The 63,709-nt window shown below is 45.5% G+C and overlaps 25 protein-coding genes across 25 annotated transcripts in view; 16 read left to right on the top strand and 9 right to left on the bottom strand.

The window, feature by feature from the left end:
• Positions 1-5,072: 5,072 nt before the first annotated feature.
• Positions 5,073-5,740, bottom strand: BJ212DRAFT_1377555 (uncharacterized protein). Its single transcript, XM_041336518.1, has one exon. The coding sequence runs from the start codon at positions 5,671-5,673 to the stop codon at positions 5,263-5,265; it is 411 nt and encodes a 136-aa protein (XP_041189469.1). The 5' UTR covers positions 5,674-5,740; the 3' UTR covers positions 5,073-5,262.
• A 1,703-nt stretch (positions 5,741-7,443) lies between these two features.
• On the bottom strand, positions 7,444-8,190 carry BJ212DRAFT_1484152 (uncharacterized protein; the record flags this gene model as incomplete). The annotated part of the gene is made up of 4 exons (XM_041340740.1): positions 7,444-7,573; positions 7,642-7,912; positions 7,966-8,095; positions 8,134-8,190. 4 exons carry the CDS (start codon positions 8,188-8,190, stop codon positions 7,444-7,446), a joined length of 588 nt encoding a protein of 195 aa, XP_041189470.1.
• A 2,499-nt stretch (positions 8,191-10,689) lies between these two features.
• On the top strand, positions 10,690-11,469 carry BJ212DRAFT_1377561 (uncharacterized protein). The gene is given in 3 exon segments (XM_041336519.1): positions 10,690-10,959; positions 10,979-10,994; positions 11,058-11,469. 3 exon segments carry the CDS (start codon positions 10,749-10,751, stop codon positions 11,260-11,262), a joined length of 432 nt encoding a protein of 143 aa, XP_041189471.1. The 5' UTR covers positions 10,690-10,748; the 3' UTR covers positions 11,263-11,469.
• Positions 11,470-11,611: 142 nt separating this feature from the next.
• BJ212DRAFT_1484153 (uncharacterized protein) lies at positions 11,612-12,545 on the bottom strand (the record flags this gene model as incomplete). The annotated part of the gene is made up of 3 exons (XM_041340741.1): positions 11,612-11,741; positions 11,792-12,167; positions 12,221-12,545. 3 exons carry the CDS (start codon positions 12,543-12,545, stop codon positions 11,612-11,614), a joined length of 831 nt encoding a protein of 276 aa, XP_041189472.1.
• On the bottom strand, positions 12,305-13,421 carry BJ212DRAFT_1377567 (uncharacterized protein; the record flags this gene model as incomplete). Its single annotated transcript, XM_041336520.1, has 4 exons — positions 13,281-13,421; positions 13,104-13,191; positions 12,773-13,055; positions 12,305-12,690 (listed from the first exon to the last, which is right to left on the bottom strand). A coding segment is annotated over exon 3 (179 nt), but the record flags the coding sequence as incomplete, so codon positions are not given.
• Positions 13,422-13,746: 325 nt separating this feature from the next.
• Positions 13,747-15,032, bottom strand: BJ212DRAFT_583884 (uncharacterized protein). Its single transcript, XM_041343577.1, has 5 exons — positions 14,964-15,032; positions 14,531-14,894; positions 14,102-14,477; positions 13,873-14,051; positions 13,747-13,801 (listed from the first exon to the last, which is right to left on the bottom strand). The coding sequence occupies exons 2-4, from the start codon at positions 14,853-14,855 to the stop codon at positions 13,922-13,924; spliced, it is 831 nt and encodes a 276-aa protein (XP_041189474.1). The 5' UTR covers positions 14,856-14,894; positions 14,964-15,032; the 3' UTR covers positions 13,747-13,801; positions 13,873-13,921.
• Positions 15,033-15,658: 626 nt separating this feature from the next.
• Positions 15,659-16,182, top strand: BJ212DRAFT_583977 (uncharacterized protein). The gene is made up of 2 exons (XM_041343578.1): positions 15,659-16,049; positions 16,102-16,182. Exon 1 carries the CDS (start codon positions 15,757-15,759, stop codon positions 16,042-16,044), a length of 288 nt encoding a protein of 95 aa, XP_041189475.1. The 5' UTR covers positions 15,659-15,756; the 3' UTR covers positions 16,045-16,049; positions 16,102-16,182.
• A 407-nt stretch (positions 16,183-16,589) lies between these two features.
• Positions 16,590-16,889, top strand: BJ212DRAFT_1377582 (uncharacterized protein). The gene has a single exon (XM_041336521.1). The coding sequence runs from the start codon at positions 16,598-16,600 to the stop codon at positions 16,808-16,810; it is 213 nt and encodes a 70-aa protein (XP_041189476.1). The 5' UTR covers positions 16,590-16,597; the 3' UTR covers positions 16,811-16,889.
• Positions 16,890-17,830: 941 nt separating this feature from the next.
• BJ212DRAFT_1278797 (uncharacterized protein) lies at positions 17,831-18,764 on the top strand (the record flags this gene model as incomplete). Its single annotated transcript, XM_041331452.1, has 3 exons — positions 17,831-18,152; positions 18,209-18,584; positions 18,635-18,764. The coding sequence occupies 3 exons, from the start codon at positions 17,831-17,833 to the stop codon at positions 18,762-18,764; spliced, it is 828 nt and encodes a 275-aa protein (XP_041189477.1).
• A 290-nt stretch (positions 18,765-19,054) lies between these two features.
• BJ212DRAFT_1302326 (uncharacterized protein) lies at positions 19,055-19,689 on the top strand (the record flags this gene model as incomplete). The annotated part of the gene is made up of 4 exons (XM_041333246.1): positions 19,055-19,079; positions 19,213-19,248; positions 19,391-19,526; positions 19,560-19,689. 4 exons carry the CDS (start codon positions 19,055-19,057, stop codon positions 19,687-19,689), a joined length of 327 nt encoding a protein of 108 aa, XP_041189478.1.
• A 1,332-nt stretch (positions 19,690-21,021) lies between these two features.
• On the top strand, positions 21,022-22,457 carry BJ212DRAFT_1377598 (uncharacterized protein). Its single transcript, XM_041336522.1, has 11 exons — positions 21,022-21,293; positions 21,348-21,367; positions 21,419-21,451; positions 21,500-21,596; positions 21,650-21,678; positions 21,738-21,765; positions 21,815-21,847; positions 21,898-21,974; positions 22,026-22,086; positions 22,136-22,210; positions 22,260-22,457. The coding sequence occupies exons 1-11, from the start codon at positions 21,278-21,280 to the stop codon at positions 22,403-22,405; spliced, it is 615 nt and encodes a 204-aa protein (XP_041189479.1). The 5' UTR covers positions 21,022-21,277; the 3' UTR covers positions 22,406-22,457.
• Positions 22,458-24,257: 1,800 nt separating this feature from the next.
• Positions 24,258-26,393, bottom strand: BJ212DRAFT_1377599 (uncharacterized protein). Its single transcript, XM_041336523.1, has 8 exons — positions 26,311-26,393; positions 26,219-26,263; positions 25,695-26,161; positions 25,479-25,648; positions 25,290-25,427; positions 24,879-25,239; positions 24,638-24,821; positions 24,258-24,587 (listed from the first exon to the last, which is right to left on the bottom strand). The coding sequence occupies exons 1-8, from the start codon at positions 26,358-26,360 to the stop codon at positions 24,428-24,430; spliced, it is 1,575 nt and encodes a 524-aa protein (XP_041189480.1). The 5' UTR covers positions 26,361-26,393; the 3' UTR covers positions 24,258-24,427.
• Positions 26,394-26,478: 85 nt separating this feature from the next.
• Positions 26,479-27,063, top strand: BJ212DRAFT_1484158 (uncharacterized protein; the record flags this gene model as incomplete). Its single annotated transcript, XM_041340742.1, has 1 exon — positions 26,479-27,063. The coding sequence occupies one exon, from the start codon at positions 26,479-26,481 to the stop codon at positions 27,061-27,063; it is 585 nt and encodes a 194-aa protein (XP_041189481.1).
• A 357-nt stretch (positions 27,064-27,420) lies between these two features.
• On the top strand, positions 27,421-28,555 carry BJ212DRAFT_1377611 (uncharacterized protein). Its single transcript, XM_041336524.1, has 2 exons — positions 27,421-28,075; positions 28,126-28,555. The coding sequence occupies exons 1-2, from the start codon at positions 27,888-27,890 to the stop codon at positions 28,319-28,321; spliced, it is 384 nt and encodes a 127-aa protein (XP_041189482.1). The 5' UTR covers positions 27,421-27,887; the 3' UTR covers positions 28,322-28,555.
• Positions 28,556-29,055: 500 nt separating this feature from the next.
• BJ212DRAFT_1278810 (uncharacterized protein) lies at positions 29,056-29,728 on the top strand (the record flags this gene model as incomplete). The annotated part of the gene is made up of 4 exons (XM_041331453.1): positions 29,056-29,107; positions 29,177-29,264; positions 29,321-29,552; positions 29,603-29,728. The coding sequence occupies 4 exons, from the start codon at positions 29,056-29,058 to the stop codon at positions 29,726-29,728; spliced, it is 498 nt and encodes a 165-aa protein (XP_041189483.1).
• A 2,910-nt stretch (positions 29,729-32,638) lies between these two features.
• On the top strand, positions 32,639-34,753 carry BJ212DRAFT_1377622 (SPX domain-containing protein). Its single transcript, XM_041336525.1, has 7 exons — positions 32,639-32,745; positions 32,808-33,000; positions 33,056-33,432; positions 33,485-33,965; positions 34,020-34,321; positions 34,386-34,465; positions 34,521-34,753. Exons 2-7 carry the CDS (start codon positions 32,920-32,922, stop codon positions 34,661-34,663), a joined length of 1,464 nt encoding a protein of 487 aa, XP_041189484.1. The 5' UTR covers positions 32,639-32,745; positions 32,808-32,919; the 3' UTR covers positions 34,664-34,753.
• Positions 34,754-34,861: 108 nt separating this feature from the next.
• Positions 34,862-36,099, bottom strand: BJ212DRAFT_1448649 (uncharacterized protein; the record flags this gene model as incomplete). Its single annotated transcript, XM_041338571.1, has 5 exons — positions 34,862-35,155; positions 35,209-35,298; positions 35,350-35,457; positions 35,511-35,951; positions 36,007-36,099. The coding sequence occupies 5 exons, from the start codon at positions 36,097-36,099 to the stop codon at positions 34,862-34,864; spliced, it is 1,026 nt and encodes a 341-aa protein (XP_041189485.1).
• Positions 36,100-36,746: 647 nt separating this feature from the next.
• BJ212DRAFT_584287 (P-loop containing nucleoside triphosphate hydrolase protein) lies at positions 36,747-37,907 on the top strand. Its single transcript, XM_041343579.1, has 4 exons — positions 36,747-36,855; positions 36,916-36,972; positions 37,030-37,142; positions 37,194-37,907. The coding sequence occupies exons 3-4, from the start codon at positions 37,032-37,034 to the stop codon at positions 37,608-37,610; spliced, it is 528 nt and encodes a 175-aa protein (XP_041189486.1). The 5' UTR covers positions 36,747-36,855; positions 36,916-36,972; positions 37,030-37,031; the 3' UTR covers positions 37,611-37,907.
• An 82-nt stretch (positions 37,908-37,989) lies between these two features.
• On the top strand, positions 37,990-41,900 carry BJ212DRAFT_1377629 (uncharacterized protein). The gene is made up of 15 exons (XM_041336526.1): positions 37,990-38,110; positions 38,164-38,295; positions 38,347-38,459; positions 38,512-38,598; positions 38,647-39,384; positions 39,436-39,778; positions 39,829-39,889; positions 39,939-40,079; positions 40,134-40,165; positions 40,216-40,305; positions 40,355-40,528; positions 40,583-40,889; positions 40,940-41,015; positions 41,065-41,105; positions 41,154-41,900. Exons 1-15 carry the CDS (start codon positions 38,032-38,034, stop codon positions 41,776-41,778), a joined length of 3,039 nt encoding a protein of 1,012 aa, XP_041189487.1. The 5' UTR covers positions 37,990-38,031; the 3' UTR covers positions 41,779-41,900.
• Positions 41,901-46,032: 4,132 nt separating this feature from the next.
• Positions 46,033-46,985, bottom strand: BJ212DRAFT_1278892 (uncharacterized protein; the record flags this gene model as incomplete). The annotated part of the gene is made up of 3 exons (XM_041331455.1): positions 46,033-46,497; positions 46,555-46,707; positions 46,773-46,985. Coding segments are annotated over 3 exons (831 nt in total), but the record flags the coding sequence as incomplete, so codon positions are not given.
• A 336-nt stretch (positions 46,986-47,321) lies between these two features.
• On the bottom strand, positions 47,322-47,510 carry BJ212DRAFT_1243023 (uncharacterized protein; the record flags this gene model as incomplete). The annotated part of the gene is made up of 1 exon (XM_041329616.1): positions 47,322-47,510. A coding segment is annotated over one exon (189 nt), but the record flags the coding sequence as incomplete, so codon positions are not given.
• A 2,008-nt stretch (positions 47,511-49,518) lies between these two features.
• On the top strand, positions 49,519-50,370 carry BJ212DRAFT_1435393 (uncharacterized protein). Its single transcript, XM_041337723.1, has 4 exons — positions 49,519-49,774; positions 49,826-49,922; positions 49,970-50,138; positions 50,193-50,370. The coding sequence occupies exons 1-4, from the start codon at positions 49,609-49,611 to the stop codon at positions 50,361-50,363; spliced, it is 603 nt and encodes a 200-aa protein (XP_041189490.1). The 5' UTR covers positions 49,519-49,608; the 3' UTR covers positions 50,364-50,370.
• A 3,842-nt stretch (positions 50,371-54,212) lies between these two features.
• On the top strand, positions 54,213-54,374 carry BJ212DRAFT_1278940 (uncharacterized protein; the record flags this gene model as incomplete). The annotated part of the gene is made up of 1 exon (XM_041331458.1): positions 54,213-54,374. A coding segment is annotated over one exon (162 nt), but the record flags the coding sequence as incomplete, so codon positions are not given.
• A 1,223-nt stretch (positions 54,375-55,597) lies between these two features.
• Positions 55,598-57,852, top strand: BJ212DRAFT_1484168 (uncharacterized protein; the record flags this gene model as incomplete). Its single annotated transcript, XM_041340743.1, has 6 exons — positions 55,598-55,695; positions 55,753-55,766; positions 56,363-56,602; positions 56,649-56,686; positions 57,418-57,561; positions 57,607-57,852. The coding sequence occupies 6 exons, from the start codon at positions 55,598-55,600 to the stop codon at positions 57,850-57,852; spliced, it is 780 nt and encodes a 259-aa protein (XP_041189492.1).
• Positions 57,853-62,943: 5,091 nt separating this feature from the next.
• BJ212DRAFT_1302338 (uncharacterized protein) overlaps positions 62,944-63,709 on the top strand; it is a gene marked incomplete at both ends in the record, with an annotated part of 1,171 nt that continues 405 nt past the window's right edge. The window contains 5 exons of the mRNA XM_041333247.1: positions 62,944-63,001; positions 63,097-63,206; positions 63,258-63,370; positions 63,434-63,446; positions 63,577-63,677. Coding sequence (XP_041189493.1) covers positions 62,944-63,001; positions 63,097-63,206; positions 63,258-63,370; positions 63,434-63,446; positions 63,577-63,677 — 395 coding nt within the window. The remainder of the gene's footprint in view (positions 63,002-63,096; positions 63,207-63,257; positions 63,371-63,433; positions 63,447-63,576; positions 63,678-63,709) is intronic.

Here is a 63,709-nt window from a genome sequence, read left to right on the forward strand (position 1 = left end):
AGCTCAACAGTTTGCGTTAGCAGCTGGACTTGAACAGAAGAAGAAAATGTTTGAAGAATTGGTCCCTTCCTATCTTCATGACTTCACTGATATTTTTGCAAAGGACAGCCTCAACCAGTTACCACCAGAGCAACCCGGTATCGACCATCACATCAAAACCAAAACCAGTTTTATCCCCAAAACGTCCAAGGTGTATCCATTATCAGAAGCAGAGCGCACTGCCATCAAAGCTTTCATTGATGAAAACGTAAAGAAAGGCTTTATTTCCGAATCGAAATCACCACAGGCAAGTGGTTTCTTCTTTGTAGGAAAGAAAAGTGGGGATCTTTGTCCCTGTCAGGACTACCAATACATCAACGACTGGATGGTTAAGAATGCTTACCCCCTTCCTTTACCACTCTCATTAATTACTCGGTTGCATGGTGCCAAATACTTCACAAAGATGGATGTCTGTTCCAGATATAACAACATTCGCATTCACCCTGATGATAGATGGAAGGCCGCTTTCACTACGGAATATGGTCTCTTTGAGCCAAATGTTATGCTTTTTGGTCTTTGCAACTCCCCCACCACTTTCCAAGCATACATGAACCGAATGTTCCAACAAGAAATCAATGAAGGATGGCTGGTCATATATATGGACGATATTTTGATCTTCTCCAATGACCTCACCTCCCATCATAAACGAACCTGGCATGTCCTTGAAAGGATTCGCCAAGAAAAGCTGTTCCTGAAACCAGAGAAATGCACGTTTGACACACAAGAAGTGGAATATCTAGGAATGATTATACATCCTGGATGTGTTGCAATGGATGTTGCCAAAACAGATGATATTCACAATTGGCCTGTCCCTACAACAGTGAAAGAAGTTCAGTCATTTTTAGGATTCTGTAACTTCTACTGAAACTTCGTCCCTCACTACTCTGACATCACTAGACCATTGATTGACCTTATGAAAAAGGCCACCGTATTCCAATGGTCGGAACCTTGCACTACTGCTTTTGCCACACTCAAAGACTGCTTTCTGAAGCAACCCGTCCTTCATAACCCAGATCCCAATCGTCAGTTCGCTGTAGTGACTGATGCTTTGTTAGTTGCCACCGGTGCAGTATTGCTGCAAACCAATGAAAATGGGATGTACCATCCATGCAGCTATTTATCCCAGACCTTGAACCCAGCTGAATGAAACTATCAGATCTTTGATTGTGAGCTTTTAATGGTCATCTGTGCTCTAACTGAATGGCATCATTACCTGGAAGGAAACCCTCATCCCATCATCATCTTCACTGACCATAAAAACCTGTTATACTTCCGTACCGCTCAGAAGTTAACTCGCAGACAAGCCCACTGGCAGTTAATTTTATCATGCTATGATATAGAACTCCACCACGTTGCTGGAACTAAACTTGCCACTCCTGACACACTCTCCCGGCATCCTGACCATGGTGCTGACTCCAATGCTGATAACAAAGACATTACCCTTCTTCCCGACTCTATGCTTGTCCGTCTTCTTGATGTAGAACTTATGACCTCCCTTGCGAATCCCGACCCCTTGGACCCTGATCCAATCTTCAAAGCCACTTCTGATGCCTTAGACAGCCTTTCCCTTCCCCCCATGAAATCCGCTCTTGCAGATTGGACAATTAAAGATGATATTCTTTTTTATAAAGATTGCACTTACATCCGCCCTGCTGGTCGACATCTTATTTTGGAACAATGCCATGATCATGCTACCGCCAGTCACCCAGGGCATTTTAAGACTGAAGAACTGGTCAAACAGGACTTTCAGTGGCCCTCTATGGGTACCTATATCTGTAAATATGTTGAAGGTTGCGCTCTCTGCCAGCAAATGAAATCTGATACTCATCCTACAACTCCACCCCTCATCCCTATCCTGTCTGTCACTGCAGCTCCTTTTACCCAGGTCTCCATTGACCTCATCACTGATCTTCTTCCTTGTGCCGGTTTTGATTCTGTTATGGTCGTGGTAGACCATGGGCTTACAAAGGGGGTAATTCTTATCCCATGCACTAAAGCCATCACTTCTGAAGGGGTCGCCAAGAAATTCTTCAAATACATCTACCGCTGATTTGGCCTGCATGAGAAAGTCATTTCTGATTGTGGACTGCAATTCATATCCAAATTTTCAAAAGCCCTTGCCAAGCTCTTGAAATACAATATAGCTGCATCTACTGCTTATCACCCCCAGACTGATGGTCAAACTGAATGACTCAATCAGGAACTAGAAACTTACCTCCGAATCTATTGCCAAAATCACCCCAAAGATTGGGTAGAACATCTTCCTATGGCAGAATTTGTGCACAATCATCGAAAACACAATTCTCGTAACGCTTCACTATTCTTCCTAATGATGGGATACGAACCATGTGCCCTTCCCCACATACTCCCTGATTCTACTGTCCCAGCAGCAGAAGATAGACTCCGCTCACTCCAGAAATCAAGAGAGGAGGCACTCTCTTGTCACAACCTCGCTATGCAGCAAATGGCAGAACGAACTCATGGACAGAAGTATCACCCACAGAAGATAGGAGATAAGGTTTGGTTATCCAGAAAAAATCTAATCACGCAGTTACCATCACGGAAGCTTGCACCAAAACGATACAGCCCCTTCCCAATCACCACCGTTCTTCCCCTATCACATTCACACTCCAATTACTGCCACAATGGAAAGTTCACCCCACATTCCATACTTCAGAATTATCATCCTATCACGAGACAGTGGTTCATGGTCCGAACTTCCACAATCCACCCCCAGACGTCATTGATAACGAAGAAGAATACAAAATTGATGCAATCTTATCGCACAAAGGGAGGGGTAAATGAAGACACTATCTAGTGTCCTGGAAAGGATACTCTTCCACCAGCAATGAATGGATCCCAGAAGAAAACCTTAGCAATGCCACTGAAGTCCTTGCTGCATATAAAAGAACCCACCGACTGTAAATCCAGAAACCATGTCTCTTGAATGACTACACCTCTGCATTCAACAAATTGAAGAACTCACTGCTGCTATGAACACCATAACTGAAGGTATCAACCACCCATTGTCCTTGATTGACTACCAAACCGCAACCACTGCTGATCTTGTCGCCAACACATCCTCCCCAGTCGTCTCTCCACCTTCATCCAACTCTACCTTAACCAACAACTCTATCCTCACGGACTACTTCTCAATCATTGATCAAGTAGAAACCAGTGCCTTGTTCAAATCTGCTATCACATCCCAGCAATACGCTATCAAAATAGATCATCTCTTAGGAGAAAGAGGAGCGATATCTAGCAGGCTCATCATCCAAATCATCAGAGATGCTAGCCTCATCGAGCATACCACTAATCTTCTTGATGATGAACATCACAAGACCATCTTCTGCCATCTTCATATACGCATTCATAATACTGCAATCCATCTCTTGCCTGATGATACTAGAGAGGCTATCAGAGAAGCTATTCATATCGTCACAGAATGGATCGCTCTTGACCCAGTCACACATCCACCCTCTCCACATGTTGCTGTTCCAATCCCACCACCAATCCCTGCAGCAACTACCATTGAGCATCAGGATAACAATATCCCTCCTATTGCTGTACTTGACATACCAGCTTCTCCATCTCCTACCCCCATCACGCCCACTACACATCGATACCCTATCAGACGCCGATCCTCCCACATCGCCGCCAAGCGAGCTGCATCAGTTTCCCCACACAAAATGCACAAACAATCGAGGTCCCCCTCTCCCCCAGACCAGTTGGCCACCACCACTATCGTAAAAATGGCACCAGTTGATAATGTTGTATGTCATAACTGCCGCACTGCTGGACATCACCACAAGAACTGCCCTGCGTACTATTGTTGGGTCTGCAAAGAGTATGCACCTGGACACTTATCAATCTTTTGTAGAAATTTGAGAGGAGAAGCAGTCATTCCACTGGTTTGGACTGATCCCGGTTTCTATGAAGCTCTTGCTCATTGGGAGATTGAGCAGGATGCCATTTATCATGCCGCTGAGCTAGCTGATAGGTCGCTCCCTATCATTGAGGAGCAGAATGACTTACTGGACTCAAACTATGATGCCAACCCTACTTACTGGGCTAATCAGGATGACTGAAGTCGGTGACTTCATTCCTAAATGAGGGGTAATGTTACAGTTATGCCTGCCCCTATTCATTTTTCCCTTCTCTTGTGTATTACGTCATGACCATGCCGCCTTGTACCATCACTAGACCTGCCTTCCACTATATTTGTACTACATCACAATCGCTGTTGCCATCGCTAGATGACCACTCTTATCTTTGACTCATCCTTATCTCTGACTCATCACTGATGTATATGTACCTGCCCTAAAGCACTTACATTCTATATATACTCAGTCATGTACTTAGGAGATCTTTACTTTAATCTTACTAGGTTTTACCTGGAACTTCCTTTGCTTAAGACTCCCAATCTTAAGACATCTGAATCGATATTCAAGCCAGAGACACTCTCTTTGTCTTGCCTTACGAATCCTTGTATTTGCAAGGACTTGACTATAACATCAGCTGTCACTCTTATCGAGCTACTGTTGTTACGACTATCCTAGTCCATAACAAAACCAGGCTTGCGCAAAGCCTGCAGTAAGTAGTGAAGAGAAGGTGGGCACATCAACACCCATTGTGGTGATAAAGGCTCAATCGTTCTGGCTGTCATATAGTACCTGCCATGGGGTGTTCATGCAAGGATTTGGAAGTAGTTGGGGTCGGCAAAGATATAGATGATGAGGGTGCCGAGTGTCAATCCGGTCTTGTCATGCTACCTCACTCCCACCAATGATAGCAGCTGCTAGGACCCAAGCTCTTTCGTTGTCATCGAATTGAAGTTCAGCCTCATCCTCGTCAAGAAGCAGGTACCGGATTGCAAGATCATCATGATGGTCCATTAAGGGCTGGACTAAATCTATTGGACTGCGCGCACGGGGGATTATTCTAGTATAGGTTAACATATCAGCGGTATTGGTAATGCTTTTGAGACTCCGGTATATTCTATCCTGGATTATTTTGCCTACGGAAAGTCATCCAGTAGTACGTACTTGCGGATGTATGAATTATTGATGTGAAGAAACGCCTAACGTGATACATATGTAGATATGGCTAGTTATCGTAAATTGCATGTCGTCCGGCTGGATGCCTGCAGCCAGTAGGATGTCATAATACGGGGGCATAAAATCATGTGATGGGGTAATAGAAGCCACCCAAACTGCGAAGTCATTACCATCGCACAGCCTTGAGGTTTCTCAGTTCCCTCTGAACGTCTCTGATATCAGGTCGATTCCATTCGCCAACCCAATCGCTGTTTGTCCGAGTCTCTGAGGAAACTTTAGGCCTCGGAGCAATAGGTGGGCTCGTGAGGTCGACGGACATGCTGCGTCGCTTCCTGTTGGGCACGCCTTCAGAACGTAATTGAGCAGGCGGTCCATGTGCTGTGACTAATTCAGAAGGCACATTCTCGCCTAGATGCCGTGCAAGTTTTGCCATCCGCTTTCTCCGCAGTTCTGCCGCGTCGAAACTTGGCGTACGAGGCGTAGGGGGGAAGTAAGCGGAGGTTGCGCTAGCTGAGGAAGGTGTGGGCGGTAATGATGTAGAGTAATGGTCGGTGGGCGATACAGGGACGGCGTTCATGCGAAGGTACAATGGTCTGGGTTTATCTGCTGACTTTCTACCGCGCACGGGCAGGCCAGGTGGTATCACCGAGAAGGACTCCGTGCTCCGCATGCTGGAAGGTAGCGAGACCAGTGAGGTGGACGGGGAGTGGAAAGATGCTGTCGAAGCTGAGCTAAATGATGTTACAGAGGGGGAGTCTCTGTGGTAATGCATGAACACAGAGCCCTGGCGCTTCAGTGCTTTGTCCGTCACTGATTTTTTGTTACCCCCGATGGGGAGACGTGTGATAGGGACATCTGCCTCGAGGAGGTAGGGTGTGGTGCCCATGACTGCCCCCAATTTGCGCGCAGAACGTATGAGACGCATACGCTGTCGGGAGTCAAGAGTGTTTGTAGTGGGTGGGGGACATGGATATGTGATCGTCGAGATCGCGGTAGAAGACATTGCACAGTGCGAGATTAAAGAGTGGATAGGTCTTATTAGAAGCACACGGCGAGATTCACAAAGTCAAAGCAAAAGAGTACAGGAACGACTTGAAAGCACACAGTGCTTATCTAGGCTGATCTTGAAAGAAATCAAGTTGGGCACGAAGAAAATGAACTAGATTGAGAAGGTCGTTGATATAAGCCAAAAGACAATTGGAGCAATAAACCTCGTTACCTCCTCTCAATTGAACAATAAGTATTGAACATCACGCTGCCAACATGAGGCCAAGCGATTTAACAAAACAAGTATTGTTCCGTATTAGGTGACTGACATAAGCAGCGAATACAACACAGTGCGTTTCCAATCTCTGTATCACAATTGTACTTCGACTCAAATGTGACCGGTCGTCGGTTCTTTGTTCTGGCATTGGCAGAACTGTTTTATTTTGGACCTGGTTCGAACACAGTCTTCAAACTAAGAATCCCGCCGAACGAACACCCACCCGCCCCCCGGCCACCACGGTTTTACAGTTGGAGAGGTCAGTCAGCTGTGCTACTTAAGCTTTATAGCAATGCCATTGCTTCAAAGTGGTTTTTTAAAATGACGATGCTTCCGGTATGACTGGCCGCTGCGAGAACCGTGACTAGCGAGTGCGAGGTTGAGTGCATGGAGTCCGTTTCAAAGGGCGTTCTGTCTCCATGCGCCACCACAGAGTAACAACAATTTCCTGCGCGAGATATGGCGCAAGGAGGGCAAAATCAGTGCGGGTGGGTACACATGACAGACTGCCGTCGACACAGTGCAGAAGTAGGGGGGCATGATAGCACTCGGCAGGTTGTAAATTTCGAATATAAGTCATTCTGTGTTCGTTCTTCGTCTATTCTCTTTAAATGCCCATCTGTGCTAACAACTTTCTCTTCCTGCGCCTAGGTCGACCCTTTTCGTATTTGACCTCTATCACTGCCTACTCTTCATGCTCTTCCTACAGCCTGACCTCCCTGTCCGACTTATATACGACCACAATACTTTTTCGTGTGTTTTGCTTCGCTAGAATTTTTTTGGGTTCGGTTCAAGTGCAACCCCCCCCCCCCCCCCCCCCAAACCGAACCTGACCATTCCGAACCGTTCGCGAGAGCCCAGTTCTGGGTTCCATGGTTTCGTTCAACCGGATCGCGGCAGCACTACCATGTTGAAGTTGTCATGAATGCATGGATGGTGTCATGATGGTCACGATACGTCCACGAGGATTGTGCACAATTTCCAAGAGTGAAATCGGCAAAGTACAACTACACATACAGATATAGTAATGAAACGCGGTACAAGTTCTTTCTCAATTCTTAACACCTCTCGACAAAACGTGTTCTAATCATAGAATACCAGAGCCCTCACCTCGACGGATTCCCGAAGTGGCGTTCCTTCTGGAGTTTTCGGGTCTTGGAATCCAGTATGAGGGGTCAACCTTGCCACACTGCCATCTTGTATCGAGTCAAAGCTGAGACCCTTTCAGCACCACGGAAAACTTCCCCGGATTACTTCACTCGCCATTTGATAAGAACAAACTCTTCTGGGGTCATTGCCTTCATGTATTTCAGATCGACACTGCGGAAGTCGCATGGTGCAATCGGCCGATCTACAGCTGCATGCGGTATAGGACGCCAGAGGTTTACGATTTGGAAGCGTCTGCGAAGGAGGGAAAGAGCTTCTGTTGAAGGGAGGTGCCTATGAACACGAGCAATGGACGACGCAGTCGTTTGGTCCACATGAACCAAGGAGATTGGTTGAAGTTTCTGTGGGTTATCGTGTGCCTCGCCTGGGCGATGGCGACGAATATCTATGATATGAATTAAACATCAAGACGTCGTTTCAAATTAATGATCAACGTACGGTGATCGAAGATGACAATGCTGGTCGCTCCCGTAACCCTCTTGATGAAGTCGATACTCTCAGGATAGTATCCGTGCTCAATCTCATCATCATTCAAGAAGCTAATATGCTTCGCCGCTTCTCGCCCATACTGAAATCCTGCATTATCAAGCTCTCCTTTTCGCGCACGTCCTCAAGATGTATATCATGCGGCTCCTGGGTCCAGTTGCGGCCCGGCTTTGCCATGGTGCTATCTGTTGCGGTAAGGTTGAGAGCCGTCAACTGGAGCGACGAAGTAGTTGACGGTGCCGATGGTGTCAGAAGCCATAGTTAATCCGTCAATGCTGAATGTAGAGCGGAATGGAAGTGTCTATGATATCATGAGCAAGTCATATGCTACTTATGTGTCTTCAGGGGCCGAGGAAGCTGCTTGGTTTTCTCTAGGGCGTAGTTATCTTGACGCGGCGTGACATGCATATGATGAGACATTGACGCGGCACCGAGGAGCATTGACGGGGCCACTGACGCACCAGTACAAATCTTCCTATGTTCTACATTTGACTCCCACATCAAGTTGCACAGTTCATATGACCATTATTTCGTCATTTTATCCCTTATAAGGACACATACTACTAGCCACATCAGCCAATGACTATTTTCTTTCTCCCCTGCACATATTGAGTTGTGCTCTCCCTATCTCCGGGACTGCCTGGACGAAACACCCCGAAACGTGCGCGTGAATCCCCACGCCAAGGTGTTAACAACATGTCCAGTGTTGCGTCATCGTCGTCGTTGTCGTTAGAGGCACTTCCTGATGCAAAAGCCTGGGATTGGTGGTGGGCAACGCCCGCCAGCAAAGCATGACATTTATATAAGCTATCCCACGCTATAAACACACAGAGAAGTGAAACTCGATGCTATGTACCAAAGGAAAGACTTTTGTGTTTAGGTGTTCGTGGGCGAAATGTGACGGATTGATGTTATAAACAAGAGTATCAGAATACATTTTGCAATTTCACGTTTGTGAGCATATTTTAGCCTCAGTAATGGTTGGTTTTAGGCCCCAAGAGCACACAACAAAAAATCTATTTTGAAATTATTGTTGGCTGGGGGGAAATGAAAATATTCCTTGCTGTGCATGAACGCAAACGACAACAGGTGTGGTACATAGAGGTCTCGGATGAAAACAGCCCCTGTAAACAGTAAAAGGTCAGCCACAATTCGCGATTTTCCAAAAATGGGACTTACGGCTTAGTGTAGATATGCGACGCGCTCGCGTTCCTCCGAGGTTCTACATACTACGTGGAGTCAACTCTTGTTTTTAAAGACGTTATGATATTTTAAGTCTCACCATAATCTTCACCACCAAATGGCGTGTCAAGTACAGCCTGGCCCTTCCAAAAAAAGGTGCTCTAAAGTCAAGAATGAGCAACTTCGATGTGCCCGCGCGAAAACACAATGACACTCAAGAATTCATGAATGCCATGTTTACTGATGAAGATCATGCTCACTTACAACATTGAGCACGGAAAATTGATACAAGTGGAGTTGAGAGGCAGCAGCGGGGGGCACTGATTCAGCATAAGCTTGATTCTGCCGCTGCTGCCAAGAAGAAGGCTACAAAGAAGCAGGCATCTGATTCTGCCAAGGAAACTTATTTCGCAGGTGTTGCGCTGGTGCTCAATCAAAACCAACTCGTATGCTTGCTTGGTCCAGCTCTCGAGGATCAGATTGAGGTTTATCGCTGTCTAGGAGCAGAGAAGCATATTCCACTCAAATCACATCTCAAGAGCAAGTCACAGTGCCTTGAGTTGCTCAAGAAGCTTTCAGCTCGTCACTCAGCACGTTTACGAGGTGAATTGGTGACTCATGACAATGATCTCGACGACACAAATGATGACACTTTGGTGGATATTAATATGCTCCCTTGCAAATATTGCATATAACCTATACTTACTTGATCACATAATTCAGTGCTGCACATAGGATACTTTAGCATAATCTACACTAGTTTCCACCACAATATAATGCACAATAACTGCTTTGCCGTTGAGTACGTGCTCGGTTTCAAGAAAATGGACCATTTAGGGGTTTTTGGCTTATATAAGCGTCACGCTTTGTTGGCGGGCGTTGCCCACCACCACTGGGATGCATGGCCGTAGAACCACATTTACCCTAATTAACCGTTAAATCCATCAAATTTACAAAGTAAATTAGCGCTAATTTACATAAGTAGGTTAATTTGACCTCCCGGATAGCCTCTGCTAATTAGCCCTGTTAATCTGGCCTCAGACCAGATTTACAGGACACTAATTATCAAGCTCTCATCAATTCACTGATGAACCCCAACGGTATGTCAACGATTACAGGTCCCGAATGCAAATGATTCATGCCGTCCTGAATAGCTGCGAGAGAATCACATAAAATCCAACGTGTACTGCAGGAACAGCGTCGAGCAGCTAAACCACATTCGCGGATGCAAAGCGCGTCTGGCCATTAGCTCGGCAAAAAGCATACCCTCCCCGGAGCGACAGAAGCATGTAAAAGATCTGATGAAGCTTACCCAAGGAAAGCCAAGGATATCGTTCTAAAGCACGACGCAAGCTGGATTATCCAGACTGTTGTGAGATATAGTGGGCAAAAGGGACCAAGTCGCGAAGGAGCTCAAAGCAAGTACTCGAAAGTTTGTCCGGTCTATCTTCGCTCCTAAACCTTCTGTTGACGACAGTAGTTGTTCTTAGTGACCAAGTTAATCCGACTCTGTCCAGCACATCGAGCATCTATCTTGCTCGAATTCCAGTCCAATGTACTTGTCTACTGTTGCACCGGGAAACATCTGCGATTCCTTCGAGCTTTATGCAAACGCATACGAACGTTCAGTTCTTCTTCGCGACTTCTACGGCAAGGAGGTCGCTTTGTTCTCTCAAACGCAAGGTTCTGAACCTGAGAAGGTGAACGCTAGAAAGGGCTTTCCTGGGGTTCTTGAAGGCCTTGAGGGCGAACGAAGAAAAACGCGTACTGGAAGCACTGAAAGAAAATCTAACCACGATGTAAGCGTCTGAAAATGAACTTTGTGCACGCTGTAATCCTCCAATCGATGACGCTATTGACAGTTTTAACAATTCCGATAAAGATGTCCTAATCCATGCAATCGTGCATGCCGGATCCGAATGGTATGGATGGAGGAAGTCGCACAGCATTAATACGAGCCCTACAGTTAGGCCTCAGTTAGGTCGTGGAATTATGAGGAATACCCGGTCAGATATTCAGAGACATGGAGGAGAACGCGATTCAGAGAGCGCACGGACTTACACATAAACGAACACTCAGATGAATACTTGAGAATTGTGTAAAGGAAACTTGAGTTTTACTCGAGCGTCTTATGTGTCTCTTTAACGGACTCTGGTTAGAAGTACTGATATGCATCATCTGCTCCTTCTATACCGTTCGTTTCATTTGCTTCTCCTTCGACCGTTGTTTCATCCTTGATCACATTCCCCGGTCTTTAGTTTCTTTTCGTAGACATCTTGTTCTCTTGCAAGCTTCATCAAGAAACCCCTCCGCTACAAATTCAGGCTAACTAATTCGTGATAATAAAATGGCATATATGGCATATACAGAGACAAAACGCGGTACAAGTTATTAACGGTACCTGATAATACGTCTTCTAATCATAGAATACCAGAGCTCTTAGCTCAATAGACTCCCGAGGCGGCGTTCCCTCTGGAGTGTTCGGGTCTTGGAACCCAGTATGAGGGGTCAACCTCGCCACACTGCCATCTTGTACCGAATCAGAGCTAAGACCATTTTAGCACAATGGAAAGATCCCCCGAGTGACTTGGCTCACCATTTGATAAGAACAAACTCTTCCGGAGTCATTGAATTCAAGTATTTCCATTGGTGGTTTGCGTTGTATTTGACTCCAAATGTCTCACCCTCGTGGTCAGGGTATATAAGAGCGACAGGCACCAAGTCTTGCTCGAAATCAACACTGCGGAAGTCGCATAGTGCGAGCGGCCAATCAACAGCCGCATGCGATATCGGACGCCAAAGGTTTATGATTTGGAAGCGTCTGCGAAGGAGGGAAGGAACTTCTGTTGGTGGGAGGTGCCTATGAACACGAGCGGTGGCCGCCGCAGGCGTTTGGTCTACATGAGCTGCGGAGACTGGTTGACGTCTCCCTGGGTTATCACCTGCCTCGCCTGGGCGACGGCGGCGAACAGCTGTGACATGAATTAGGGATCAGGATGTCGTTTCAAATGGGTGGTCAACTTACTGTGATCAAAGATGACAATCCTGGTTGCCCCCGTAACTCTCTTGATGAGGTCAATGCTCTCAGGGTAGTATTCGCGCTCAATCTCATCATCATTCAAGAAGCTAGTGTGCTTCGCCGCTTCTCGCCCATACTGAAATCCTGCATTGTCGAGCTTGTAAAGTTCCTCCTTCCCGCGCACGTCCTCGATTTGCATATCATGCGGCTCATGGGTGAAGTTTCGGGCCAGCTTTCCCGTGGCGCTATCTGCGTTGATTCTATTGTAAGGCCGAGAGCCGTCAACTGGAGCGAGGAAGTAATTGAGGGTGCTGACGGTGTCAGAAGCCATGTTTAGTCCGTTGGAGCTAGATGTAAAGCAGAATAGAAGTGCCCTTGGTGTGAAGAGCAAGTTGTGCCCTACTTATATGTCTTCAAATGCCGAGGAAGCCGCTTGGCTTATACATCTATATCACATTATGAATTCTCCTGGTTCGCTGATTGTTAATGCGAATGAAAATATCTCATAAGCAAGGCGCCACGGAAATGCGGGATATCCAAAGTCGTAGAGCTTCTTACCTTAATTACTAAGGCTCTCCCACCAAAGACCACCTAGCATACAGATGGTGTGCACAGCACCAATAATTATTGATGATGTCGCCATTTGGCGTTGCAAGCAGGTGACATAAGTTACCCCTATAGAGACTACAGCCATTAGATATGTCCTAAAAGGTCGAAGAAGACAGGATCTGGCCAAAGACATGATAGTTTATCACATAAAGCCGAGCATGCAGCTGCCGAAGTGAAACGGGCATGGATGGTCCATATCTGCCACAATATTCGTGGAGTGAAATCAACCAGGCTGGATCGACATTAATCAAGTTGCAGGTGCGAACGGGGCGCACAGTACCAGTCCAACTGAGAGCCATAAATGTAGAGTTGTTTGCTGTAGGCGTGGATATCGGAGTACAAAGAGGAAGTCGCACAGCACCCTATAGCTAAACCTGAGTTAGGTCGTGGAATTTTAAGGAGTACTTTGAACATTCAAAGATGTAGATGAGAACACATTCAGAAAGCGCATGCGTACATGAAGCTTTGAAGACTCAAGAAGTGGACAGTACTAGTGTTGGTGAACCGTAACATCTGGATTCTGCGCGGTGAAATTAAAATACTCGATACTTGAAGCTTGACGGGTTGAAAATTACTATGTAGACTCGAGTTTTGCTCGAGCACACGACGTCGCAGACTATTTGATCGGGGTCTTTATCGTGATGTACCGTTGGAGCAGTGCTATGTGTCTCGATGCTGGACTCTGCTGCATGGCATGGTTATGTCTCAGTGCGTTGACGCTCTCTATGCTCGTCTTGGCTGACTAAGCCGCCGCCTGCTTCAAACTGTTACAGCCTAACACTACTTTACACTTCCATGCAAACATTTGTTCCTTCTTAGATATTGTTCGTTTCATCTGCCTTTTCTTCGACCGACGTTGTTTCTTCCACGATCACATCCTCTCGTCTTTCTGCGTCTCGTTGCTTCGCTTCTTTCACTTCGAGTTTCTTTTCGTAGGCTCTTGGTCCCTTGCAAGCTTCAAATCGGGAAACTCCTCTGCTACAAATTCAGGTCAAGTGTGTCAAACTTTCTCTGATTCATGATAATTCGATAAGATGGCACATACATACGCCAAAGTAACGTAGTATGAGGTATTAGCTCTACTTGATAATACGTGTTCTAATTATAGAATACCAGAGCTCTCAGCTCGATGGATTCTCGAAGTGGCGTTCCCTCTGGAGTGTTCGGGTCTTGGAACCCAGTATGAGGGGTCAGCCTCGCCACACTGCCATCTTGTATCGAGTCAAAGCTGAGACCCTTTCAGCACGACGGAAATTTCCCCCGAGTTAATTCGCTCACCATTTGATAAGAACAAACTCTTCCGGTGTCATGGCCTTCATGTATTTCCACTGGTGGTTTGCGTTGTATTTGACTCCAAGTGTCTCACCCTCGCGGTCAGGGTATATAAGAGCAACAGGTACTAAGTCTTTCTCCACATCAATACTCCGGAAATCGCATAGTGCAAGCGGCCAATCTACAGCTGCATGTGATATAGGACGCCAGAGGTTTACGATTTGGAAGCGTCTGTGAAGGAGGGAAGGAGCTTCTGTTGGAGGGAGGTGCCTATGAACACGAGCAATGGCCGACGCAGTCGTTTGGTCCACATGAACCAGGGGGACTGGTTGACGTTTCTGTGGGCTGTCATCTAACTCGCCTGGGCGACGGCGACGAATAGCTGTGACATGGATTTGGCATCAAGACCTCGTTTCAAATTAGTGGCCGACGTACTGTGATCGAAAATGACAACGCTGGTTGCTCCCGTAGCTCTCTTGATGAGGTCGATGCTCTCAGGATAGTATTCGCGCTCAATCTCACCATCATTCAAGAAGCTAGTATGCTTCGCCGCTTCTCGCCCATACTGAAATCCAGCATTGTCAAGCTTGTAAAGTTCCTCCTTCCCGCGCACGTTATGAATTTCCATCTCACGCGGCTCCTCGTTCCAGTTACGGTTCGGCTTTCCCGTGACGCTATCTGCGTTGATGTTATTGTAAGGCCGAGAGCCGTCAGGTGGAGCGACCATGTAATTGAGGTTGGCAACGGTGTCAGAAGCCATAGTTCGTTGGTGCTGGATGTAAAGCGGAATGAAAGTGTGCTTGGTATCACAAGCAAGTTATATCCTGCTTATTTATGTCTCCAAGGACCGGAAAGCCGCTTGGCTTACATATCACATTTATATTATCAATCCTCCTGGCTCGCAGCTGATTGTTTATGTAGATGAAAATGTCTTATAAGTATGGCCCCACCGTAACTGTGAAGTGGTGGTGATGATCAATAATCCAAAGTTGCAGAGCCTCTTACTTCAATTACCAAGTCCAATTCTCAACTAGCAATCTCCAGTAAATATTGGGGTGAGGAGAATGATCGATTTTGTAGCTCAGATTTCAAAACATTAGCCAGGTGAAATCGACTCGGACGTGGCCCACAAACCAGTGGGAGTGCGTAGGTGCATTTTTCCGGTCGGACCGGTGTTCCAGGAACACCTAGACATAGTCAGCTGCTACAAATATCGCTCGTCCAAAAAAAAGACATTGATGTGGCGTATGTGACGCGGTACTGTGACTGTCACAAATGCTATCGAACACCATCTTATGTCGCTCGAAATGAATTTCAAACACAGCTTTGAATCCTCATTAATGATCAACATATGAAGATATGAATGTCCATCTGCGCATAGGCCCCATGGAGTGCTGCATTCACCTCTCATAAATTTCACAATGCTTGTCTTCCGCGTTCGTACTACTTGGGAATGTTGTACCATCAGCTTCACAAAATCAAGGTAATTTCTGGTAATTTTTGACAATTGCTTATAATTTCGGTGAAATCATGCAAGATTATATTTCCTAACTCCAGTCGCAGTTACTTCGAAGTTTTCCCTGCTGTATGCATCTTGTGTTTGTATTGTATTGGGTCTAATCATTCATTGATCTAATGTTGCCATTGGTTTTCAACCGACAATGTCTTACTGTATCAAGCTTCGACCCACCTTGTCAAGTCTGATGCAGCTTCTGTACTCTGTACTACCATGCCAAGCCTCATTCAGGCTGGGTCGAGTACCACACACACCACAACAAGTTCTTCCTAACATCTTCGCAGTCTCCGTACTAATGTCAACCTCCACACTTACCCATGCCGCGTCAATGCCTTGTGAATGCCGTGTCACTGCCTCGTCACACCTACCACATGTAGCGTCACTGCTGCGTCAGACCCCACCCTGCGCGTCAGCACTTCAACTGTCGGTGTAACTTGGGTATATTTCCAATCTTTAATAATAATTGATTTTCTAACAGTGTCTCCATTAGACGTCGTACACTGTAGTTGTTCATAGACAGCAATAAAATCATTTACTCAGCATTCTACGAGTACTCCAAGTCTTCGATAAATCATTTCTCCGGCCTGAACTCCTTTTATTTGTCTCCTATGGCCTAGGGAAGAACCGGTATCGCACTTTTGGAAATCCATATATACCATGGCTTTTGTAGGTGCTTTGAGATATGGAGTGCACTCGTCTGAATCATCCTCTAGGAATCAATCAAATATATATTCCTTTTTCTATCCCAACGAGAGACGAAATAAAAATCATCCAAATCAACTGCTGGGTGTCGGGGACCTTACCCCCTGTCATGACTGCTCAGGTGCGCCATTCGACTGATGCTCTTTGCGAACTCAAATTTGACAAGTAAAACAGGTAATATAATAGTTTATCTCCCGGCCTCTGTACAGACCACTTGGCCATCACATACTTTAAGCTTCCACGAGTCTTTGCATGTTTCTCTGACACTAAAACATAGATCTAACATGGTCACAAGAGAGGGCAAGTATAGACAACTTTCAGAGCCGTGCCCTCGCCCTGTTGTCGGTCTCAGACATGGATACTCAAGTAAAAAATTGCACCCTTTTTACGAGATAAAGCCGTGGCTCGAGTGGTGGCTTCGTAATACTCATGCTCAGATGCTGTTTCCACCATTTCAGAAGACGAAGAAGGGTCTATACCAGGCAATAGGTCTCTAACTTGTGTAATTGACACGTGGCCCCTTATTCAGCGATAACCCTGATGCCACGTCTTCAGACAAGTTATCCGAAGTTGTAGGAGCCTCCTTCGCTGCCAGCTGAAGAAGAAATTGCGCCCGTGAAACGTCACCCTTCGACGCCGGCTGAAAATGTGCGCCTGTTAAACGTCGACGTGCTTCGCAGAGGGTCCAGGAAAAGAAAATAATAATTGGCTGATATAGCTAGTAGTATGTGTTCCTATGATGGGTAAAATAACGAAGGAATGGTCACGAGTCCGTGTAACTTGATCTGGGAATCGAATATAGGAACGCTTGTACTGACATGTTAGTGGCTGGGTCAAGGCCATGTTGAAACCACTCTGGTATCATATGCTGTGCACAGCACCAATAATCATTGATGATATCGACCATTGACGCTGAAAACAGGCAACAAACATCATCTCTATAGAGACTACCGGTGAAGCCTAATAATATAATGAAGACAGTCGTTTCCAATTGGAGGAAGGACGATTTAGACAGAGCTAGACTCAGACCATCTGAGTCTAGCTCGCCAAATCGTCCTTCCTCTAAGAAACGACTGTCTTCTTTACATCATTATGACTATGGGAGTCTATAACAAACAACAAGTGACAAGCTTCAGAAAGACTGGTTGGTGGTCGGCTCCAAGCGGGAAGACGAAGTGAGCGACGGTGGTCGGATGACTCGGACCTCATCTGAGTTCGTGAAGATTTAACGAGCAAAGCCCACTCCGGAGTGGCGAGCTGCGAAACCCCAAGAATACACCCTGCGGAATCGAATTGTGTGACGAAAGCCCGAGCAAGCACGTATTGGAGGAGACTCTAGTCACGTTCCGGAGTCTTTGTGACAAGTTATTTCGGCCAAATGGTCTCTCCTATCCAGACCAATCGATCGTTCTTCGCCAACGGGAAAGGATGCTTGCGTTTGTCAGCCTGGCACGTCATCGTGGAAACATATAAGGGGGCCAATTGATCAACACCACCTCCCATTTTTCTTGCTAACAATGTCTACAGTCTCTGCAGAACTCGTGTACTTTGCTCCACCCCTTGACGGGTCTCGCCCATTCACCAATATAAATACTGATTCGACGACAGGCTTCCGTCCGCGTAATTGGAAGCAAGAGGTGCATACTGTCGAGATTGAGAACGTCAGGGGAAAAGAAAGTGACTACACCTTGGATACTGCAGGCTTTCAATACGTCATGAAACCTTCCAAACATAGTGCTTTTATCAATGACGAAGAGATCAGAGGAGAATACTATCCAGAGAGCATTGAACTCCTCAAGGACATCACGGGCGCGAGCAAGGTCGTCCTTTTTGACCACAGTACGTGTGAAACGGGCGTATCATACTCTAATATCTGATTTTTGTTTGGACCTTAGCGGTCAGACGCCACCGCCCTGGAGATGCAGAAACGGACGAAAGCAAGCGCCAGCCTGTTAATCAGGTTCATGTAGACCAGACTCCTGAGTCGGCCACCGCTCGTGTACACCGACATCTACCTGCCGGCGAAGCGGAGAGACTTATTAAAAAGCGTTTCCAGATTATCAACCTTTGGCGACCCATCTCTCACCCTGCAATCGACCATCCATTGGCGCTGTGCGATTACAGGACTGTCGACGTAGGGAAAGATCTCGTTCCTGTCACATTGGTATATCCGGATCGTGAGGGTGAGACTTTCGGGGTCAAATTCAACCCGACACATAGGTGGAAGTACAAAAAAGGGATGAAACCGGACGAGGTAGTATTGATCAAATGGTTCGCTGATTATGTTTTGGTCTGTGATGATGCGTTTACCTTGGTCGCAGTTACGATTCGGCTAAGGACGTCAACATTGCTAAATTCACCCCACATACTGGGTTCAAGGATCCCTCGGCACCACAGGGAGCGCCGCTCAGGGAGTCTATCGAGCTTAGGGCGTTAGTTTTTTATGAGTAGAGGGGTATCGTTGCTGTGATGTCATCATGGTTTCTTACTTCATCTTGCATTCTTGCAATTGACCGTTAAAATTACGGAAGTGAACGTGATTGACCTAGAGATTAAACGATTGTGAGTGTAGAGTTTTCATGATAGCATTTGCATTGCGAAAGCGCCTTTGCGGGAGTCGAATTGTTCTATTCATGCAAGGCGCTCAAAACCCCAAAGAGATCTAGCCCCGTCCTTACCTAGTCAACTATATAAGTCAGACTTAAGACCTCATATTGTCGTCAGGAGCTACTGGTCATATCATGACAGCCCTAACTCAAGTATCTCGTATATCTTATCGTTTATTTACCCCTACAATCTCAAACGCTCGTCCACGTTCCGTATCGTGTCGCAGTGCAGCCCAGAAGAGAATACTCGATACTGAATTTGTGGGCAGCGAATATCATATCCCCCTCCTCAGCTCGTGCTATCAACAAGACTCTCGGTATCAAATATAGTCAGTTCGAAGACAATCAGCTGGACACCCCGATTAACAACTGACTCCCTGACATTAGACAGGACGTTCTGGGGTCGTGTCCCACTTGGCAGTCCGATCTCCATATCAGTTCCTATTCGCCCACTTTCGTGATTATCGGGAGTAACAGAAGATGAGGAAGATCTGCGGGTCAAGAAATGGTTCCAGGAGCGGCACCACTGGCGTAGAATGGATGGCTTCGCTCGCTGCGGGATGCGACCTGTCACAATGCCGACTGGTGAGCGGGTAGTTGAAGAAATGTCAGTCAAAAAGTAGCTGACTCTGTTTCCCAGGAAACCCACGAGCAAGTCTAGTGGCAAGGGGGACAAATATTTCTGGCAGAATGAGCAAGAAGCCCAGCAGGACCAGCAAGATCGAGAAGCTCAGCAGGGGGATATGAAGAGGCTTAGCGGGCCATACTGATAGTGCAACAATCAATTTCCTACCATGAAACATTGTTGAGTCAGTTGTACCAGGATGATGCACGCCTTGATCCTTCGAATGCCTTCTCTCCCAACTCATGATGTGCATCGTCGAGGAATTCCTGGCATCGCGACGATCAATGCAATATATTTAATTGATACTGGTATTGTATGAGATAACGGCTGATATTGATATTGTCAAGTCACGCGACGTACTGTGGTATGTAACGTCAGAAAAATGATCGATATTGGATCTTGCGATAAGCCACACTGCCTTACTCGTGGTAGCGAACGTTAACAACGATTTTAATAGTCCGACTGTCAAAGTTCATTTCATAGTGTGAACGCCGTCTACCAGTCCTGTAGTGATTATTTAGCTCGACGACACGACAGTCAAACGAACCAGTAGTTTGGTGGGTTGTGCATCTCTTCGCCTGAGAGCCCGTTCAGTGAATTGCGCGACTCCAAAACTAAGATACTCCCGCGCTAAGAAATTGATAGATGTGACATGCATCAACTTCTTCGCGCGGGAGAATCGCCTTGAGCGCCTGTGTATTATGGGTGGTTCCACACAAGCAATTGAATAGGGCGATGCTCGCTCCGGAAGTACATCGATTGAGGTTGCAGCAAACTTTTACGCAGCGGTCAGTACAGCGTCCACCAAAGAGGATGCATGTCTGACACGGTAGTATACCTTGTATGATGCAGCCGTGACAACAGATCACACTAGAAGAGAAATAGAAACTGAGGGCACCATCAAATGATAGAAATGAGGCAATGACAACAAAAAGAACGGGAACGAAAGGAGTAGAAGCACATGAGAACAATCGTACCACCGAAGATCGAACGTTCGCACTAACTTATAAATGACCATACGCACCTCCTAGAGCTGGGTTCCATTAATCGAAGCTGACTTCCCCGCGTATATCTGGAGAATGGGGAAACCTGAAGTTTCCGAAGCAATTCGGAAGTGCCTCAAATGCAACTTAAATGTAAGCCGGTCTTCGGGTTAGACCTATGGTGGCTAGTAGCCGAATCCTGATGCAGATGGATGAGCTCAGAATGCAACGCATTGCAATTGGCACAGGCGCTTGAGGTCTTAAGGTGTGTTCGACAGAATCAACTCTAATGACCAGATATTTTTAAATATTCAAGTTGCATAACGTTCTCTCCGTCGGAGTTAGAATTAACTTTTACTCGTGTAAGTACAATGTACATCATGGCCACAGTCTCGACTGGCAGGCTTGCCGTATGATGATCAACCGTGTACTACCTTAGTATGTGAGCCATCTCTTACTTCCGTCATGCATGGACATGTGCCCCAATTACACAGTGCGACCATCATGATCCATACATCATGATCAGGTCATCATGAGCAAGGCACCCTCCGCCGAATCTGCTAGATCTAAGTCACACACTGTGATCACGGCTGTGACGTTGCTGTGCACACTGTAGTACTTATTTTGAACTGCTCGCTACATTTATTTACCTGTTGGGCCACACGAAATATGGCAGATTCCTTCGGTTTGCAGCTAGCCAAGGTAATCAGTCGTGCTCTGTCCGCAACCATTCTCTAATGTCTTCCGTCAATGAAGTACACTAACGGTAAGGTCAGGCTGATGGCAACGTTTATCGTTATTCACGAACCGGCTTTACTAGTCGCCGCATTAGCAATCCTAGTAAGTTGTATTGTTTCAGTCTTGTCAATAATAATATTGATGCAATACTAGATTTATGACTACTTTATCACGTTACAATCTGAAGTCAGAAAAAATCAGCCACCCATACCCTAGTGCTGATCTTTCTTGTAGGTTCAGTGGACCTTTGGACGGAAGTGGGGAGTTGTTCGCACTACCTTCACGGTTTCGCGATATGTGCCTTTTGCTGGTGCAGTCATGACCTTGTACTGTGAGATACTTACGCCAGTGCGCGCTACTAAGCAAAAGCTGATTCCTGACCAGCCGCTCTCAAGACATGGGGCACGCAAAATGTGGGTACATCTTCTATCTGTGCAGCGACAGTTACCTACTACAACTCACAACAATGCAGTGTGTGCCATTTAATGATGCTGTCAGTGGTTGGTCCAGGCAATTTTCATTACACGGATTTGCAATGACATTTTGCAGGCATGCATTTCTTGGGAATCATTGCCTCGGAAGGTTTGGTTTTTTCATATGACATTACAGCGTGGATTTACATTCAAACGCAGGATTATTGATTGCCAGGATCTACGGCTTCTCTGGCAACAACAACACTTGCCTGATCGTTCTTCTCTCTTTTAGTTCGGTACAATTATATTTCTATTTGCCTTAAGCACCACTAACTCGCGTGGCGCAGGTCATCTTGACGATGGCAGTGATTCTAAGTGCCGCCCCTGTCGATTTGAATATCCCAAGAGGTGAGGTCTCAATGTTCACATCCAAGTCTTAATATTCATTCTCTTTCAGCCTCCCCGCCTTGCGTGTTCGAGGGGGCTCGTAGTAGTGCCCTTCCGTATGGACTCTTATTGTTCTTCGAGATTGGTAAGGCGATCATTAATTCAAAGTTCCTTACAATACATTTCACTTCTAGTTCTCATGTCCACCACCGCATTTTTGAGATATCGACACTATCTTGGTTCTCATAGCACGCTGATGAGGAGTATCTATCGTGATGGACTGCTCTACATGTTCTGCATCATGAGTATGAACACCATCAAGTTGTTGATTTTGTGCTAACATCTCTGTAGTGGTATCTGCAGCCAATGTAATTGTAATCGCTGTGCTACCTGTGAGTTCTTTCTTTGTTGACTTGATCTCGACGAACTGAGTAGATTCCTAGCTCTCGTTCAGCGACATGCTAATCACGTTAGTCTGGTCGATCATACATGTATATGTATATCCCCGAAGCTCATTCCTCCATTTTAGGCCTCAGATTGTTGTGCACAGCGTTCTTGCTTCTCGCATACTATTTAGTCTTCCGGTGAACAAGGTGCCGGTCTTCCCCACATACCTATCGACGTCTTCAGCGGAAATGTTATCGTGTCCACACGAGTTTGGTGTGATGTCTGGAGACGGTGAGACAGTCGGTGGCGCTAACCACAATCAAGCTTAGACTGCTAGTTCTGCAGGTAACATGACACTGATAAACGTTTATCATTTGAGTTTGCTGACTATGGAATTTTCACCGTCAGTGCTTCGAATCGTGCATCGGTGGCTATGAATGGGTAATTCAATTTGGTCAATCCTTGTGAAATTTCGTCCCTCCTGAACACATGGGTATGATACAATGACCATTCTGGAATGCACTTACGGTTACGATGTCAAGCTCTCCAACGACTCTCTTACATAAACCCGCGGTTCGCCTGTTACAGCAATCCTATCCTATAACAATATTCCAAGACCACCGACTGATTCAGCAGTCTGGTAGCTGATGCTGATACCAACTTCTCGACAAAATAGGAAAGGTTTAGGGTTCGCATGGGTAACTTACGACAGAATGATCATAGTAAGGTTAAGTCGGCATTGACATTTCAAAATTCACGGCATATTGTAGAGGATTTTTGAGCTCTATATATGATAACCCTTACCCCTCTCAGCTCCTGGGTACATGATGGTGTCTGCTGCAGACTTCTCTCAACAGGATTTTGATTATATTATTATGGGAATGCCTGTGTGCGACTTGTAGATCTAAGGTTTTTACAGGGGGCGGAAGTTGAACTGGCCTTACATTGGCCTCAATGTACACGCTTATCTCTGTTCTTCAAATTTAACTTTGGGATGTTGTAGCCTCTCAACTAATGCTAGCGCTTGCGTAGGAGTCATTGATGCAGGTCTAAGGAAGAATGATGAGATCATTCTTGTCCCCGGTATTAAGGGGTCCAGTGACTGATTGATCTTGTATTCATGGTTTTTTTTTCAATTTCTCTTGGTAAAGGCAATATGGTCGGCAGGGCAGTTTAAAGTAAATCTGGAGGTGTGCTTTAAAGACAATGCATCACAGTTCGAGTCTAGATCCCGAATATGACTAGAATTTCGTCATAAAACCTCAACCATTTGCTCAGAATCGGAAGATGCCAATCCCTAGAGGCAAAGTTCTTAGTGGTTCATGGAGACAGGGGCTCTGGGCGACTTGACTGCGGAAATCATTGAACCTAAATTAACCTTTTTGGTCAGATGAAGAACTGATGGATTACATTCGCTCAGATGTCGGCAGTGCATTCCGTCCTATAGGTAGGTTGTTTAACTTGAAGGCTGCAAGCTTTTCTTATGCAAATTTCCCCTCGAAAGGGACGGCCTCGAAGCTCCCTCGATCCGCCAATGGCGTCGTCGATAACGAACTAAAGGTCAAATTATCCTTGAGTATAATTGTCTACGAGACGAACTCACGGATTTTCCACAGGTGTATGGGACAACCAACCTGAGAGTGGGGTGTATATCGCTGTTGACAAACTGAGCTCAGCTTCATTAACATGCACTTCACAGGCGGACGCCAGCATCTTCCCAATCGTAAGGCTGAAAGATGTTGCCTTGGACATACTGATATGGGTAATCTTAGCACCTGGGAACTCATCCTCAAGCCACGCTTTATGGGTAAGTCATCGATAATGATTTTGCGACTTGTTCTGAGAAGATCTTTCTAGGCTGGCTCACAAAGCCGCAGAAATCATTCAAACCGGCGACAAAGATAAACTTTGATATCCTCGATGGAAAGTATTGTCCATGGACGGCTATTTACACAAGTATGATTCCATAGATGTTTCAGGCGCCAATAGTTCCTGTCCATGTGTCAATCAAGTCGATTACACAGTAACCCTTCACAGGCACGTATTGCTTAGTGATCATCTTGATCACCTCTTGAGCAACCATGCCACCAAGGAAAGCTGCAGTGTTAGGCAGCTCGGAAAAAGGTGCTCGAGCACTAATATAGTGACATGAGCCATAACCTTAAACCAAGAAAACCCTACTCACATCTCACCAATGGCATTGTCAGCATCAGCAGGAAGCTCAGTGGACTGTCCAACAATGGTTTGAATCTTTGCACGAATGGACTCTGCGGATGGTGACACCGAGGTGTCGCCCACTTGAAGCAACGAAAGCGCAGAGAGAGCTAGATGTATGCATGTCTCCTTCGGCATCGCAGATAACGACTTTACTAACCCAACAGACGAAAGTAAGCAGTCTGAGCCAATGCAAGATCCCAGAGTGTTACCTAGAGCAGCTTTGTCTTCATTGAATGTACCCCAAGGTTTGCCTCTAAGAACGACCAGTGCATGTGCATTCTTGACAAATGAATCAACCATGGCGTCGTCGACTGGTACTCGGAGATAGCTCTTGAAAGCCTGTTTTTCTTCCTCCGCTCTTGTTTTGTAAAGTCGCTGCAAACGTATGTAGTTATGGGTGTCAGACTTCATATCTGGTAGGGTTGATGTAAGAGGGAGCGTGTGTGTATCGCATTGTTCTGTGTACTCCTTCAGGGCAGCGAGGAGATGGAAGAAAGGCGACCGATTGCTGTCCATGGCTTCAGTGGATAGCGCGGGGTCACTAAAAAGGGCCGTGATTTCCGAAGGAACCTAACGGAACAGTTATACTAAAACTCGAGGTAGATGGAACAATGAGAAACCTTCGTTTCTGTCCAACATCTGTATGCCTGTGCTTCTGCTTCGTCAAAGTTTTCTTCATCCTCCTTCACTTTCAGTGCGAGGACACCTTCCTTGAACTGTTGTCGTTCTTCGTATGATTTCGGTAGACTACCACCATGCTGTATGATCCCTCGTGAACATGCATTCAACCTGAACAAGGGTAAACTTACAGATTCCTTCCAATTCTCAAGCGCACGAACTAAGATCACCACGTATGGTATGTGTCCGTGCTCTGTAGAATCCATCTTCTCAAACTCCAGCGACAGCGCGTGTTCTCTCAAAGCTGGGAATGGTTTGTCGATGCGGAGGGAAGGAGATGTTTCTGAGTGACTCTCGATGACTTGAAAACGTCATAAGCATACTCAAGAACACAAATCCATACGTACTTGTGTGTTCACGAAATTGAATATAGAAATCTGCCAGGAATCCAGCTGACCGGACGACCACAAGAGGCGGGTATTTCGTATCTTTCCAAAGGAGTGCAGAAAGCTTGTTCAAGAGTGTGTGATCTAGGTTATGGGCAATGACGATAGTGAATGAAGTGATCCACTCGGGGTCCGACTCGAGGATGCTCTCGAGAGTTCTAGTGTCTGCGCAACCTTTAACACTGTCATTTAGCTCGCCCAGAAGTCGGACAGCCTCCTCTGCTCTATATTTTCCAATACTATTGTATCCTTCTAGGAAGAAGTTATTTCCGGCATCGGAGTGTGACACCTTGGCGTGATCAAGGATAGTGAAGTGCCCGATGCCAGGAAGAACAAGGTTCTTCAAGATTGAAGTTGAAGTGGCGGATCCGGATATCAACAGTACCCGAGAAGACTCCAATGCACTTTGTCCAGTTGCTGCCCACAGGCTTGTTCGCAAATGTCAATTGGGCCTCATTTGTATAGTTCTCCTGAAGTAATCTTACCGGAGCTGACGATCATATCTTCGTGTTTTGGTGTCTGGCGCAGACCTATGTCTGGTCAGCAGACAAGTTTTAGTTTGCTAAAGAGACCATACTCTATTGCAGTGGTTGCAGTCTCGATGTCCTGAGAGTCCTGACTAGACATGATGGTCGAAAGTAAAGGCTGTAGCTGAAAGCGGCAACTGATAAGTAAAGGTGACAAATCAACGCGTACAGTCACACATTTGTCACACTGTGACATTCGTGTCTTTTTGACCTTCGCCATGACGGACACGCGTCAGTTCGGTGATCTTGCCACTCAGCTCATCGCGGAATCTCGTAGATCGACCCTAACAGACACTCTTCTCAAATATAACGACAATCTTGTTCGATCCATCATCCGGGAACAACGCGATCTCGAAAAAATGACCGAAACCAGTCAGAACGTCACTCCAGCGATGCTCATCTATCAAACAACCATTGTACGAAACAAGAGATGTCTCCTAGCATATCACAAGCACCGTATGGATAGATTGCGCGATATGTATTGGACCACTGGAGGCGCTTTACCGCATATTTTGAGCAATCAGGATATTCGCGGCAAACTCTCTCCTCATGAAGTCGACTTCCTTCGCCAGTACAGCACGTCTGTGATGGATTATCGTGCTGGTTTTTCCAACGAGCTCGATATCACAGCCAGTATCACCCATCCGCCCAAAGACTTGCATGTGCTGGTTCACGTTATCAGGGATTGTGGGATCATACAGACAGAGCTTGGGACCATCGATTTTCAGAAGGGGCAGAGATTCATGGTTAGAAGGGCTGATATCGAACACCTTATTGTGCAAGGTTATCTTGAGGAGGTTTGATAGTGCGTTGCAACTTTTCGTTAACAGGAAGGTTTTGACCATGATCAGAAAGGAAACACGTGGCGGTGTTTATTTCTGATGTTGCCAAACAACTCGGCACTTTGTCGAATGCGTCTACGCGTTGCACCAAGTACCTCCACCATGATGCGGCATGGTCTCCACAATTGCTCGAAATTATCATCAAGTGCATTGATCTCACAAAATCGCTTTCCTTCATTTCCTAAATATCTGTCTACACATTTACGACGGTTGTCAACTGCAACTCCTAAGGCTTCTCCGTCCCTTGGCGTCCAGCCAACGAACGAGCGCTATGATCTCTTCTTTTCTGAGGGCCTTAGTCCTCCTATGTTTACGCCAAATAAAGGGAGTTCTGGCGGTTCTGAAGATATATCCGACAGTGAATGGCAAATCCGGACAGGTCAGTCAGGCATGCTGCCCTTGGGAGACACACTGATGCTACAATCAGATCCCCCTATAATCATCGTTCCTTTTTCTTCGTTATCGTATAGGCCGCGCTATCTATATCCTACAGCAAACGCTTCCTGACTTCTTCGATGTGGGCCTTGTCTCAAGCATAGACCCCACAAAGACACCGGCTCTCATTAATTCCAGAGAATCAGATTCGCTGGAGGTGGAAAGCATTTACAGTCCCAAAGTGAGGTTGACGTACACGCCCCCTGTCGCCCTTCCTTCGCCGTTTCCAAGAACACTTGGCCTGGAAGGTTAGTAATGTGCCTATATTACGTTCCCGTCATTAAAGATAACGATGGTTTTCCTCAGGACTGCCGCTGTACCTGGCTTCATCTGTCTTTATCCGGCACACAATGAGAACATTGTACTCAGACCTTCGCGTAGAGCTACGCAAGGTGGCGGTGCAAGGATCGCTGTCCGCGCATTCAGAAGGCGCTGCAGTCGGAAGCCACTCGAATCACCAACGAGACAAGAGTCTCCTTATTGGCTTGGATGTGTATGGTACGACACGCGTCAGCGGTGGCGTTGGGCAATGGCAGATGTCAGGATCTTTACCGTCAGCCCTGATTCTTGCTGATCATGATCAAATAGAGACTCGACGTACAGCTTTTCGCCTATTTCTGGGCTGATACAGACGCATACCATCAACTCCATACATCCAGCGCCGCATCAGGCTGCATATGATGCACTAAGAGCGTCGCTCAGTAGTGTGTTTGGCTTCGGTGGGCCTGGGCCGGGGGATATTCGACCGGGAGAGGTTCGGGCGGTTGATGGCGATAAAGAGTGACCTACATTTGTTTCATGAATTTTCCGCGTTCATGTCTTCGCCAAGTATTTATTGCCTCGTTAACCAAGATGAGCTTTACGATCCACATCCTGTCGTCGGCTGGCGTGAGAGTCGGCAGATGGCGTATACCCATATCCATCACTTGTTTCCATCATCAAGCTGACGTCTAGCCAGACTTATAGAAGACGGAAAAGAGATCTGAGACAGTCCGTCTGCTTGCACATAAAATCTGGATTTTAATGCAGGACTTAAGTGTCGGCGAAGTCCGACCGGCCCTGACAGCTGGCGGTAACGGGGGCCGGGGCACAGCCCTGAGGCCTGAGAGTCTGAGACATGCGGTATTGTTTTGAATAATTTTAATTATTGTTGCCTTGCGAGCCCTCTCTGTACTGTGGACGCCTTCAAAAATATCAAAGACTATGTTCAGGCATGCAGTACGCACTGGATCACAATCCGGAACATATAGCCCGACGCAGCGCTCTTTTTAATGATAATTACATTGACAGATCATGATGAAACCGATCCATATTGGAATCATAGGGAACGGTTGCCATGCATTGGTCCCGTTGACCCAAGTATAGAAGGCATATGTATTATAATCAAGTTTGAACTCATTCTCAAGTTGCTCCGCCTCTTTCATCTCACGTCTCTTCACCTTGAGCTCGCCGCTGACCTCGTCTTTCCTTGATTGCACACTCATTTTTTTCAATCGTTCACCCATTCTTTCAAACGCAATGTTCACCAAAGCAATTGCTGCTATCCTCGCCTTGCCCTTCGTGGCACAACGTTAGTATTTCATTTTTTTTTGTTGCGTCTTTACGGTTGATTCATCACGCGGTTTTTTCTGTTTTGTAGTTGTTTCCGCAGACACCTGCACTCGTTATTACACCGCTCAGGCTGGCGATATTTGTGACAGTATCTCAGCAGCCAACGATGTTTCCACGTACGCCAAGCTCAGTTCTTGTTGAAAATCCTCTGCTGACAATTTTATTCCTGCAGCTACCAGCTTGCTGTCGTCAACGTCGGAATCATTGATGAAGCATGCGACAACCTTGTCGTTGGCCAGAGTTACTGCCTTGGATGGCAGGGAGAGGACTGCACGACCACTTATGTAGTCCAACAAAACGATGACTGCGACATTATCTCCTCCGCCGCAGGCATCAACACCACCATCCTCTATGAAAACAACCCGCAGATCGACGAGTATTGCAGCAACATTTACATTGGAGAGGTACCTCAATATTTCCCAGCTCCATTACAGTTGCTAAGGGTCTCGTTTAGGTATTGTGTACAGCGAACACTGTCCAAGTCCCTCCTGCTCCCGCAGGAACTACCCCCGCTACGTCTATCCCTCCAACCGCTACTCCTGCCAACCCCGACGGCGACCTCCCTTGGTGTGACGAGTAAATTCCTTGATGTCCACTATCCCACTGTACTTTTCAGTGTATGTCGCACGGATTGCCAACTGTGATCAACTGTGATGACAGGCTGGTCGTGTCGTCGCTTTGGTCATCTTATTCCCTTTTTTTCATTTTGAACTTCATATCGCCTTGTTTTTCACAACCAGAGCTACCCCCGGTGGTGGTATACCCAGCATAGTAACTTCATCTCTGCACTTTGTTACCTTGAATCCTTCGCATGTGGCAATTCTGGAAATTCCCTTTACATTCGAGGGAATAGATCGCGGCCTTATAGGGCTTGCCCTTGAAATGACCATTTGTATACGCCGTTGCCGTCGGTGTGATGAGGATATGCGGGAATGCATACCCGTCCGATCTGTAGGTGAGTGAGAGGTTTTTGGCAAGCCAGATTCAGCACAGGGGTCCACCTCGTGGTCCTTAGAAGGACACTCATTTGCGCACAATGAACGATCAAGCGCCCATTAGTGCCCTCTAAATCTATCTACTTCCTGAAAACGATGTGCCTCGGAAAGAAGAAGGAACGTGGGAACTCAAGGCTGGTCAACAGTGAACACGAAGCTTCAAGCTTCAAGTACAGTACTAGTAAGACCAACGAGTTTCAAATTATATCAGGCGCTGAGCTTGGATTCACTCGTCCATCGGCTGTAGTCGGATGACATGGCTTCCAGCTTCTCCTCCATAACATGCACTCAAGTCTTAGTCTCAACGTGGTACTGATTATGAAACCCTATTTTACACCAAGAATGCGAGGATGAACGACTCGCCTGATCCTTATCGGGCGAGGAAAGATGGGTAGATCACATCTATTGATGGGGACGGTACTGCGTAAGACCCCCAAATTTATAGAAGTAAGATCATAGTTCCTTCTAATCTAATGCTGGAACTAAGTGAGTTTTCACATTTTAGACAAAACAATCTATTCCGAATGCGCGTATGATAGATACCAATTAAGTTACGAAGATCAGGCCCGTGCGCGTCCATATCACGTGAAGTGTCCGTTTCAGGTAGGAAAGATTCAAAGAAAGAGAACCAACGCATAGCAAGCGTTGAGCTAAGAATTAACGATATCAACCTGATACAGGGCAGTATCAGGTTTCGGACATCTGGCGAGGGAATGGCGAGAATAGTAGGAAGTACACGCACCTTTGCAAGCTTCTGCCCTTGAGATAAAACAACGAGGCAAGACCGCAGACCCTTCAAACACCATTGCCTTTCAAGCCAGGATAGGAGATAACGGTTCCAGAAAGCCTGGAATTTATGATTGAGTTGATTGTCCCATGAATTCCGAACTCGCAAGAGATGGTCGGCCTAATTTTGACAGGCGTACTTGAGAGCATCGGAGGCTGGTCGACTTTGTTACTGAGCTTCGTTTGCGAAAATGGTAAAGGCATTCATAGCATGAATGATATTCCTGCAGCCTGATGAGAAAATAAACTTCGGTAGTATAGAGGTTCAATAGTCCTGGTGCGGTAGGTGCCGGAAGCATTGGAAACATCAAGAAATCCGGCAAGCCCTTGAACTGCTGGACTACTTGGAGGGACGACGTACAAGGATTTGAATCAAAGCTTGTAAGTTGTGATTCGGTTGCGGAACGATCCAGCTGTCGATTGATGGAGAGTGCGAAGATGGGATGGACGGACGGATGTTTCAATCTATTCTGCTATGGAAAGCTCGTTGGATGGTTATGAAATGCAGTCAAAGGACGGGTAGGCGCTCGCTGTCCAGTGTTTGTAGGAGAACGAGGCTGCAGTGCGACCACACTACCAGTGCACAGCCAGACAGAACCACGTCGGTAGCGCTCAGAGGTGAACTAGAAATCGAGACAGATGTGCACTGTTGTGTGATCCACTAAATTCTATAATTGTGATCGATTGCGTTAGTATTATGAGGACTCTGCGGTACAAATACGAAACATAGTGCTACCCAAGTAGACGCTGGAGATCTTAGTGTCTGTCAAATTCTACTCTAGGCCGACAGGCTTTTTTAAAAAAGCGCGACAGGGTTGGCTGAATTGGCGGCGGCGTCGGTGCATAGCGATGTGATGGGTAGGCTTTCACGTTGTACGTCCCTGTACAACACTATGGTTGGCATTGCTACAAAACGTCTCAAAAGTAAGTTCTCAGTGTGAACTGGCACGCTATTGGTAGTTCTCTGAACATTGAACTCTGACACTGACAGAAAAGTCAGCGCAGAAATAGTGATCAAGTTAAAAGCCGACACTTACTTTCGAGAACCACGCCGGGTAGTTGTAAAGGACATGACGGCTCAAACTTCAAACTTCACAAGCCTCAGGTAAGTGAGTCTGCCTTTGGAGTGTCATCCACTTACAGCTACTGAGCAGGACATTATCTGACATTTCCATCACTGCCATCGAAGGATATGATCAGTTTCAACCAAGACCAGAAGTGTGGATTTTGTTAAGTGGTGAGCAGTACAAGAGATGCTGAGTTACGTAGGAACTCATCTAGGAAATTCCTTTAATGTAGTCCGTCGGCTCAAATCAAGCTCAATAGTACCGTTACATATTGTCGAGATGGTCTTGGAGGTATCGAGACACGTTGAAAAAGGGGAACGGCAGTTCAGGATGACTGATCACCGCGACACGTTCTTTTTGCGCCATTTATGACTAGCGAATGGGAAATCGTGGTGAGAAGATGATACACGCGATAACGATTACTACCACTGAAAGTTAAATGATAGACCGTCTCACGAGATAATCTGAAGATGATGGTGTCACATGACCTCCTATTTTTTACCCAATTCAATTCCAATTTCACAGTACTACTTGTACAGAGTAAGTACAAGCTACCTGCGGGTCTATCCACACTTGTGATTATCAGAGGCCTTCAGAGTGCCCCAGGGAGTTACATGCATGAGGCCTCGCAGCTGCGCAAGGTTTCTATGATGCCTATGAGAAAGTATCATACATCTTGATGCATATGGTTCCTCTTTACCATAACCTCAGGTGGAAGGTCAATTTTCTATTTGCCTGCCTCTCAGGCTGTAGGTAGAATTATTCCCAAGCCCATACAGAACTTAGCTCAGCGAATGGTACAAACTCACAGTGCTGTCAACTTGTCAATGTTTTTCACGCGCCACAAATATTCGGATCTATGACAGGCACTAATAATTAGTCTCCTAGTCAATTCATGCATCTATCATGCACGTTGACACGAAATGCATTTCTCAAAGACATACTCCCAACTGCTGCTCACATTACCCCCAGAGTTGCGTGAAAACGCCATACAATACCGCCAAGTAAGTCCAATGATAGCCAATTGCACAACAATAGCATAATTTAACCATCTGACAGCTCAAGAAACTCATCAACCAACTGGTCCAAGAGCTCTCTTCTCTTGGTCTCAGTCCGATTGTGCTCCAACAATTACTAACACAACAGAATCCTGCCAGTTTGACCGCCCAGATCGAGGAAATACGACAGCAGTGTGATCGAGTTTCTGACAGTGATGGTGACCACCAACGACACGCCACTGTGGTCTACGAGTTTACTGGGACATCCTCTCAGATCGAACCTCGTCTCCGGCTGTCAGTCGAATATCCAACGGACGCTACGGATATTGCATCTGAGCACACGACCACACCGGACAGCATCCTAGAGGCTCTTCAGCTTCATTCCCGAGCTCTAGCAAGCAATACGTCCTTGGTAGATATCTGCTATTCATCAAAGAAGTACGTCCGATGTATTTTTCAAATGCGCTCCCGTTGATAGCTTAGAACCCAGCACCCACAATCTTATCATACCATTACAGTCTGATACCGCGTTCTTTCAACTATTGAACACCGCCCTCGCATCGCTCGCTGAACACCTCAATACTGTGCATGGCGGTTTCACATCTACGCTACAAAGTCTGGCGTATGCTATTAGTGCAACAGCACGTCCCACCTCCTCATCAGCACCTCGTTCCTTCTCGGCTTATTCAATAGCCGTCAGTAACGCTGCTACATTACGACCCCGCTCTGGCAGTCGAAATACGGATCTATATTCATGGCGAGAGATATTCCAGATGTATGTTGAAGGTGAAATCTTTGAGAGCTTCGGGGAGAGAACTCGTGGGGAACGCAGTGTCGAGGAAACTGAGACTCGGATGAGGCGGTTTGAAGAACGCATGCAGGAGAAGAGAAGCAAGCTCAAGTTGGCTGGAAGTAAGGACGCGCTGGATATTTTCATGCGGATGAACTTTTTTATCCTGGATTTGAAGAGGGTGAGCGTGATTTTTGCTGTCAGTTTGTTTAGATATTCATTCTTTGACATGCAGTTCCAATTCGCGAATGCTGAGGCGACACGCAAAATTCTAAAGAAGCATACGAAGCGGACCGCATTGCCTCTTCCTTCCTACCTTCTTTCAGTCTGGAATGGTCCGTTGCCGGCGCCTCCACCACTAGCGGAGTTGGCCTTGTTCCCTCAGCCTTCAACATCTTTGCCCCGACTCCTCGTGCAAGCTATCGGCGAAATTCTACTTCCAATCGTGCCTCACGTCGACGATTATTCGTGTCTTATCTGTACCAGTCTCGCGTTTAAGCCAATCAGACTTGGTTGCAGCCATTTATTTTGTGTAAGGTGATTGCATGGCCATTCTCAGACCGACTGTTACGACCAAATCAACTAACTTGCTTCGTCATAGATGTCTAGTCAAGCTTCAAAGGCTCGGGAAAGCAAATTGCCCTATTTGCAGGGCCCCTACGGTGCTAAAGGCCAACCATAGTGAGTCCTCCGCTCGCCGCCTCATTGTGCTTTTGGGTAGCTTATGTTTTCACAGCCAACGTTGATTATGCGCTCTTGAACTTTATGGCTGACTGGTTCCCCCGGGAGTCGCGTGCGAAGCTGAGTAGTAATGAGCGCGAGGCAGCAAAGGAGGAACTTGAGGAGCTTGGTCTCTCTGAAGGATGTCGAGTGATGTAAACCACGACTGGGACGAGGTTCTTGTCTGCACAGTTCGGACTTGGGCTCTAGAGGTGCGTTGTGATACGCTATTTATATCGGAATGCGACACCTTGTAGGACTGCATGTATTTTGGATGTGGTTAAATTATGTTTTCTATTTAAGCAGAATGATAATGAAGGGGTGTTTGCGATGATAGGAGACGGCGGGATCCATGTTTTATTCAGACTCTCCAACAACATCCTCCATGATTTCTTCTTGCCAGTTTCGGCGCAAGGCATCCAGGAAATCCTGCACGCCGTCACCTTCCAGGAAGCTAGTAAGGTTCATGAGGGAGAGTCCGATTCGATGATCGGTCACGCGATCCTGCGCATAATTGTACGTTCGAATTTTCTCGCTGCGGTCCGCGGTGCGCACCAGATTACGGCGAGTAGCTCTGCGGTTTGCAATGTCTTGTGAGAGCTTTACGTCCATTAGGCGAGCACGAAGGACTTGGAAAGCACGACGCTTGTTCTGTTCAAATTATATGTTAGGGGTACCTTGGCGACAAGATGAGTCCAGGTTACCTGATGCTGACTGCGTTCATCTTGCATGGAAACAGTGATACCGGTGGGTGTATGGGTAAGACGGACTGCAGACTCTGTTTTGTTGACGTGCTGAAGACGGCGATCAAAGTCTATTACTCTATATGAAATCAAAAAGCCCACCTGTCCACCTGCACCGCGTGCACGCATTACCTCGACCTTCACATCCTCCATTTTGAAGAGTTCATCATTCCCGCTCACACTCTCAGCATCTTCGCTCAGTGGCAAAACCTGGAAGGGGGTACACATTACCCATGTTCCAATCGATTTTACTAGATACTCACAATCACTGCAACGGTACTTGTATGAGTCCGTCCACTCGACTCCGTTGCGGGGACGCGTTGTACACGATGTACACCGCTCTCCCACCTTAGTGCATCGTAAGCTCCTTCACCTTTAATCTCGAGGATAGCATCGCGCATCCCTCCGCTTTCTGTTTCGCTGCTCTGTATGATACTTGTTCGCCACCCGACCGAACCGGCGTACCGAACGTATACCCGCAAGAGGTCCAACAGGAATAGAGCTGCTTCAGACCCACCAACGCCGGCTTTCAATTCCAGCAGGGCATGTAAGTCGCGCGTGGACGATGGGGGAACGAGAAGAGAGGGAAACGTTGTAGATATGTGGGTGGATAGGGTATGAGTGAGGGAGGTGAATTCTTCCGATGCTAGGGTGCGCATGGTTGGGTCTGGATCTTGCATGAGGGGTAGTGTTTCTTCCAGGGACTACTGTGGTAGCATTGAGCCAGGGCTAACAGCGATAGGATGAGACATCACAAACCTGACGAGCGTGTGTCCAGTTTGACCATGCTTCGTGCAAGGGTTCTAATTCTTTGAGTTGACGTGCGCGTGTTATGTCTTCTGGAGAGGACATATCCTCAGACATCTGATGAATACTGAGTTGATAGTTCAGACTGCTGTTGATAGTGGTGGTCTTACGTTTGCTAGCAATTCATCCCTGAGTTTGACGCGTTTCTTTACAGCCTGAAGGATGCGAGCACCGTCTTGTTCGATTTTGTGGATGACATTGGAGGAAGCAGGATGAGCATCTGCGAGGTATGGACGGGTTCTAGAAAAGAAACGTCGGTAAGGTTTTAATGGACTATGGCAGCGGCACAGAAAACGGAACATGTGCGTAAAGACTCATGAAAGCCACTGAGCATGTTCTTAAAAAGGTTTTGTTTTGTTTAGAAGGTTTTGGCAAACAACCTTCGGATGAATTCGAAATTTTAAACTTTGCGGTGCACCCTCCATCATGCTCGTTCTACAACAGTGCAACAGTCTTGCCGTTTGGTACATAGTAATACTGTTGCATTGGTGTACTGTGGATTAGCAACTACAAGCAGCTTTTGACTCTGGCTTCTTAATTCTGGGGTTTTACTGGTCTTTCATCGACACTATGCCAGATAGTTACGATGAAGAATCAGCAAAGCCCCTTGATCTTCGACCACCGCGACAATTGGGGCGACCATATTCCTTCTATTTGGTCTGCCTATGGGAGATTACCTTTGAACTTTGTATCACGGCCCGCGCTTCATGGGTGGCACTGCTTCCATCCATATCTGAACCAAGAAGCCAACTCATGATCTTCAAGTCACCTGATACGTCTGTCTCATGTTAGGAGTACATGGTGCGCCGCCGCATGCAAGATCTGTGCGGAGATTCCCTGATTATCTATAAAACCCTCCAGGATCTGTCCCACCTCCCCGCTCGATCTATCCCCGAACCATCCAGTGCTGCCTATAAGGTAAGCTTGTTTCACTCCGAGATTCTGGATGTCAAAAATGACAGGTCATGTTTCAAGTCATGTCTGAACCATATCTCGACCGGTCCAGTGAGACCTGGTGGACCAATCGGGCTCGCTCTCGTAGTGTAGACCCCATTCAATTCGATGACGATCTTGAGCCAAGATCTGAGGTGCGTCTGCGACCTGTGGTGGATCGTTCTAAAGTGAATGTAATCGAGCAGGATCGTCCAGTAACTGGCAGAAACATCGTAATTTTCGGAGAGACTGGAGTCGGTAAAAGCTCCTTGATCAACCTGATTGCAGGCAAGGATATCGCCCCCACATCCCCAGATGCACTTCCCTGCACCACTGAAGAGCATGCCTACGAGGTCGACATACGTGGTCAGAGGTACACCCTGCATGATACAGTGGGCCTCGGGGAGGGAAGTCATGGACCAATGCCAACGGACGTGGCTCCCGCCAAAAAGTTGAAATATTTCCTGAGGAAGATGTCTCAAGAAAATGGTCTGCATCTTCTGGTCTACTGTGTGCGTGGGTCAAGGGCCACCAGAGCACTACGTCACAGTTATGAAACATTTGCTGCGGCGATTGCAGAGATGAAAGTTCCATGTCGTTCTTGCTGTGACATGCGTCGATGACCTGTCGGAAACAGGTGAATGGTGGAGGAGGAATGGGAAAACTGTGGAGAGCCTTGGGATCCGGTTTGATGCTCATGCTTGTATATGTACGCTTCCTGGAGACTCATACCGTGATCGCCGCTACCAGTCAAAAATCGACGTCTGCGAAAAAATCTCCGAATTATGCGACTATGATGGTGTTCGTGTGCGACGCCCACGACGCCAGAGGAGTTTGCCTTTTACGAGATGAAATTTAGTGTTTGTAGAATTACTTACTATATATATCTCACTGGTCTATTTTTTTCTGTGCTTGCTGTCAGTGACGTGTCGGAGCGGTTGTTTGGTTCCGAGGCCTTTGCCAAACACCCCTTTATGGGAATCAGGCTTTGCTTCGTCAATGGTTGGGCCTCACCGGCACGTGCACCACCTCTCGCTCAACCTCATGGATGTCATCCAGTCCATCCTGGTCCGTGCGATGGGCGACGAAGAGCCAGAACTACCGCCGGGATCACCTCCAACATGTAGGTTCAAACCAGAAGTAAACTTGTCAATCTCACAAACTTGCTACCTCTAGTCAAGTTCGAGGGTCCATGGTTTACGACACAAATCTTACTCTCTTCCATCATAGGACTATCATCTTTCCTTGTTTTCTCGTACTGTCGCAAGCGATGGCCATTGTTATTTGCACCAAGAACGATGCTGAAGGGTATGTTACATTGTTGCTAGGTAGTATGTGGTTGGAACTAATCTCCCTCAGACTTCTCACCGCACGAGGCACATGCTCACGAGGCATTTTTTGGGTGGATTGTTCCAACTATGAAAGTGTCCGAGTATACTGTGCTGCAAATTGTTGGATTGGACGCGGCAGTGGCAAGTTTGACACACAACGCGTATGCTAAGACATCACTCACGTGTCAAACAGCTCCTTAGCTTCCTCAAGACCTCCTTTTACCTCTTTTCTGTTTGCTCTTTATGTGCTGTCACGGTTCTTATGCCCATTAATTGGAATGTATGTATTTTTGCATGTCTGAGAAACACCGGTTCATGTTACTTGTAGAACAACATCGGCATTGGAGGAGGCACTGACGAGGATGATAGCGATTGGCCGGGATTGGTCACCACTGGTTTTGACGACGATCCTATGGCACCCGGACGGGAGTGGCTCGACCTCATCAGCGATGCTAACTCATATCTGACGATTCACTTTCTCTTTACGTACCTTTTCACTTTCCTGGCGTTGCGATTCCTTTATAGGAACTACCGTCGCTTCATTCGCTCGCGTCAGCTGTTCTCCCTCGAACTGGTTCATTCTATTCCCGGACGGACTGTCATGGTAACTAGCCTGCCTAACCATCTTCGGTCTGAGCGGGCTCTCGCTGAGTACTTTGAAAACATGGGGCTCAGCGTTGAGAGCGTGACGGTCTGCAGAGAAGTCGGTACCCTGAAAACCCTTATTGATCTTAGGACAAAAGCATTGCTAAAATTGGAGAGCGCATGGACGAATTACGTGGGGAATCCAAGCGTGGTGGAATCATACGACCCGTCCGAGAACGTCATTCCCCACTTCTCGGATGGAGAGCCGTCACTACTGGAAAATCAGCAGGGGCGTTTTGTCGTACCACATCGCCAGCGTCCGATTACGAGACCGGGATGGTTCTCCAGAAAAGTTGATGCACTTCAGTACCTCGAGACAAAGTTTACGGAGGCCGACGAGAAAGTCAGGAGGTGGCGTCGCATCGGGAAAACGAAGGCAACGCAAGTCGCTTTCGTTACATTCGAGAAGATGTCCAGTGCAGTAGGCGTCGAGTTTATTGACGCTTATGGCCCTCCACTAATTGCTCTATAGCAAATTGCTGTGCAAGCGGCGCATTCATTTGACCCAGGGGAAGTAAAAACCAACCCAGCCCCTGAACCGCGAGACATCGTTTGGTCGAACGTTACTCACACTCCAGGAAACCTCTTGGTTCGTGAGGTGTTTGTAATGGGTTGTGTATTACTACTGCTATTCACCTGGATATTCCCGATCACCGCGCTTGCGAGTCTGCTGAGCTACGAGGAGATCAAGAAATTGATGCCATGGCTTGGCAGGCTCATCGATAGCAACGACAAAATACGTGCTATTGTACAGAATTCATTGCCGTCTGTCGCCATGACTACGCTGAACGCACTTCTACCCTTTATCCTTGAAGGTGTGTTGTCCTACCGGACATTTGGCGCAGCTTATGATTGGCATGACTAGCTTTGACTTATATTCAGGGGTACAGAGCACGAAGCTTGATCGAATACTCTCTGATGCGGAAGTCAGTTCATTCCACTTGCCAGAAAATCCACTTTCTGAGACTTTGAAAGATACTTCTTGTTCCTCCTCATCAATGTGGTGTTCATCTTCCTTTTGGCGAGCACGTACTGGCAGTTGGTGCGCGAACTCGCCAACTCGCCTGCGAAGATCCCGGAAAAGCTAGCTACAGCGCTTCAACAAGGAAGGGCAAAGTAAGTGGCAGCATCTTTGTAATCTGTACCTTTTTATTTATGCACGTCCTTTAGGCACTTTTTCCTTTCGTATGTTATACTCCAAGGTGGGTATATACTCTTTCTGTTACTTGAGAGTGCTGAATTAGAACGACAGGTTTTGGTATCATGCCACTCCAGTTACTTAACCTGGGGGTGATAATACCCCGGATGATTTTACGCATGTTCAGGACTCGTACACCTCGAGGTAAGCACTTCTACGCGTCAATGGTAAACCTAATTCTTAGTCTGGATAGATTTCGCTGAGTTGAATGCCCCTCCCATGATTAACTATGGTGTCGTATACCCTCAAGCGATTCTCATTTTTGTTGTCACCATCCTGTACAGCGTCGTCCAGCCCTTGATTGTCATCTTTGGTGCAATCTATTTTGGAATTGCCTACTTCGTGTACAAGTACAAGTTGTTGTTTGGTGAGTAGATTCAAGCTCTGTTTCGCTGGAGGGTTTCTAAGCTCGCTGGTTCAGTGTTTTATAAGCCCTACGAATCTCAGGGTCAAGCATGGCCTCTCACGTTCGTCAGGCTCATCTGGGGCATACTCATTTTCCAAACGTTCATGATCGGCATCTTGACCTTGCGGAAATGCTATATTATGTCTTCTCTCCTTGTTCCGCTGCTTGCAGGTACCGCAATCTGGTCCTGGTACATCTATGAAACCTTCAAGCCTCTCAGCAGTGCAGTGTGTCTCAGTTCTGTGTGCGAGGTAGAGCGTGGCGAAGATTCAGCAGATGTAGTGAGGTTGCGGGAGGGGCACCCAGTGACATGGTCGCAGAGGTAATGTCCACAAATATTTCTGTTGGATCCTAATGCAAACCTCCTTTCAGCAATTTGATGCGTCGGAGATACGCACAAAACGACGATATGCTCTATGTTGCTCCAGAAGACGAACGGACGGACTACGTAGGTAATACGATATGCGGAAAGAACGTCTGACCTACTCCTCTTTCAGTCACAACCACCTATGGCTAATTGGTATAATGGCGTGTTGAAGTGAGTTACTTGTTTCGATTAATTACCACGTATTCATCCCTTATTTAGCACCGGGAAACGAAGATACGGACATCCTGCTCTGACTGGCGTGCTTCCTGAGCCCTGGCTTCCGTTGAAGAAAGGGCAAACCCTTGTCAATGGGCACCGTGCAGGAGGGTCAAGAGCGTCTCCATATGTCAACCAAGGCATCGTTCTCAACCTACGTAACCGCTACACCATGCTACGAGGAAAGATTCGGGCATCACGGCGATCTCGCCCCGCTACTGATGACACTCTTACCGAAATGAGTGCCTCTGAAAACCAGGATGGTGTTCCTCCTCCAGATGCTGGACCTTCAAACCCATGGGTGGATACACGCACGGCACGAGGATCTCAGCCGCATAGCAACGTCAATCACCGCTTGAGCTTCGATCCTGCTTCCGGTGTTATCATGTTACCAGAAGATGGTGATTGGTTGATAGACGACGACTCCGACGATGATTACGGGACTATGAGTCCTACGCCTGACACAGTCCACAGCCCGAGTAATGCATCTCAGGAGAACTTGTTATCTACTAACGGTCAATCGCCGTCCACACCTCTCGCTTCGCCCGGTAAGCGACGATATGGCACATATTACCATCACCCTGAGCGTCGTCGTACGATTCCTGGGTCTTTTCCCTTGCCAACATGAACACAATCTTACTTCCCTCGTATCCTAGATTTGCTTCCAACATGCCATATTGCGTTCCTACCTTACATGCTCTTGTGAAATTATGGATACTCGAAATTTATAAATATATTTCAAGAATGTGACGAAACGACATTTGAGTAAGGAGGCGCCCAAATTCGCATCATAGCATCTGTTGTATCACCATTTGTGGCAACCTGGCACCTCAATGCTTGTAACAAGGTCGGTCTTCTTGCTGATTTGTACATGGATGGACCATAGCACAAATCACCGGTCAACTGTCAATCGGGTGGCTGTGTTTCCGGAAGCATTCAGGCACGTCGCAACTCCTCAGATGCTTTGGACGAGCAGGAATCTTACTGACATTTTCGCGTACAGTAGCAAAAGCTGAATGCCCCTGCGGCATGCACGTACAGCCTCATGTGACCCATGCGATACGAGCATTTTGGTTCGGGCCTTCCTCGAACATCATCAGAGGCAAATCATAAGCTAGAGGCTGACACGATTCACTCAATGAAGGATTTCCAGTTCTATCATTGCACTGAGCTCGGACCGCACAATTATTCGTGCCCTGACGCACTGATTGAAGGTAGCGATCGATTTTCTCGCCGCAATTCAGATCAGGATGCACTGATCCTCTTCACCAGAACTGTTGTATGTTCGCCTGCATGATCGGTCCATCCTGTCAGGCCGACACGGAACTTCCGTATATCATTTCAACATAAAACTTATAAAGTCCCTCTGCCAAGGTATAAAGTCACCACACGTTCTCGCTCAACTTGTCCTACCCAGCAAATCTCTATTGACATGCAGCTTTCTTATTTGATCATCCTTGCCTGTTCCATCTTTATGGGCGTCAACGCCTCAGCTTCCCCAGCATTTGCCACTAAGGATTGCATCGGGAACTTGGAGGTCTGCGTGGAGGATCAGGACTGTTGCTCTGGCTGTTGCGTTGGTTATGTAGGTGGCCTCGAAAGCGGCTTATATATGGTCATTGATACTTGTGCCCTACACAGGTCTGTGTGCCTTGCTGAGTGTCGGTGAATCGTGGAGGCCATCCAGGCTTTCCGTCCCGCGGTAGGCGTTTCTGAGTTTTGTCTGACATGATACGTGATGTTGAATACGTGTAACTCAGGGACTTGCTTGATACTCCTTGACGTCGGTGGGACATTTGAGTAGATGAAGTTGTTGGATGTGACACTTGGTTCTCCTTTGTTGGGTTATATACAACTGATGGAAGTTCCTTGCGGTGTCATTCTCGTCTCAAAATGTGTAGGTACTACCTGTAATCACTCGCTCTTGATTGTGTGATAGATGAGGTCTGGTGGACAGAGAACCTTGACCGAAGAGGGATTGCGCTCTACCAGGCTACATTCATGTCACTTCTGAGCGCAAGGTCTCGAGGAGAAAGTTCCAACTCGCCAAGTCCGTCACGTACTCGGTTTCCTGGCACGTGAACATTTAAACACTTGTAACACGCCTCGCCGTCGCAAACTGTTGGGCGTGGACATAGAAACCAATCGAATATATTATTGTGTGTATACCGAAGACCCATCGTGGGCTTGTCAATTGGGGCATCATTCACGAGGGTTCTCATTATGCTGTTGAATCTGCACAAATATATGCTGTTGAATCTGCACAAATATTATTTGTGTCCCCCCGAAACAAAAATGTGTGACCCCTGGGAAAAATGTGTGCCCCCCCGAAAAAAATAGTGTTGCCCCGAGAAAAATGTGTCGCCCCAAAATTATATTATGTCTCCCCCCAATACAAAGCATGATTCCGACAATTTATGTATGTTTTTTTTATCATGGTAAGGCTCATTTCCACTCGGACTTACAAGAAATAAATCAATTAAAAAGATTGTAGTAAGAGACAGTTACTATGTACGATTAACAGAATATAAACCACAATAGAGAAAAGTGCATTTAAAAGGAGGGATAAATCTGTAGTGTCAGTTTGTGATAGGAAGTTGGGTATGACTTGGATGATATAGGTGCAAAATAATTACAAATTAAATGATAGGACCTAGAAATCAAAGAGACAATTTCCTTCCCATGGGTTATTGAGACTGGGATCAATAACAAAAGACCCAGAGGCCTGTAAGGTTGGTGTTGCAAAAATTTCACCAGTCTGTGATGGGGGTGTTGAGACAGGCCCAGGTGACTCAAAAGGCTCGAAAGGGGCAAGGTCAGCCTCCACTGCTACCTCTGGCTCGGCTACAACCTCATGATCGTCTAGCTTGAAGGAACTGAAGAAGTTATTAGGGTATTCATCATCACTTGCAGTTAAGTCAACTATAGTGGCTGATTTGGATAAGTTTTCAGAGTCTGATGCTGGCAGGATCTCATCGTCAGTTCCTGTCAATACTGATGTTCGTCATGAGTCTATTGACAATCAACAAACAAAACCAATGGACTGTACCTTGACAATATTTGCTTTTTTTGGGGGGCTTGGATAAGCTTGACTTGGATGAGGAGTTGTCATCTGAGTCATCAGATATGCTCTCAGACTCAGTGAGATCATGAGATGCAGATCTAGATGGGAGAGAGGGCATCTTATCCTTCCCTTTTGATTTCGCCCATCCTTGTAACACTGATGTTGGGATGCTCTGGTGAGTGGCTATGAAATAAGCTATCAGTAGTCTGTGTGAAGTGAATGAACTAAGGACTGACCTAGAATGACCACATTTTCTCGAAATCCACCTCTTGTTACGGTGAACTAGGATAGGCGCAACAACAGATACTCGATAAGAGTAACGTCTGAAGTTGGATCAAGACCTCACAAATGTAAGGCTTCTTAAGACAAGTCAAAGAGAGTGTCTTCGACTTGAATATCAGTATCAGACGACTTAGGATTGGAGGTCCTAAGCGAAAGATGTTTCAGGTGAGAACCTAGTAGATTAAAGTGAAGTTCTACTGAGTACATGGCTGAGTTTATATAGACGTAAGTACTTTAGGGCAGGTATGTATACGTCAGCGATGAGTCAGGAGTGAGTCATAGAGAAGAAGAGAATGAGTCATCTAGCGACGGCAGCAGCAATCGTGATGTAATACAGATATGGTAAGTCTAGTGATGGCACAACAATACGCGGTCGTGATGTAATACACAAGAGTAGAAGGAAAATGAATAGGGGTGAGTGTTTACTGTAACACCTCTCTTATTCATCCTTGCATTTCGTGCCACCGATGATCCATCAGGGAATTGGATACCAGGAGGGATTACGATTCTTTGCTTCTCCTTGACACAAAGATAGTATTGGGGCAGATATTGAAAGATCTCATCTTGGTGCTCCTCGTAATCTGGATTAGGCAACTTTGGCAAGGCATTGAGATAAAGGAAGAGTTGTGGGAAAAATTTGTGAAGCTCGAGGTCAAAGAGCATGAAAGACCAGTTCTTGCTGATGACAATACCATCAACATGATCTGTGATCACTAGTCTCATGACTTCAAGAGTCTGGACTTCCACCAGAGTTGGCATTTGAGGATTGTGAAGAACAGGTGTCAGAAGGGGGATGTATGAATGCAAGGTCTTCTTAGGCTAACAAGGTTAGAATCAGTAATCTCAGCCAATAGTAGTTGCAATATCAACTACTTACCTGTTTTGTCCCACAAGGAATGAAAATGATTTCGCCAGCTATAAACTGGAAGTCAAGAGGATGAGCTGACTTTGACTAGTAAAAAAGTATTCCAAGTCCATGGCATAAGCAACAACTCCTTTTCAAACATGCTGGCACTTACTTTGGGGACCACCTGGGCCTTAGACCTGCTGTGTGATTGAGAAGCAGACTTTAAACCTTGGTTGGCCTCACTATTGGCCTTTCTATAGGCAGTTGAAGATCCAGCTGAACCTCCGAGCAATTCCTGCAGAATAGAGTTAACTGCTAGTGTTGAGCTTGATTTTCTAGAGGTTTCCATCTGCTTAGACTCCAAGGTAGAAGGATGCAAATTGGAACCAGATGAAGTTTTATGAGAGCTGCTGGCTTGTCACTTATGCTTGAGAGCCATATGAAAGAATTGAAAAAAACAAAGAGTAGTGAAGGAGTGACTGGTAGAGACAGGACAGAAGTATTTGAAAAAAAGAAAGTTGATTGTAGATTGTAGTAGTATGAAAGTGATCATAATCGAATTCAACCACATTACCCATCATGTGATTTGTGGCTGCTCATGTCATATAATTGCATAGTCACTTTAAACTTAACATTGTCAATTCAGACTGATCACTCTTATATTGATAGTCTAGATATTGTAATTGTAATTAGCCATCAGAATCATCATGATCACCAACACTAGCAGTAGTACTATCTGTGTCACTATCTGATTCAACATCAGTACCAGCAAGCTCCAAAAGCCTGATCATAATATCAAGTGCTCGATACCACTGGATTGCCCTAGGTTGCCAAATAAAGTCAGGTAAGGGAATTTGTAGTTCTTTGGTACCTTGTTGTCCTGATTGAATTATTTCATGTGAAGGATACTCATCATCGTCCCATTCATGTGGAAGGATACCAAATCCATCTGGGATATGCTCTGCCTCTTGTACTTGATCAAGGGCTTGACAAAAGGTATCATAAAGAGTAGCAGAGTGAAAAGGACTGGCATGTTTTGGGACATGGACAGGCTTATGGTGAAAATGGGCATTGTGATCTGCAGCAATAAGCTGGGGAAGCTCTTGTAGATCTTCTGTACCAATGTCCTCTGCATCATTAATATCTTCCCATTCCTCTTCTGATTCTTCATCGTCTGATTCTCCATCAGTAGATCCAGAAGCTGAGTATACCTCATCTGAGGGATGACCTGCTCCAGTTTGATGGGGTGCACGATGAATAGGCCTTCCTGCAGTTCCATAGTATTGTCTGATGATATCAGGATGGACTCCTTCACAATCGTCAGCATATAGTCCATGCTTGAGCTGGCCTATAAGCCTCATATCCTGATAGATACAAAATCAAAATCAATTTATTTAGCTGGCTGTGTCTGAGCTATTAGATGACATACATTTGGGCTCTGATCATGTCCTTCTCTAGAGATAGGGTGTACATTCCATTCAGCTTGAAATGTGTTGCAGTCAGACTCAATCTGTCTGAGGAACAGCTCATGTAATAGCCAAAGATGCTGGGCATTAGATACATTGAGTCCATGAAGCCTCTTGAGCCAGTAGAAAAATGCATGCCACATGTGAGCAAATTGAGTGCCGACCTCAACCCAGGATCATTCAATCCTGCTGTTGTGAGTTGATCTAGCAAGCAGCAGATTTTAGAACAACTAATGTAAGTAATTAAAGTGTGGTTACTTATGATCCCCACATAAAGCTTGCATGGTTAGGCCCTCTAGTCATGATCATATAAACTGATACCTTCTTGTTTTCTCTGCCTCTATCACCTCATACTCTTGAAGGTGTACCATAGAGAGCAACTGCATTCAAAAACACCTCAAGCACTGTGGATGCACTATTGCTTGTGCTGGGATGAATGGCGACCATCTAAAAGTCAATATCTATCAGATATGGGTGGCTAGTCAAGAATAATAGCCTACTGTGCGACAATACCCATCAATGATACCATGGATTACGATACCCCAACGAATCAGCTTATGGTGACCATCCATGTGCCACAGAGCATTCGGCCGTGAAACCTTGTACTGTTGCCATTGAATCATAGTGCATTGTTGGAGGACAGTTCCTAAGGGATCAACATGGTGGATAGAGGCAGTAATACACTGCTGCTGTATCTGCAAGCCCAGCTGTCGTAGATGGCCAGTAAGATAGTGAACTCCAGAATTTGGTTTCATCTGATGAAACTCCCAAACAGCATGATCCAGGTCAGCATCCGAGATTAAGCTATACTTGTAGCTAACATTGTTCCGCTTCAAGTAGGAGTGCAAAGTATTACAGTGGATACCCATGACTTGTGCAAGTTTGGTTTGTTGTAGATGGCGACCAGGAGAGGCAAATTCATGCAACAACTGAACATTTGGCACCTTATGTGGTCTCCCTGGTTTTCCGGTGTGTTCAGTAGTGATTGGCTGTGGAACTGAAATATTTGATGTTTCACTGGCAAAGGACTAGATATTAGAACTACTGCAGTAAATATGGTAGGCTTACCCTCCTTGTGCTGTTGTTTCAGCCTGCTGCAGCTGCTTCAGTAGCATTCCAAGTTTTGCTGTGACTTGAAGAACCCAGGACATAGGAATGCCCTCTACCAAAGAAGAATTCTCCAGTGCATGTAGTAGTGGTATGGCATTATTGGCAATGGCCTCAGCATGAAAATGTATGTGGTGCAGTTCACTGCAAGTCTGGAGTGCTTGCAATGCATGACAATAGATATAGAACAGAGTGTCATGGGCTTGATGCAGATGATCAGGCCAGACACCTGAGCCATCAATAGGCTGTGGTAATGGAGGTAGATCCATTGTAGCTTGAGTCAGGTTAACACAGCACTTTGACCGATATTTGTTATGTAATCATCCAAGTGTTTACTGTTGTTGATTTGGTCAATCCATGGTGGGTGAGATGATATGAAGTTCATCTGGCCATTATACAAGCCCACCTAGTACTATCTGAAGCTCTTATCCACCATGGATGTCAATCAGAGATTGGTTCCTCACAGGCATGGTGAGTTTTGGTTCGGAGATGGAAACATTGTCTTTTGAGTAAGTTCTAAAGTGAATGTCTCTTGAGTTTTGCTCAATTTCTGGCTGGTTTCTGGATTACTTCTACCACAAACTAGCAATACCTTATTTTGTATACATTGAAGTGTACTTGTTCAGCATTCTCCTGCTTTGGAAGCAATTTTGGCTATGCCATCAAGTTATGATACTGATGGTACAGAGCAACTTCCCATTGTCCTACATCAGATCTCAGAGGAGGACTTTACATATTTTCTCAACTGGGTTTACCACATGTATGTGTAGCCATGATATAGATTGTATATTATAGAGTGGCTTAATTGGTGTGTTCTAGCAGCTCGATTTCTCCACCACCTGAGGAACAATTGCTTGTTGCTATCCTTAAGGTTTCGCACCTGTGGATGATAAGCAATAGCATCAAGTTCACTATTGATGGGCTGGAAAACCTTGCCCTGCAGCCTACTCGCAGACTAGAACTTGCTCGGTTATATTCCATACCCTGGTGGATTGCTCCGGCAATCTGCGAGATCATATCACTGTCACTTGTGAACACTACTGATACCAGGGCTGCTCAGATGGGGTTCAAAGTATATACAATTATCGCTCAGGCAAAAGAGGTGATAGAGCAAAAACAATGAGCATTGGCAGCTTACCCACCCTCACTCCTTGTTTCACCATCTTTCAGCTGCTCAACTCACTTACATAGCCGGTGCAAGGAGGCATGGTCAGGATTCTGGTGGAAGAAAGTAGCTTGTGCGATCCTCCACCCAACAAACCCACTCCCACTGGCACAGACCCTCCAACTCATCATTGAGGCCCCATTACCTGATGGTATGAATATTGCATGCAGACAAGCTATGGTTGATGCGATGATAGAATTAGATGGGCTCAAGGTCAAGGAGAGGATTATCAAGGGGGTCATAAGAGCAGTCACTTTGTATTTCAGCTCCCTGTAACATATTTCCAGTAGAAACTGTGGGTGTGACGATAGGTTGTTGCATAGAAGCCAGGATTTTATGTCAAAAAATCAAAAAAAAAAGCATAAATGTAATGAAAATGAGCAACAAATGATTAGAATAACCTCTACAGTGAATAACATGACATACCTACTCATGGGGGGGAGCTGATTCAGTTTGGCTGGAATGCAGGTCCCCACCATGCACATGTCTTTGGTCTGGTGAATAACCTTACCAATAAGAGGCTTTTGATGACTGCAAGGCAGGAGAAGGACTCTTGTGCTTTAGGAATTTTGGCTTTGAGCTGGAATTTGCTGGTAGCTAGTCTCCCTGCTGAGGTCAGTGCATCCTGTATCAAGGCAATTGATGGGGCAGGCCTGCCTTCCATGACCATCAAAGGTGATGGCTCAGGTGAGTGTCTTACATGTAATCTCCATGCTATGATAGGGACTCATATATGATACCTAGACTCTGGGTATACCCTGGACTTACCTAATGGTCCTCTCTGCTTTTCAACAGCTAAGCAGGCTCCCTCTGAGGGATACATGTCTCAAAACTACAAATCATAAGTGTGTTGCATCTCATTAGAGTCACTCTTGATGTCACCTCTAGCCCCATTCACACTGACCAACTCTATGCCCCATATGCAATGAACTGGGTTACTCTTCATAGTATCATGGATCCAGATCAATGCCAGCTTCATGGTGATTGTAGTTCTGGTGGGAATTATGTTGATGTCTCACTCAGGGTGGTGGTGAAATGTGCCACTGACACAGTCATGGTAAGTTTGTCTCTCTTTGTGATACAATATTTTTGTTGATAACATGTGTGACAGAGCATGCAACCCAAGTTCAAGCATGGTACGACCCTTGCTCGAGAGGGTGTCTGCAGGCAAGGAACTGCAATCAATTTCTCAAGGCACATTAAGAAAGCATTCGACAAGGCAATTGCAATTGAAGGTGATGTTAAAGCAATGGTGACTCAACTTGTAGAGGAGAAAAAGTGAAATTATGGATTGTATCAAGTAGTCTTCTAGTTGCATACAAACCGTTTGGAATTGCACTTTGTTTTTTGGGGGTGATATAATATTTTTCTTGGGGCGACACTATTTCTTTTGGGGGGAACACTATTTCTTTTGGGGGGAACACTATTTTTTTCGGGGGGGGGGCACACATTTTTTCAGGGGGACACACATTTTCTTGGTGGTCACACATTTTTGTTTCAGGGCAACACAAATAATATTTGTGTCCCCCCGAAACAAAAATGTGTGACCCCCGGGAAAAATGTGTGCCCCCCGAAAAAAATAGTGTTGCCCCAAAATTATATTATGTCTCCCCCCAAAACAAAGTATGATTCCAACAATTTATGTATGTTTTTTTTATCATGGTAAGGCTCATTTCCACTCGGACTTACAAGAAATAAATCAATTAAAAAGATTGTAGTAAGAGACAGTTACTATATACGATTAACAGAATATAAACCACAATAGAAAAGTGCATTTAAAAGGAGGAATAAATCTGTAGTGTCAGTTTGTGATAGGAAGTTGGGTATGACTTGGATGATATAGGTGCAAAATAATTACAAATTAAATGATAGGACCTAGAAATCAAAGAGACAACTTCCTTCCCATGGGTTATCAAGACTGGGATCAATAACAAAAGACCCAGAGGCCTGTAAGGTTGGTGTTGCAAAAATTTCACCAGTCTGTGATGGGGGTGTTGAGACAGGCCCAGGTGACTCAAAAGGCTCGAAAGGGGCAAGGTCAGCCTCCACTGCTACCTCTGGCTTGGCTACAACCTCATGATCATCTAGCTTGAAGGAACTGAAGAAGTTATCAGGGTATTCATTGTCACTTGCAGTTAAGTCAATTCATCAGCAAACTAGGATTTTCGCCACAAGCCTCACAGGCCTTACAAGCACTCACAGGGTTTCACAAGCATCACAAGGTTTCACATATTCCTCTTGTTTGAGTAAGCTTGTACATACTGTACATACTGTACAGAGACTTAAATTTTTGACCAAAATGATAGTTGTAGCCCTTATTAAGTGGAGCCTATCCATGGTCTCATGACATTTTTTGGTTAAGATCCCAATAAGTTATAAGCAAAATACTAGAAAGTGGTGGGTTCAAGAAAGTTAAGGCACAACTTATTTACATAAGCAAGAATGCGAAAATTCACTAAGTCTCTGCCAGCCACATCATGCAGCTTTGTTTGGCACTGCTTATATAAGCAAAAATGCGGTCAACCAAAGTCTTTCTCACTCACTGTCTTTCTCTAATAATTTTCAAGTGTTTGCCTCTCTTCTCTTCTTCTTTGATGTTGATGTTGATGTTGATGTTGGAGGTGGGTGGTGCTGGTACTGGTACTGGTGTTTTGAACTCTGGTGAGTCTTTTTCTCTTTCTTTGTGTTCAACTCTCTGACATTGTCTTCCTCCTCCTCTGTCTGGTAAGTTCCCTCTTTATAGCTATCTCCCTTCCTCTTCCTCCTCTAAGTTTCGCATTTTTGCCTCTTTGGTAAGTCTCTCTCTCTCTCTCTTCTTCTCCTTCCCTCTCTGATCCTCTCCTTCTAGCTCTCTTACCTCCTCCCCAACAACTTTCGCATGTTTGACTATTTGGTGAATCTTCTTAGTGAGTCTCTCCTCCCCTCTCCTTTTCTCCTTTTCTCCTTTGATTCTTCTTTTGACCTTAGATTTTCGCATTTTTGTCCAGTTTGGTAAGTTTAATCTTTAGTTAGTAGTGTACAGTGGCTCAAAAAACTGTCCACACATTTTTGCATTTTTTACTATTTACAATATTGTGTGAGAATATGTAAAGACCTCAGTGACATGCTGATACCATATTGTAGTGCTGCTTCAGGGCTTTAAATTGAGCACCACATCGTGAGAATCAGAGGAGATATGGTGGAGATACAAGGCTTACAAAATCATGACTCATGCGGACAGTTTTTTGAGCACATATTAAAACTATATAAATCATCATTTATGACACCATAACAATCATGCCACCATTAAATAAATTATAAAGTGGTGTCATTATGTCATTTTAAAACCATATCTAACTATACAAACCAAAAATTTCCATATGTCATGGTTATATTCACCATGAAAGCCACCCCCCCTGCTCAAAGGGATAATATCCTCTCTCTTTCCTATTCTGGCCTCTCTGCTTGTCCAATTTCCTCTAGAACTGGAGTATCCAAGTCCACTGTGGCCAAGTTCATCAAAGAAAGTCACACAGACAAGGAAAACTTCTGTGAAGGGCGTCCATCCAAGCTCACCTCTACTGATAGGAGGGCTATTATTCAACATATCACTACAGGAAAGGCTGATAATGCTGTCCAGGTCACCTATTACATCAATTCCACCATCACATTCCCTGTCTCTTCACACACTGTGAGAAACATTCTCAAGACAGCTCATCTCAGGTCAGTAACAAGGAAGAAAAGGCTCTCCTCTCTATCACACATAAACAGAGATAACTAACCTTTGCCTTAGCCCATCAGAATTGGATTACATGGACTGGAAGCATGTTATATGATCATATAAGACCACAATAAATAGGATTGGGTCAGATGGCAAGGTATATATGTGAAAAAAGAAGGGTGCTAGTCCTCTCTGCATATGTGTGATAGAGAGGAGAGCCTTTTCTTCCTTGTTACTGACCTGAGATGAGCTGTCTTGAGAATGTTTCTCACAGTGTGTGAAGAGACAGGGAATGTGATGGTGGAATTGATGTAATAGGTGACCTGGACAGCATTATCAGCCTTTCCTGTAGTGATATGTTGAATAATAGCCCTCCTATCAGTAGAGGTGAGCTTGGATGGACGCCCTTCACAGAAGTTTTCCTTGTCTGTGTGACTTTCTTTGATGAACTTGGCCACAGTGGACTTGGATACTCCAGTTCTAGAGGAAATTGGACAAGCAGAGAGGCCAGAATAGGAAAGAGAGAGGATATTATCCCTTTGAGCAGGGGGGGTGGCTTTCATGGTGAATATAACCATGACATATGGAAATTTTTGGTTTGTATAGTTAGATATGGTTTTAAAATGACATAATGACACCACTTTATAATTTATTTAATGGTGGCATGATTGTTATGGTGTCATAAATGATGATTTATATAGTTTTAATATGTGCTCAAAAAACTGTCCGCATGAGTCATGATTTTGTAAGCCTTGTATCTCCACCATATCTCCTCTGATTCTCACGATGTGGTGCTCAATTTAAAGCCCTGAAGCAGCACTACAATATGGTATCAGCATGTCACTGAGGTCTTTACATATTCTCACACAATATTGTAAATAGTAAAAAATGCAAAAATGTGTGGACAGTTTTTTGAGCCACTGTACAATGGATCTACCTCCATTACCACAACCTATTGATGGCTCAGGTGTCTGGCCTGATCATCTGTATCAAGCCCATGACACTCTGTTCTATATCTATCATCATGCATTGCAAGCACTCCAGACTTGCAGTGAACTGCACTGCATACGTTTTCATGCTGAGGCCATTGCCAATAATGCCATACCACTACTATGTGCACTGGAGAATTCTTCTTTGGTAGAGGGCATTCCTATGTCCTGGGTTCTTCAAGTCACAGCAAAACTTGGAATGCTACTGAAGCAGCTGCAGCAGGCTGAAACAACAGCACAGGGAGGGTAAGCCTACCATATGTACTGCAGTAGTTCTAATATCTAGTCCTTTGCCAGTGAAACATCAAATATTTCAGTTCCACAGCCAATCACTACTGAACACACTAGAAAACCAGGGAGACCATGTAAGGTGCCAAATGTTCAGTTGTTGCATGAATTTGCCTCTCCTGGTCGCCATCTACAACAAACCAAACTTGCATGAGTCATGGGTATCCACCATAATACTTTGCACTCCTACTTGAAGCAGAACAATGTTAGCTACAAGTATAGCTTAATCTCGGATGCTGACCTGGATCATGCTGTTTGGGGGTTTCATCAGATGAAACCAAATTCTGGAGTTTGCTATCTTACTGGCCATCTATGACAGCTGGGCTTGTGGATACAGCAGCAGTGTATTTCTGCCTCTATCCACCGTGTTGATCCCTTAGGAACTGTCCTCTGATAACACACTATGATTCAATGGCGACAGTACAAGGTTTCACAGCTGAATGCTCTGTGGCACATGGATGGTCACCATAAGCTGATTCGTTGGGGTATCGTAATCCATGGTATCATTGATGGGTATTGTCGCACAGTAGGCTATTATTCTTGACTAGCCACCCATATCTGATAGATATTGACTTTTAGATGGTCACCATTCATCCCAGCACAAGCAATAGTGCATTCACAGTGCTTGAGGTGTTTTTGAATGCAGTTGCTCTCTATGGTACACCTTCAAGAGTATGAGGTGATAGAGGTGGAGAAAACAAGAAGGTATCAGTTTATATGATCATGACTAGAGGGCTTAACCACACAAGCTTTATGTGGGGATTGTAAGTAACCACACTTTAATTGCTTACATTAGTTGTTCTAAAATCTGCTGCTTGCTAGATCAACTCACAACAGCAGGATTGAATGATCCTGGGTTGAGGTCGGCACTCAATTTGCTCACATGTGGTGTGCATTTTTCTACTGGCTTGAGAGGCTTACTCAGACACAATTATGATTATGTAACATGGATTATGTCATGTTCATCGGTATAACTTAGAGCTACCTTCATACATATTCAGGTCATCTGGTACCATGCCTCCAAGGAAGAAGCCCAGATGTTCTTCTCCAGATCTAGAGGCACCTGCTTGCTGAAGCTCAAGACCTAACCATGGTATTGGTGGTCATGCAGCACAGCTGCAAAGAGTTGGAGAAACAGTTGCTGCCCCAACAAGGAAGGGACCAAAGGGCGATGACCTTCAAATCAGCAGCTCAGAAGAGAATCCTATGGCTCCTTCGCAGCTTCAGAAAGGAAAGAAAAAATGTAATGTGAATCTTTTAAAATTATGTTCAAGCTAATTTTTTCAGCCTCCTGCAAAACCTCACAGCACTGCTAAGAAAACCCCAAATGAATGCAGAATGACAGAAAATAGCCAGCATTCTCAGGCTCCCACTTTCCGTCCGAATCAATACATGGCTCACTCTTCTGAAAGGTTTGGATTCAAGGAACCTTGGTCTAATGGTCGCAAAACAGCTGAAAGGAACGTGGGTAAGTGAGATGCAGGTCATGAGAGGGAGTCTACAGAACATGATAGTGGTTGCGAGAAGGAGAGGCAGAATATGGAGGATTACAGGGAGTTTGTGCCAAGCTCTCATGAAGGTGATACTTCTGACGACAATGCTGACTGTGATGATGATCCTGACAGTAACACGCCAATGTAAGTGTTCTTTGGTCTATCAATTGTGTTATTCCTGATATTATGTTCTCATTGCAGGGACAGATATGCTGGTCAGCACACACACCAGCGAATGGATGATGCAGATGATGGAATGGATTTCGACAAAAATATGGATTGACCTCATCCTGACAATGAAGCTCAAGGAGGTGTTGAACCAGTAGCCTTGAATGACAAGCTCACAGACCCAGAGCAGGATGAAGTATCTACATTTTTTCTTCTCTATTCTTGCATTAATTATTTGTACTCAAGGCTTACAATGTTCTCAAGTGCCACCATGCAAAGAACAGGCAGTGAAAAGCTCCTTCACCAACCTATCTGTTGAAGGGGAAGGGAAAGGAATGGGCATGCACTTTTAAGCTGCCTGGAGGAGCTTCTACTGTTCAAGTGGTTCATAGACACTCACCTACACTTCACTCACATCCCTCTCGTTCAAAGTCTCCATGTCAACAATCATCTCAGCAAGACAGATACATATGCACTTCATCCTCACATACACAGTCTCCTCTTCAGCACCCATCTCAACCAATCACTTCCTCAAGTTGCAGTCATACACAGCCCACATCTCATAGGAGCTCTCCACCACATTCTCCATCTGACCCTATTCTACCTTCAAGCCATGAATGTTCTCATACCTCTACACCTGAAGATGCTCATCAATCCGGCAACAGCAAACAAAAGGTCAAGACAAACCAAGAGGATCCCTCGAAGCTAGGATTTTATCTGCCCACTTGGCAAACATTCCTGCAGATGGCCAAGTTAGAGATGCAGTTGCAGGCTGTTCTAGCTACTCCAGTTCTGGAATCCCAGGAAGCCCTTAACCTTGCAAGAGAAGTCTTGGACACTGTGCTATGGACATACCATGAGAAGAAGATTAAACTCGAGAGAGGTATGTTCTCCCTACTCCACTGTCTACCCTTCTCACCATTTGCAAGGCTACTTTCCAGAGTACAGCACACAGATGTGCTGGCTGGTATGTTCTTTGTTTATTGTTACAGTCACATATGCCCCTATTCATTTTCTCCTTACTACCCTTGTATTATATCATGAGCTGCATGATGCCACTGCTAGGCCTGTCTCCTATATTTGTATTACATCACGATCGCCATTGCTGTCACTAGATGACTCATTTCTGACTCGTTTCTTATCTCTGACTCATTGTTGACTTATGCCTGCCCTGAATCGTCTATAGTCATATATATAGTCAACAATGTACTTAGTAGTTCTTTACTTTAATCTTACTAGGTTTTCACCTGAATATTCTCTTGCTTAGGACCTCCAATCCTAAGTCATCTGAACCAATATTCAAGCCAAAGACACTCTTTGTCTTGTCTTACAACCCTTGCATTTGCAAGGTCTTGACTATAACTTCAGCTGTCACTCTTATCAAGCTGCTGTTGTTACAACCATCCTAGTTTGTAACATTTATTGATGGCTCATGCGCTCACTGATACCATGTCCATGAGCTTTGCAATGATCTCTTTACATTTCACACAGAACTCAAGAAAATTGACATCTCTATTGCCAAAAGGGCATACAATATCTTCCTGCAGGGCTCCACAATGTGAAAGGAGGAATGTCAAAGGCAGGTCACTGCAGCCGCCACTAGGCTCCTCAAGAGTGGTGACTACCTCCAGCTCCCTAACTTGTCTGGTATAGGTTGCGATTCCTAGTCATAGCATCATTTAAAATGAATTTTTGCAGGGAAATTTCAAGAACTTCACAGTGCAGGCTCTCAAGGATGCTTGTCTCAAATTCTACTACAGCAACAGCAAGAAAGCATTAAAGAACATGGATGAATTCCACCAAACAATCCCCATTAATGCAATGCTTCTTGTAGCAGCAGTGGTATGCTTACAATTCTTTATTTTTTCATCGCTGATAGTTCGACAGTTGAAGGGTGTTATCTTTGGCTTTCATGAGACTGGCACCGACAAGGTTCCTGAATTAACCGCTGAGCAATGTAGGGCCCACTTCGTCAACTTACAGAAATTGATTGACACCCTGCTCAACATTCCAGAGTGTTGTGAAGAGCTTGAAGACATGTTGGAGCAATGGGCTAGGATTGGCATGGGGGATTTCAATGAGTATGCAGATGGGAGTGCAAGTGATGCGGAGGACATTAATATCATACTTTAGTAGTGCTCTGATCAATATGCCATGTTATTTTCGTTAGACAATCATTATCACAGTTTGGATCATGTTTACTGTGTGAAACTGGAATTAAATGTATCCTTTGTATGGTCTGTATTGTGTGTGCAGTCTGTATCATGTGTGCAGTTTGTCTGCATTGTAACAAGATGTACAGATTGTAGGGGTATGTGACAGTATTGTAAAGGGGGGACTTCCTTGTGTAATTGTAATGCTTGTACAATACTGTACAATCTTGTACACTATTGTACAGGTGCCCCCTAGTTTGCTGATGAATTCATGGTGGGTGAGATGATATGAAGTTCATCTGGCCATTATACAAGCCCACCTAGTACTATCTGAAGCTCTTATCCACCATGGATGTCAATCAGAGATTGGTTCCTCACAGGCATGGTGAGTTTTGGTTCGGAGATGGAAACATTGTCTTTTGAGTAAGTTCTAAAGTGAATGTCTCTTGAGTTTTGCTCAATTTCTGGCTGGTTTCTGGATTACTTCTACCACAAACTAGCAATACCTTATTTTGTATACATTGAAGTGTACTTGTTCAGCATTCTCCTGCTTTGGAAGCAATTTTGGCTATGCCCTCAGGTTACAATACTGATGGTACAGAGCAACTTCCCATCATCCTACATCAGATCTCAGAGGAGGACTTTACATATTTTCTCAACTGGGTTTACCACATGTATGTGCAGTCATGATATAGATTGTATATTATAGAGTGGCTTAATTGGTGTGTTCTAGCAGCCTGATTCCTCCATCACCTGAGGAACATTTGCTTGTTGCTATCCTTAAGGTTTCACACCTGTGGATGATAAGCAATAGCATCAAGTTCACTATTGATGGGCTGGAAAACTTCACCCTGCAGCCTACTCGCAGACTAGAACTTGCTCGGTTATATTCCATACCCCAGTGGATCACTCCAGCAATCTGCAAGATCATATCACTGTCACTTGTAAACACTACCGATACTGAGGCTGCTCAGATGGGGTTCAAAGTATATACAATTATCACTCAGGCAAAAGAGGTGATAGAGCGAAAATGACAAGCATTGGCAGCTTACCCACCCTCACTCCTTGTTTCACCATCTTTCAGCTGCTTGACTTGCTTACATAGTGTCATATCCCACAATCCGGACCCACGTTCCATCATATTCCCACGCCTTCCAAGCCTACATCCAGACCCCATTTCATATCCAGCTCATTCCCAGATCCCCTCCCACTGTGCTCCACACCTCAGCAGGATTGACTACGCTCCTGATTTACCCCTGAGCTCCAGACCTCCGGATCCTCACTGCTAGCCTGATCCGTACAACCCTATCCTGTCCACCCTATGCGCACTCCATCCAGCAAGACATCCAGACTTCACCTCATCTTGGATTCCAGACTATATCCACCTTCTTGTATTCCGGTCCTGTATCCACCTTGTCTTCCAGATCCCCAGATCTCTGGACCTCTGGATATTAATGCTGGACCTATTCCCACCCTCTGTCCGAGATCCTGCGCCTATCCCCATTTAGGCATCTCTACCTTTCCGGCTTTCGGTTACCTCTTCTTCTGTCTTGCTTATTGATCCTTGTACAAGTCTTCATCTCCAAGTTCATTTACTTATGTTCCATCTTACTTACTAATGTGTTTCCACATGCTTGTACATAGCCCTGCTCCTTTGCTTATTGATCCCCTCAGATATTCTCCAGTATATAACCCCTGTAGATACTCCTGTAGTTTCCTTAGTTTAAATATCAACTTAGACTTGCCCAATCCTCTCTCAGACTTTGTTCCACCTAAGTCTGTCCTACCATCAGGCCTAGGGATTGATTCCCTAGGCCGGAGCTCCGCCTTTCTGGCACTTACCCTCTTTCTGGACTTAGGTCCAACCCTCGTCTCTCCAACTCTACCTTAGGGTAGTCTACCTCTGTTTGTTTCTACATCGGACTTCATCCGATGTAGCCCCTATTCCTTCCGGACCTCTGGACCTCCTGTCCCTTGTACCTCCGGGCATCCTGTCCTTCGGATGTTCCATCCTCCTAACCCTCGGACATCCTGTCCTCCTGTCCTCCTGCCCTCCTGTCCTCCAGACCTTCAGACCTCCTATCCTTCCATCCTGTTTCCTGTAGAAGTATTACCTTGCAGTGGGAACTCTCCTGAGCACTTCCTGTGTTTCTCCGGAACTCTCCCATGCTCCTCCGGACGTTTCCCATGCTCCTCCGGAAGTCCTCTAGCGCTCTCCAGCAGAGTAGCCAGCCTCCGGAAGTCCTCTGGACTTCGTCAGACCATCATTGGACCTCATACGAAATGAAGGGCACATACTCAGGTAAGGGGCACAGTGTATGAGCTGAGGCCAAGCCCCTCTGAGTCAGTCTCTCTCCTTTGAGCAACATGGTTCTTAACACATAGCCAGTGCAAGGAGGCATGGTCAGGATTCTGGTGGAAGAAAGTAGCTCGTGCAATCCTCCACCCAACAAACCCACTCCCACTGGCACAGACCCTCCAACTCATCATTGAGGCCCCATTACCTGATGGTATGAATATTGCATGCAGACAAGCTATGGTTGATGCAATGATAGAATTAGATGGGCTCGAGGTCAAGGAGAGGATTATCAAGGGGGTCATAAGAGCAGTCACTTTGTATTTCAGCTCCCTGTAACATATTTCTAGTAGAAACTGTGGGTGTGACGATAGGTTGTTGCATAGAAGCCAGGATTTTATGTCAAAAAATCAAAAAAAGCATAAATGTAATGAAAATGAGCAACAAACAATTAGGATAACCTCTACAGTGAATAACATGACATACCTACTCATGGGGGGGAGCTGAATGGCAGAGCTTCCTGGCTAAATCCTGCATAGCATCACAACAGGGACCAAGTTACCACTACACTATCCAGCAGATACTGTAGAAATAATTAATTAATATATGTCATATGAAAAGTGCCAAAATTGCGAAAATGGTCAGCCATTCTGCTGCTGACTACTACACTTTCAACCACCACCATGGCCTCACAATCAAGAAATCCTACCCATCTGAGACAATGTATGTGATATTTTACCATCATTATCTAGGCTAATATACTGGTGGTGCATAGACTTTGAGCATCTAGCTGGAAGTACATGCTTTATGTATGCACTTGTTAAGGTCGTACTCAAGGGTTAACAGATCCTAAGGGCTTCAGCCTCGGCTCGTGCGCTGTGCCCCTTACTTGAGTATTGCCCCTTATTTCAGGAAGGCAAGACTAACACATCTGGAGGGTCAGACAGGTAGTGTAACAGATCTGGATGACTTCCTGATGAGGGATAAGTATTGTAAGACTAATCCGGATGAGTCCAGACTAGAAACTAGTGGTAATGGCTGTTGTAGACAGAGGTGGATGCAGATAGACTATAGGAATCAATCCTAAGTCTTGGAGGGTGATGAGAGTAGTGGCACTCAGGTCCGGAGGATGGGAATGAGCAGAACTAAGTTGATATTTGAACTGAGGTACTACAGAGAGTTACAGGAGGTTATATACTATAGGTATCTAATGGAATGATCAATCAGCAGGGTCTGAGGCTATGTACGAAGCATATGGATAGTCTATTGGTAAGTAGAAACAGATCACAAATAATGAAATGGAAATGAAGCATAGGTAATGGATCAGTGAGCAGGATGGATATACCAATAACCAAAATACTGGAGTTAGGGGATTACTGAAAGGAGATGAGCGCTGGTTGTGGATTTGGATGAAGTGTAGACCAGACTGGACAAGTGGACAGATTGGATGATGAGATGTTGGAGGGTGATAAGATGTAGATAGGATCTGAGATAAGATGTGGATTGGATCTGAGATAAGATGTGGATTGGATCTGAGATGAGATAAGGATTGGATCTGAGATCCGGATATGCGGATATGACAGCACTTAAGATTAGATCAGATCTTGATAAGGATCTTCTCGCTTTTGGGGATGATCCAGGCCTTGCAAAATCTGTAAGTATGTTTCTATTACAATATCTATGCTAAGATCTGAGTGTTTGTATATCCAGGCTAGTCATCTGCAGCTCCTGGCTACCAAGAATGCTGCATTGGTGCCAGAATCTCTCAAGGAGGTTGTCATATCCGCATATCCAGATCTCAGATCCAATCCTTATCTCATCTCAGATCCAATCCACATCTTATCTCAGATCCTATCCACATCTTATCACCCTCCAACATCTCATCATCCAATCTGTCCACTTGTCCAGTCTGGTCTACACTTCATCCAAATCCACAACCAGCGCTCATCTCCTTTCAGTAATCCCCTAACTCCAGTATTTTGGTTATTGGTATATCCATCCTGCTCACTGATCCATTACCTATGCTTCATTTCCATTTCATTATTTGTGATCTGTTTCTACTTACCAATAGACTATCCATATGCTTCATACATAGCCTCAGACCCTGCTGATTGATCATTCCATTAGATACCTATAGTATATAACCTCCTGTAACTCTCTGTAACACCTCAGTTCGAATATCATCTTAGTTCTACTCATTCCTGTCCTCTGGACTTGAGTACCTCTACTCTTATCACCCTCCAAGACTTAGGATTGATTCCTATAGTCTATCCATATTTGCCTCTGTTTACAGCAGTCCACTACTGTTAGTTTCTAGTCTGGACTCATCTGGATTAGCCCTACAATACTTATCCTGCATCTGGAAGTCATCTGGATCCACTACGCTACTTGTCTGACCCTCCAGACGCATTAGTCTTGCCCTTCTGAAATAAGGGGCAATACTCAGGTAAGGGGCACAGCACACGAGCTGAGGCCGAAGCCCTTAGGATCTGTTAGCCCTTGAGTATGACCTTAACAGAGGCTCTCAGTGAGTATTCCCTCCATCACCACAGAAAGAGGAATGTGGCTCACTCTAAGAAACAAACCATTGTGAGTGTTCTCTCTGCTGTTGCTGAATTATTTTACACTGTACTTGATGGGCAAAGGCTCTTGGCCTACATGCTACCCCACTGACAGCCCAGTCTCTTGCAGCCACTGGTATGGTCAAAGTGGTCATTCATGATTGCTTTGATGACACCAGCTTTAAGTGGGGCACTCTTTTAGTGGACTGTGGCAATGAGGATCTGGTTGACAGTGGGAGTTCCGCCCTTTCTGTTCCTGTTGATGGTTCTTGGTATGTGATTGAACCAGATGAAAGCATTATTTTCATTGATTCCAATGATATGAATGGTCTTTTTGTCTTTCATGTCTGACTTGTTTAGTATATAGGTTTGGTCTCACTTGCTGTACTCCGTGGGAAGTGTAGCCAGTGTCCTGACCTGTTGACTTATGTCAACAATATCATCAATGAGGCTGTCAATGACTGCAAGGGAGTCAGGGTGAGTTTTTTCCCATCTCAATTCAGTATATGTTTCTGACAGGTTGGATAGCCTACTCATGGGGGGGAGCTGATTCAGTTTGGCTGGAATGCAGGTCCCCACCATGCACATGTCTTTGGTCTGGTGAATAACCTTACCAATAAGAGGCTTTTGATGGCTGCAAGGTAGGAGAAGGACTCTCGTGCTTTAGGAATTTTGGCTTTAAGCTGGAATTTGCTGGTAGCTAGTCTCCCTGCTGAGGTCAGTGCATCCTGTATCAAGGCAATTGATGGGGCAGGCCTGCCTTCCATGACCATCAAAGGCAATGGCTCAGGTGAATATCTTACATGTAGTCTCCATGCTATGATAGGGACTCATATATGATACCTAGACTCTGGGTATACCCTGGACTTACCTAATGGTCCTCTCTGCTTTTCAACAGCTAAGCAGGCTCCCTCTGAGGGATACATGTCTCAAAACTACAAATCATAAGTGTGTTGCATCTCATTAGAGTCACTCTTGAT

This window comes from Suillus subaureus (genome assembly GCF_016647635.1).
Source record: "Suillus subaureus strain MN1 chromosome Unknown BJ212scaffold_32, whole genome shotgun sequence".
Classification (NCBI taxonomy): Eukaryota; Fungi; Basidiomycota; class Agaricomycetes; order Boletales; family Suillaceae; genus Suillus; species Suillus subaureus.

What these genes read in the sequence shown, in the direction of transcription:
- BJ212DRAFT_1377555 (XM_041336518.1), bottom strand. Translation starts at nt 5,673, where the DNA reads ATGAACGCCGTCCCTGTATCGCCCACCGACCATTACTCTACATCATTA.
- BJ212DRAFT_1377561 (XM_041336519.1), top strand. Translation starts at nt 10,749, where the DNA reads ATGTACTTGTCTACTGTTGCACCGGGAAACATCTGCGATTCCTTCGAG.
- BJ212DRAFT_583884 (XM_041343577.1), bottom strand. Translation starts at nt 14,855, where the DNA reads ATGGCTTCTGACACCGTTGCCAACCTCAATTACATGGTCGCTCCACCT. An exon ending in CGTTGTCATTTTCGATCACA is followed by an intron (nt 14,478 to 14,530) that starts GTACGTCGGCCA and finishes TCCATGTCACAG; the next exon opens with CTATTCGTCGCCGTCGCCCA. An exon ending in GAGTTTGTTCTTATCAAATG is followed by an intron (nt 14,052 to 14,101) that starts GTGAGCGAATTA and finishes AAAGGGTCTCAG; the next exon opens with CTTTGACTCGATACAAGATG.
- BJ212DRAFT_583977 (XM_041343578.1), top strand. Translation starts at nt 15,757, where the DNA reads ATGTCTTACTGTATCAAGCTTCGACCCACCTTGTCAAGTCTGATGCAG.
- BJ212DRAFT_1377582 (XM_041336521.1), top strand. Translation starts at nt 16,598, where the DNA reads ATGGTCACAAGAGAGGGCAAGTATAGACAACTTTCAGAGCCGTGCCCT.
- BJ212DRAFT_1377598 (XM_041336522.1), top strand. An exon ending in AGACATGGGGCACGCAAAAT is followed by an intron (nt 21,679 to 21,737) that starts GTGGGTACATCT and finishes ACAACAATGCAG; the next exon opens with TGTGTGCCATTTAATGATGC. An exon ending in GGGAATCATTGCCTCGGAAG is followed by an intron (nt 21,848 to 21,897) that starts GTTTGGTTTTTT and finishes ATTCAAACGCAG; the next exon opens with GATTATTGATTGCCAGGATC.
- BJ212DRAFT_1377599 (XM_041336523.1), bottom strand. Translation starts at nt 26,360, where the DNA reads ATGTCTAGTCAGGACTCTCAGGACATCGAGACTGCAACCACTGCAATA. An exon ending in GATGTTGGACAGAAACGAAG is followed by an intron (nt 25,240 to 25,289) that starts GTTTCTCATTGT and finishes CTGTTCCGTTAG; the next exon opens with GTTCCTTCGGAAATCACGGC. An exon ending in GACAATGCCATTGGTGAGAT is followed by an intron (nt 24,588 to 24,637) that starts GTGAGTAGGGTT and finishes TCACTATATTAG; the next exon opens with TGCTCGAGCACCTTTTTCCG.
- BJ212DRAFT_1377611 (XM_041336524.1), top strand. Translation starts at nt 27,888, where the DNA reads ATGAGAACATTGTACTCAGACCTTCGCGTAGAGCTACGCAAGGTGGCG. An exon ending in GGCGTTGGGCAATGGCAGAT is followed by an intron (nt 28,076 to 28,125) that starts GTCAGGATCTTT and finishes ATGATCAAATAG; the next exon opens with AGACTCGACGTACAGCTTTT.
- BJ212DRAFT_1377622 (XM_041336525.1), top strand. Translation starts at nt 32,920, where the DNA reads ATGCATTTCTCAAAGACATACTCCCAACTGCTGCTCACATTACCCCCA. An exon ending in TTATCCTGGATTTGAAGAGG is followed by an intron (nt 33,966 to 34,019) that starts GTGAGCGTGATT and finishes TTTGACATGCAG; the next exon opens with TTCCAATTCGCGAATGCTGA. An exon ending in GGTGCTAAAGGCCAACCATA is followed by an intron (nt 34,466 to 34,520) that starts GTGAGTCCTCCG and finishes ATGTTTTCACAG; the next exon opens with CCAACGTTGATTATGCGCTC.
- BJ212DRAFT_584287 (XM_041343579.1), top strand. Translation starts at nt 37,032, where the DNA reads ATGTCTGAACCATATCTCGACCGGTCCAGTGAGACCTGGTGGACCAAT. An exon ending in ATCTTGAGCCAAGATCTGAG is followed by an intron (nt 37,143 to 37,193) that starts GTGCGTCTGCGA and finishes GTAATCGAGCAG; the next exon opens with GATCGTCCAGTAACTGGCAG.
- BJ212DRAFT_1377629 (XM_041336526.1), top strand. Translation starts at nt 38,032, where the DNA reads ATGGATGTCATCCAGTCCATCCTGGTCCGTGCGATGGGCGACGAAGAG. An exon ending in TTCGTATGTTATACTCCAAG is followed by an intron (nt 40,166 to 40,215) that starts GTGGGTATATAC and finishes TTAGAACGACAG; the next exon opens with GTTTTGGTATCATGCCACTC. An exon ending in CAAGTACAAGTTGTTGTTTG is followed by an intron (nt 40,529 to 40,582) that starts GTGAGTAGATTC and finishes TCGCTGGTTCAG; the next exon opens with TGTTTTATAAGCCCTACGAA.
- BJ212DRAFT_1435393 (XM_041337723.1), top strand. Translation starts at nt 49,609, where the DNA reads ATGACTGCAAGGCAGGAGAAGGACTCTTGTGCTTTAGGAATTTTGGCT. An exon ending in AGGTGATGGCTCAGGTGAGT is followed by an intron (nt 49,775 to 49,825) that starts GTCTTACATGTA and finishes TATGATACCTAG; the next exon opens with ACTCTGGGTATACCCTGGAC. An exon ending in GTGCCACTGACACAGTCATG is followed by an intron (nt 50,139 to 50,192) that starts GTAAGTTTGTCT and finishes CATGTGTGACAG; the next exon opens with AGCATGCAACCCAAGTTCAA.